At 32.1% G+C, this 57874-nt stretch overlaps 2 protein-coding genes and 1 long non-coding RNA gene across 8 annotated transcripts; 2 read left to right on the top strand and 1 right to left on the bottom strand.

The window, feature by feature from the left end:
• Positions 1-12137: 12137 nt before the first annotated feature.
• Positions 12138-21802, bottom strand: LOC134721671 (nuclear envelope phosphatase-regulatory subunit 1-like). The gene is made up of 6 exons (XM_063584824.1): positions 21736-21802; positions 19824-19895; positions 19103-19176; positions 16384-16493; positions 15258-15312; positions 12138-13460 (listed from the first exon to the last, which is right to left on the bottom strand). The coding sequence occupies exons 1-6, from the start codon at positions 21764-21766 to the stop codon at positions 13422-13424; spliced, it is 381 nt and encodes a 126-aa protein (XP_063440894.1). The 5' UTR covers positions 21767-21802; the 3' UTR covers positions 12138-13421.
• Positions 21803-21830: 28 nt separating this feature from the next.
• LOC134721670 (nuclear receptor coactivator 5-like) lies at positions 21831-49910 on the top strand. Of its 6 annotated transcripts, none has more exons than XM_063584819.1 (12): positions 21831-21909; positions 25963-26468; positions 32991-33101; positions 33504-33633; positions 34211-34279; positions 36188-36244; positions 36622-36723; positions 37212-37310; positions 37735-37884; positions 38458-38657; positions 42100-42408; positions 48170-49910. In XM_063584819.1, exons 2-12 carry the CDS (start codon positions 25982-25984, stop codon positions 48649-48651), a joined length of 2196 nt encoding a protein of 731 aa, XP_063440889.1. In that variant the 5' UTR covers positions 21831-21909; positions 25963-25981; the 3' UTR covers positions 48652-49910. The 6 variants fall into 6 exon arrangements, with proteins under 6 accessions (XP_063440889.1, XP_063440888.1, XP_063440890.1 ...); XM_063584818.1 differs by having other exon boundaries at positions 21848-21909; positions 25913-26468; XM_063584820.1 differs by having other exon boundaries at positions 21849-21909; positions 25913-26468; positions 37224-37310.
• A 2558-nt stretch (positions 49911-52468) lies between these two features.
• Positions 52469-57499, top strand: LOC134721672 (uncharacterized). The gene is made up of 5 exons (XR_010107904.1): positions 52469-52566; positions 54655-54749; positions 55213-55336; positions 56843-56912; positions 57236-57499. It is a non-coding gene; the product is annotated as an uncharacterized LOC134721672 (long non-coding RNA).
• The last annotated feature ends 375 nt before the right edge of the window (positions 57500-57874 follow it).

Genomic DNA, 57874 nt, shown 5'->3' with positions numbered 1-57874 from the left:
CTGCGTAGTGATACAGTACTTTGACCACTCAGCCACTAAGGCCCCCTCTAAGTTGGAAGAAGATTATATAACACTTTGGCTTCTAAATGCAAAACAGTCAACAAACTCTATGTAGAAAACTTAAAATTGAGCAAAATGAGTTCAAATAGTCTGAGATCTTGGACCTGTCTTTTCTGGTAGGTAACCTTTTAGTCCCAATAGTCAGGGACCTCCAATCTTGTATAATGATTTTGTTATCAGAACCTTTTAGAGACTTTATAAAGGAGGATATTTTTCATTTAAAAAATTACAGCAAGCAGCCCCAAAAGTAAAGCTTCAACAGCAAGATTCATCAAAAGAAAAAATTGTTATTTTATGCATATGCATACTCATATAAGATTCTGGATATAGTATTCAATCCAACCTCATTTCAATAAATGAACACGAAAAATAATTGTAACTTCCAAAATCAGCAATCTGCTTAGTGGTTGTCACTTTCGATAATTGTATTTTAACATATTGATATTGATATTTTAAAGTATTCAACTTATATTTAAATTTAAATTAAAATAATTAACAAGACTCTTACAGTTTATACAGTTTGAGTGCTTATGAATCCTGGATATTTTGAAAACATATTCTTTTGTTTGCCTTATTACTGAACTGTACAAAAGGAATATAAAGATGTATAATGTATATAGCCTAGAAGTCAGGCACTTTAAAATTTAAAAAAACTACAGCTAAATATGAAAAAAAACAGGTTCTCCGCAGGGTGCAGCTTTATACGACCCCAGTGGTCAAACCTTGAACAGTTGGGGCAAATTGACCCCAGTGGTCAAACCTTGAACAGTTGGGGCAAATTTGGTCACAATATTCAAGATTGAAACTCACAGGCAATTGTCTCAAAAAAATATTCCTATATTCCTTAATTAAGGTATATAGGATTTTTTTTTGAGACAAGTGCCTGTGTTGATACTGTCTGAATTTTCATTGTGATAAAATTTTTGACTTAATATAGGTTTTTGCCACAACATTAATGTGGTCAAAGATCTAACACATCTATTGCACAATACTGTGCAACTGAATATTTCTTCTTGAAACTTTTCAAAATTCGAAATTTGAAAATTAAAAAAAAAAAATCCTTAAAAAATTGGTAAACCCCCCCCCCCCCCCCAATTTATTGACCCCCCCTTGGAGCAATAACCCTTAATCTCAATCCCATGCTTTCCTTTGTAATATTGAAACTTGTAGTACGATTTCAGAGAGATCCATACACTTAAACACAAGTTATTGTCATGATTGTTTGGAAACTAGAAACATGCTTCTTTTTTGGCCCTTAATTCCTACATATTTAGGGCAATTAACCCAAAACTTAATCCCAACTTCCCCTTTCTTATATGTTACATATTGTGGTACAATTTCTGAGAAATCTATGCAATTACACACCATATATTGTCTGGAAACTAGAAAAATGCTTGTTTTGGCCCGTTTTTGGCCCTTAATTCCTAAATTTTGGCCCCATAACCCATTAAATGAATCCAAACCTTCTACTTGTGATTTTAAACACTGCGGTATAATTTCAGAGCAATTGAAATACTTGTAAATAAGTTATTATCCTGAAACTAGAAAAATGCTTGTTTTGGGCCCCTTTTGGGCCTTTAATTCCTAAACGGTTAGGACCATCATCCCCAAAATCAATCCCAAGCTTCCTTTTGTGGTATTGAACCTTCTGAAATAAATTTCATTAAGATCTATTCACTTTAACTAAAGTTATTATCCGGAAACCAAAGTGTCTTCGGACGACGATGCAGACGACGACATCATACCATTATACGATCCCAAAATTTTTTTTGGGGTCGTATAAAAATCTAAAAACATTGAATGTCAAAATTGACACAGTAATTAACAGCTATAGGTCACCGTACAGCCTTCAAAAATGTGTAAAACCCATACCGCACAGTCAGCTTTAAAAGGCCCTGAAATAAAACATGACCAAATAAGGAGTTAACAGAAATCTGTTTACAAATATAAGGTGTTAATTATGCAAATGTTTACTAAATAAAAGTTCTCTTTTATAAGAGTACTTTGCAATCACACCTAATAAGAAACTAGAGTACATCTTTTTTTCAAAAAAGGTCAAAGAAAATAACACTCATTCTGTGTGTCCAAAGAACATTTCTATATTTGTATGCATCAGGAATGGCTTAAAACTTTAAAGTTGGATTTGGAAAAAAGGTACAAATTATGTTATGAAGTTCCGTCTGTCATTAGTCCATCGTCCTTGACATGATTTCCATGGTTCAGTGACTACTTAAAAAAGTTGAGATTTTTAGTGTTCTTAATTTCTCTCTCATTTTGAGTAATAGGGTAACTATATTTGGTATGTGCATACCTTGCAAGGTCCTCATGTGTGCCAGAATGTCTTCACTTGACCTTGATCTCATTTTACGAATGAGTGAACAAGGTTAAGTTTTTCATGGTTAAGTCCATATCTCAGATACTATAAGCAATAGGGTTACTATAGTTGGTGTATAGAATGATTGTTAGGTGTACATGTCCAACTCACAGTTGTCATCTGACATTGACCTCATTTTTATGGTTCAGATGTTATCGTTATAAGTTTTTGTGTTTAATCTGTTTCTTTAATACTGTATGTAGTATGTCTACTTTTTTTTGTGTGTATGGAATGATTATAAGGTATAATATTTATTTAGCAGGTTTCATCTTACCTTGACCTCGTTTTTATGGTTCAGTAGTTCAAAGTTAATTTTTGTCCAGCCTGCGACTTTTGTCCAGTGGCTGCGGCAGTGCATTAACTCACTTCTTAAAAGCTTTATATTTTAGAAGGTGGAAGACCTGGATGCTTCAGACTTTGTATATAGATTCCTCATGTAACGTAGTTTCCAGTTATCACATTTCCATTGTCCTTGACCTCATTTTTATGGTTAAGTGACTACTTGAAAAAAAGTCATGATTTTTTGCAATGTTAATTTCTCTCTTATTAAGAGTAATAAATAACTGTCTTTGGTACGTGCATACCTTGCAAGGTCCTCATGCCCATCAGACAGTTTTCACTTTACCTCAAACTCATTTCATGGATCAGTGAACAATGTTAATGTTTGGTGGCCAAGTCCATATCTCAGATGCTATAAGCAATAGGTCTAGTATATTTGGTGTATGGAAGGACTGTAAGGTGTACATTTCCAACTGGCAGATGTCATCTGACCTTGACCTCATTTTCATGGTTCAGTGGTTATAGTTCAGTATTTGTTTTAGTCTGTTTTTTTTTTATACTGTATGCAATAGGTCTTCTATATTTGGTGTATAGAATGATTGTAAGGTGTTCATGTTTAGCTGGCAGATGTCTTCTGACCTTGATCTCATTTTCATGGTTCACTGGTCAAAGTTAAGTTTTTGAGTTTTGGTTGGGTTTTTTTTCTTTTACTATATGCAAAAGGTCAACTATGTATGCATTTATTTTATGATGTGCATGTCAGTCTCACAGGTTTCATTTGACCTTGACCTGATTTTCATGGTTCATTGCTCAGTGTTAAGTTTTTGTGTTTTGGTCCTTTTTCCTTAAACTATAGGCAAAATGTCAACTATAATTGTTGTATGGAAGAATTGTAAGCTGTACATGTCTGTTTGGCATGGTTCATCTTACCTTGACCTCATTTTCATGGTTCTTTAGTTTTCTTGGTTAAGTCAGTGACTTAAAAACTATAAGCAATATGTCAACAAACTAGTGTTGAAAAATTGTAAGGTGTACATGTATTTCTTGTTTAGATTATATGACCCTGAGTTCATTTTCTTGGATCATATTAATTTTATGTGATATTTGTAGTAATTAGCTTTATATTTATGACTATCAACATAATATCAATGATTAGTAAATAAGGCAAGACATTTCAGCATATGCACTCCTGTATGTGTTTTGGTCTGTTCTTATACTGTATGCAATATTTCAACTATGTTGTATCAAAATATTTTACAATGTATATGTCAGTGTGGCATGTTTTATTTGACATTGAACTCATTATTATGGTTCATTGCTCAATGTTAATTTTTGGTCAATAAGTCAATTATAATTGTTGTAAATAATTATTGTAAGGTGTATATATAAAATTGAGAACGGAAATGGGGAATGTGTCAAAGAGACAACAACCCAACCATAGAAAAAAACAACAGCAGAAGGTCACCAACAGGTCTTCAATGTAGCAAGAAATTTCGCACCCTGAGGTATATATGTCTATCTGACAATTATCATCTGACCATAACCTCATTTTCATGGTTCATTGGTCAGTCTTAAGTTTTCCTTGTTTAGTTAAGTTTCTTAGATATTATATTCCAAAGGTCAACTACATGTATAATTAAAGCATGTAATGATTATAAGGTGTACCGGGTACATTGTCTGTCTGGCAGGGTTCATCTGACATTGGTCTCATTTTCCTGGTGAAGTTTGTTTCTTCAATGTGCAAAAGGTCAACTATATTTAAAGCATATTTGGTGTATGGATTGATTGTAAGGTGTACATGTATTTCCAGGCTGGTTTATCTGACCTTGACCTCATTTTCTTGGATCATGTTAATTTGATGTTATAGTTGTAGTAAAGCTTTATTGTTAGGACTATCATCAAATACTAATGGTTAGTAAAAGATGAGACATTTCAGCATGTGTACTCTTGTTTAATTAGTTGTTTTTGACTATTAATTAGGTGTCAGTAACTATGAGTACTCTCAGATCTGAACCTTTTGGTTGTTGGGATGTACAAGTACCCAGCCAATTCCACTTTCTGTTTTAGTAAATTGTTTTTCTATTTGTATCCATCTAAATGAGTTAAACCTTTTTCAACTGATTTTTGTCGAGCCTTCGACTTTTGTCGAAAAAGCAAGACTAAGCGATCCTACATTCCGTTGGCGGCGGTGGCGGCCACAAATATTCACTCTGTGCTTAAAGTTTTTGAAATTTTAATAACTTTCTTAAACAATACTGGATTACTTCCAAACATGGACAGAAGCTTGTTTATGATCATAAGATAGTATCCAGAAGTAAATTTTGTAAAAATAAAATTCCATTTTTTTTCGTATTTTACTTAAAAATGGACTTAGTTTTTCTGCGGGGAAACATTACATTCACTCTGTGGTTCAAGTTTTTAAAATTTTAATAACTTTCTTAAACTAACCAGGGTTTGTACCAAACTTGGACAGAAGCTTGTTTATGATCAAAAGATAATTTTCAGAAGTAAATTTTGTGAAAAAATAAATCATTTTTTTCTGTATTTTACTTTTAAATGGACTTTCTGCCAGGAAACAACACATTCACTCTGTGGTTAAATTGAAAAAAAAAATTAATAACTTTCTTATGCTACTTTTAATTTGGACCAAATTTCGACAGAAGCTTGTTTATGATCAAAAGGTAGTATTTAGATGGAAATTTTGTTAATATTTTGTACCTGTGTATCTGTATTTTACTTATAAATGGACTTAGTTTTTCTTCCAGTTAACACTACATACAGTCTGCAGTTTTTAAACATTTATTAGATTCATAAACTATCCTGGATTTTTACTAAACTTTGGACAGAAGCTTCTTACAATCAAAGAATAGTACCAAGAGGAATATTTTTATTGATTTTTTTCCTCATTTTGTTGAGCCTGTGATTTTCAGCAAAAGTAGGCGAGACACTGGGTTCCGCGGAACCCTTACAAATTGTTATAGTTCTTTCTTATGTTGTACTGTTGCACATACCTTATTTTTATGTACCACATCCTTTGCCCCAAACATTGCTACTGGTCACATTATTTTAACTCTGGTGGATAGTTTTCTAATTGATAATATTATGAATCAATGATATCTTTTTCAACTCAGAATTCAGGACAGACATGATTTTATTGGTAGCCACTTCTTATATGGTATAGTCCCCAGGTATTTACTATTGATCCTAAATAAACTCATAGGAAGTTTAGATTTTAGAAACACAAGGAAGTATTATGTGGCCAGAAAAATTCTTGTCTTTTAAAACAGGGTGAGTTTTGAAAGACCTGGCTTGCCATGAATAACTCCCCAGGAAAACAATGAAGTCAAAACAAAAATAAGAAAATGTGGTCAAATTGCCAATGAAACAACTCTCCACCAGGTACCAAATGATGTAAAAGTCAACATCTATAGGTCACAGTAGTCTACATAATTAGCAAACCCATCTCGTTTAAAAAGCAATAAAAGGCCATGAATTTACAAAAATGAAAACCAATTTTAAACAAAAAAACTAACAACCTGATTTATGTACAAAACAAATCAATTATGAATGTGTCCATGGGACACAGATCATGCCCCAGCTTGCATATAATGTTATAAAGGGACATAACTCAAGAAATTTAACAAGAATGTGTCCAAAGTACATGGATGCCACACTCCAACTATCATTTTCCATGTACAGGGGACCGTGAAATTGGTAAAAAATCCAATTTGGCATTAAAATTAGAAAGAACATACCATAGGGAACATGTGTACTAATTTCAAGTTGATTGGACTTCAACTTCATTAAAAACTACCTTGACCAAAAACTTTAACCTGAAACTCAAACTTTTATTTTCTATGTTCAGTGGACTGTGAAATTGGGGTCAAAAGTCTCATTTGACTTTAAAATAAGAAAGATCATATCATAATGAACATGTGTACTAAGTTTGAAGTTGATTGGACTTCAGCTTAATTAAAAACTACCTTGACCAAAAACTTTAACCTGAAGCGGGACAGACGGACAGAACGAAAAAAACAGATGGACGAATGGACGTGCAGACCAGAAAACATAATGCCCCTCTACTATCGAAGGTAGGGCATAAAAATGACTATTTCTACATTCAAGTTTTGTGGTAATAAGCATTGTGTATACATTACAAAACATTTGGTTGAGGTGAATTTAATTAAGAGAACAGAAATCCCAAAACCAGATTTTTTTTACCCATTTGTAACAGTACCAAAATTCAAACTTGATCTATGTTTTGTGGTAATTGGAATTGTGTATAGGTTTTATATAATTTGTTCAAGTCAAAAACTTACTAAAGTAAGGGAAAAGAAACAAAACTAGAGGCTCTCAAGAGCCTGTATCGCTCACCTGATTCTACTTGGGTTTTTGAAATCATATAAAAAAATATAAAATTTGGCTAAAAGTGACAACACAACCTCATTTATAAGAAAAGGAACATGTTTAATTTCATTCAAAAGTCCCCCACTGGCGGCCATCTTGGATGACGGATCGGCTACAAAGTAACAACACTTGGTCAGCACCTCATAAGGAACATTCATGCCATGTTTGGTTTTATTCCATTCAGTGGTTCTCTAAAAGAAGTCATTTGTATGCATTTCCCATAGGGTCCTATGTTAAACTAAGTTCCCTGCTGGCGGCCATCTTGGATGATGGATCAGCTACAAAGTAACAACACTTGGTCAGCACCTCATAAGGAACATTCATGCAATGTTTGGTTTTATTCCATTCAGTGGTTCTCTAAAAGAAGTCATTTGTATGCATTTCCTTATAGGGTCCTATGTTAAACTAAGTCCCCCGCTGGCGGCAATCTTGGATAATGGATCGGCTACAAAGTAACAACACTTGGTCAGCACCACATTAGGAACATTCATGCCATGTTTGATTTCATTCCATTCAGTGGTTCTCTAAAAGAAGTCATTTGTATGCATTTCCCATAGGGTCCTATGTTAAACTAAGTCCCACGCTGGCGGCCATCTTGGATGATGGATCAGCTACAAAGTAACAACACTTGGTCAGCACCACATAAGGAACATTCATGCCATGTTTGGTTTCATTCCATTCAGTGGTTCACTAGAAGAAGTGATTTGTATGCATTTCCAATAGGGTCCTATGTTAAACTAAGTCCCCCGCTGGCTGCCTTCTTGGATAATGGATCAGCTACAAAGTAACAACACTTGGTCAGCACTCCATAAGGAACATTCATGCTATGTTTGGTTTCATTCCATTTAGTGGTTCTCTAGAAGAAGTCATTTGTATGCATTTCCCATAGGGTCCTATGTTAAACTAAGTCCCCCGCTGGCGGCCATCTTGGATGATGGATCGGCTAAAAAGTAACAACACTTGGTCAGCATCCCATAAGGAACATTCATGCTATGTTTGGTTTTATTCCATTCAGTGGTTCTCTAAAAGAAGTCATTTGTATGCATTTCCCATAGGGTCCTATGTTAAACTAAGTCCCCGGCTGGCGGCTATCTTGGATGATGGATCAGCAACAAAGTAACAACACTTGGTCAGCACCTCATAAGGAACATTCATGCCATGTTTGGTTTCATTCCATTCAGTGGTTCTCTAAAAGAAGTCATTTGTATGCATTTCCCATAGGGTCCTATGTTAAACTAAGTCCCCCGCTGGCGGCCATCTTGGATGATGGATCGGCTACAAAGTAACAACACTTGGTCAGCACCCCATAAGGAACATTCATGCTATGTTTGGTTTTATTCCATTCAGTGGTTCTCTAAAAGAAGTCATTTGTATGCATTTCCCATAGGGTCCTGTGTTAAACTAAGTCCCCTGCTGGCGGCCATCTTTGATGATGGATCGGCTACAAAGTAACAACACTTGGTCAGCACCACATAAGGAACATTCATGCCATGTTTGGTTTCATTCCATTCAGTGGTTCACTAAAAGAAGTCATTTGTATGCATTTCCAATAGGGTGCTATGTTAAACTAAGTCCCCGCTGGTGGCCATCTTGGATAATGGATCGGCTACAAAGTAACAACACTTGGTCAGCACTCCATAAGGAATGAATATTCATGCTATGTTTGGTTTCATTCCATTTAGTGGTTCTCTAGAAGAAGTCATTTGTATGCATTTCCCATAGGGTCCTATGTTAAACTAAGTCCCCCGCTGGCGGCCATCTTGGATGATGGATCGGCTACAAAGTAACAACACTTGGTCAGCACCCCATTAGGATAATTCATGCTATGTTTGGTTTTATTCCATTCAGTGGTTCTCTAAAAGAAGTCATTTGTATGCATTTCCCATAGGGTCCTATGTTAAACTAAGTCCCCGGCTGGCGGCCATCTTGGATGATGGATCGGCAACAAAGTAACAACACTTGGTCAGCACCTCATAAGGAACATTCATGCCATGTTTGGTTTCATTCCATTCAATGGTTCTCTAAAAGAAGTCATTTGTATGCATTTCCCATAGTGTCCTATGTTAAACTAAGTCCCCCGCTGGCGGCCATCTTGGATGATGGATCGGCTACAAAGTAACAACACTTGGTCAGCACCTCATAAGGAACATTCATGCCATGTTTGGTTCCATTCCATTCAGTGGTTCTCTAGAAGAAGTTCAAAATGTAAATTGTTAACGACGACGACGACGGACGACGACGACGACGGACGACGGACGCCAAGTGGTGAGAAAAGCTCACTTGGCCCTTCGGGCCAGGTGAGCTAAAAAAATGAAATTTTTCCATTTGTAAAGAAGCATATCTCTAGAATGATAAAAGTGACCAAGATTCAAACTTGATCTGTGTTTTGGGATAATAAGCATTGTGTATAAGTTTCACAACATTTGGTAGAGGCAAACTCAACTTAAATATCGGAAATCAATTTTGGGACAAACATACAGATGGAAGAGGGTAAAACTTAATGCCCCCTCTAATGGGTGTGCATAAAAAAGAAATATGATATACCAGGTGCAGCAACAAAAACCAACCACTTAACAGGCTTCTGATTTCAGACAGACACATACAGAATATGGTGGAAAGGTTAACTATGTATATTTCCAGTTAAGGGTCATCCATAATGTCAACCATTTTCCAAAGTGTACAAAACACACACTTTTTCAGACCCCCCAACCTCCCACAAAGAGTGTACATCAACCATTTTTAGATTTCAAGAGAAGAATCAATCATTCTTAATAAAAAGAAGATCCTGTCTATCATATTTCATATGTTCCTTATGTCGTAACTACAATCCCCTTCCCTTTCATGAATGTGACCTACCGAATTAGACTACCGGATTTATTATCACATAAGCAACACGACGGGTGCCACATGTGGAGCAGGATCTGCTTACCCTTCCAGAGCACCTGAGATCACCCCTAGTTTTTGGTGGGGTTCGTGTTGTTTATTTTTTAGTTTTCTATGTTGTGGATGACCCCTTAGCATGGGTTTGCTAGAACTAAAAGGTAATAATTTAATGACATAGGTTTGTCAATGTTCACCTATTCGATTTCAATTTAATTTTCTTGACAAATAAAGCAATAAACAAATTAAGTGTATTCTACATTTTATTAACAGAAGAAAATGATTGGTAAAATATACCCTTAAATGAAAGAATTCAACAAAAAATATGTTTTAACAAACAAGGATGTTTAAACAATCATGTAAAAATTGCTTTACAATATGAAAATAGCATATAACCGTGTATTACATTTTTTTCATAAACAGGCATTGTTTTTCTTTATTCTTCCTGTAGTTGATTCAGGGGAGGGGTAAAAAAAACTCATTAGAAAATTTGGTTAAAATACAGTTTTCCAGAATTACACTCCCCTTTAAAAAAAATGCTGGATCCTTCCATCATATGATCGAAAAAGTAATACTGGTATATTATTGTCAAAAGTCCGTTAATTCATGTAGAAAATCTGAATCCACAAATTTAGTAATATGAGATTAAACACAAGCTGATTTGTCAATGTGACATACCAATTCAAAATCTACCATTAGTTTAAACTTTAATTCAAATAAATGCCTTCAATGCTGTGACAAATAAAAACGTTGCATTGGAGATCATCGATGACACCTTTTTAGTACACCAGTCCTGATATAACAAGCTGTACTAATAACCTTTTGCTTATACCATAGACTGATATGGATTCTTGGGATGATATCAGGACTTATATGCAAAATGATATACAATAATTCATGCATGTTTTATAAAAATTTGTTCTTGTAAAATTACAGTAACAATACATCAAACATTAAATTGACATTAAAGAGTGTAAGCAAAGTTAACACTTCGAAAAAACATACTTACTAGGAGTTATTTCTTTTATATGCAGATAGAAAATAGAAAATTTGAAAACAGGTTTGTTATTTAAATCAAACAGTAAAAAACTCTCCTGCTATTCACTACCAACTGTCAAATAGTAAATCAATCAAAGGCATTCAGTAAAACTATCAACAAAAGAGTTTTTTCTTTGAATCAACTAATGTACACTGTACATAAAAAAACATATGTCAACTCCAGCACTTACTTATTTCCATCTTCACTAGCCAAGGGTTACAATCTGATCACCTACTCTTCATATAGAATATATGATTAATGAACAATTGCCACAAACAGATTGTGCAATGCTTTTTTACCTGTAATTGGTCAATTATGAAGTAGTAGTCTTGGGCTTGACTACTATCTGTCGCTAGATGGCATGATTCTATATGCAATAATGCTGAGTGAATCTGCCAAGGTGAAGATAAGGGTATCAGATTGTAACCCTTTGCTAGCCAAGATGACTTATTTACTGATGAAAAGAACTCTATTGGTTCAATCATTTTGATATACATTTTAAAAATCAAAATACACCATACATTTTATATTACATTAATAACAGAGCAGATAAAAAGGTGAAAGAACTTTCATATTGCACATCTTTTTTTTTATATTTTTCACTTAAAAGAATACAAATCTTCCTTCCTATATCAAAAGTTCAAAGCAAGAGGTATGATAAGAGCCATTTTGTTGGCCCTTAAATAATAAAAACATAGAAATATTCTTAAATTGGATTTTATTGACCAATACATTTAACCTAAAATGGCCACCTCCAATCTGATCAAAATCTGTTGTTGTGATACACTATGCTCCCTTTAACATGAAGAATAATTTTTAGTAATCTATACTTTCTGATTTTAAATATTCAGTGGGCGTAAAAGTTCAAGGCAGGAGGTATGATAAGAGCCATTTTGTTGGCCCTTAAATAATAAAACATAGTAATATACTTTTGATTATCATATTCTCATTTTCCATAGAAGGGAAATAACTCAATTCAAAACTTTCAACAAGTACTATTATAAACTACAGACAGCTTCAAAATAATAAAAGAGGCAACTGTACAAACAGCATGTTTTAAAGGTAATACTGCTACAATTTCAAACTCACTAAACTATAAAGGATTTATTATTTTTTTTGTTTGAAATTGAACTTGGTCATGAAAAGATTTTTTTTTTGCAACTTGTCAATAGGTGTTCATTTCGCGAAGATATTTCTTATCTGATTATTTTTTACTCTTGATAAAGAACTTTTACTTTGATGTATTTGGCTACAATTATGTCTTTTATAGCTTATTCTGTTTTAATAGTTTTATTTTCACCTTTTAATCTTGGTGGTTGAACTATTGACTTGTTCATTATTTTTCAATATTGTTACAATTACTTCAGAATCAATTTGACAACTGACACATTTACAACATCATACATACAACGGGGGTCTCATTTGGGGGTTCTGATCCCGGATCTCGCTTACTGTTTATCAGATTCCTGTATCCCGCTTACACTATGTAGGTAAGCAATTCTCATTTTTTAGTAACTTCCTGTGTCTTGCTGGACTTTATTTCCCGTTTTCTTTGCACAAAAATTTGATTTTCACGTGTCACGCTTACATTTATCAGCAATCCGGTGTCACGCTTAGACCCCAATGAGACCCACTACAACAAAAAGCATATACTACTACTATTATACATTACAATATAAGTTTGCTCTGAATATTATCCATAAAGATTCAGGAAAAATCATAAATATTTTATCCTTTTTTTCCCTATAAGTCTATTAAACTAGCATTAATGAATATTGTCCTTAGTAGAATAATATATTGTAATTCTAACATTATTTGCAAAACTATGAATCCTTTTCAGGGACTTGAACTTCTTATATTTGTGCTAGGTAAATTTTTATTGACTGATCATCAGAAAATGTTCCTATCCTATATATTAAAACACATTAAATCAAATAGATATTTAACAATTTCTTTTAAAAAGCTGTATCTCAAATGTAATGTATTTTTTAAGGGGTTAAAAGTTGTTAAAAGAGGCTTGAGAGCTAGAAAATGAAATTATTCTTTCAATCCTTTATTTATCCCCACATGACTGTAACCCTGTTTTTAAGATTATAGAAAAGTGATCCATACATTCAGTCTTTTCCAATCATTATTTATGATTTCACATACTGATTACAAACAGTAACTAGCGTAGATCATTCAAACAATCACAATTCATACATCTTTTGAAGATGCACAAAATCTGTTCATGTCTGCCATGGAGTTTGACTCTAAGTTTTCTTCCACCCTGAAACATGCCAAATATTCCAGTGAGAAAATTCTGACTTGTTTGTAAATAGCAGCTGTATCACAGATGGTTTACACTTCAGTATTAATTCTAAAATCTATGATCTGGTCACGTCATAAGGAGGGCCTAGGTTTTAGAATCAATTTACCAGTCTGAAATAAAAGAATAAATTAATACACATTGATACATAGGTTGATTGATCAAGCTTAGAATACCATTTGAAAAAATATTGTAAACAAAATTCATTTAAGTATATATACATGAATAATATGATGGGTGCCACTAGTATAGCAGAAACTGCTTATCCTGCTAGCAGTGTTTACACTCAGTTTTTGTTCTAGATATTTGTTGTTTTTTACTGATGTTGGTCTTCTCATCTTTTTTCTAATGGACATACACCATAAAGTTTTGTTACAAGTCGGTATAAGCAAAACTATTACAAACATAAGCTCTAAAGAGCTTTTAAATTAACTATTGGACAATGATTTTTATCTTCAGTTTTTTTTTATGTTATTAAGAAAATATAAGAATAATTTGAAGGACTCATAGGGAAACAAAACACCAATTTTAGAGAATGTCTAAACAAATGGAAATTCAAATTGCAAAGGTCCTAAATACCACAACTGGTATATCATAATGATGATGTATGTCATCAAATGGAAAATTAAAGCATTTTCAGGATAATAGCATGCATGTTTTATATGACATAAAAATATGGACCCTGCTTTATACTATACTGATACAATGAGCCTTCAAAGGTGCTAGTTAACAAGGTCTGCTGGAGGCATATCACCTAACTCTGGACACAATATTCTGGCTCAAGGCTGACCAGTCTTTGCTCTTACACCTAAATGCTGTGTGCATAGTTGAGCAGAAACAAATACCAATTTTCAAGTTTTTGGTGTGTGGGATTGAACCTAAGTTTTCCTTCACTCTAGGCAAGCATGCTACAATATGATAACTGAGGCAGTGTTGTCAGATGAAGATAAACTAGAGGCTCTAAAGAGCCTGTGTGTCTCACCTTGGTCTATGTGAATATTAAACAAAGAACGCAGATGGAATCATCACAAAATTGTGTTTTGATGATGGAGATGTGTTTGTTCATCTTACTTTACTGAACATTCTTGCTGCTTACAATTATCTCTATCTATAATGTACTTGGCCCAGTGGAACAGTGGAAAATTGTTTAAAAATGACTGTAAAGGTCAATAACTCCATAGGGGGTCAATTGACCATTATATGTTGACATATTTGTAAATCTTACTTTGCTGAACATTATTGCTGTTTACAGTTTATCTCTATCAAGATAATAACCAAAAACAGCAAAATTTCCTTAAAATTACCAATTCAGGTGCAGCAACCCAACATCAGGCTGTCCAATGTATCTGAAAATTTCAGGGCAGATAGATCTTGACCTGATAAACAATTTTACTTCATGTCAGATTTTCTCTAGATGCTTTGGTTTTTGAGTTATAAGCCAAAAACTGCATTTTACCCCCTATGTTCTATTTTTAGCCGTGGCAGCCATCTTGGGTGGATGGTCGGGTCACCGGACACATTTTTTAAACAAGATACCCCAATGATGATTGTGGCCAAGTTTGGTTTAATTTGGCCCAGTAGTTTCAGAGAAGAAGATTTGTGTAAAAGTTTACGACGACGGATGCAAAGTGATTGGAAAAGCTCACTTGGCCCTTGGGGCCAGGTGAGCTAAAAAAAGAGATGTCCCTCCAATACGTTACTGTTTCATTTTCAGGGATTTCTAATACAGACATGTGCCAAGGCTTCATGTTGAACTCCGTACTTTGACCTATAATGGTTTACTTTTACAAGATGTGACTTGGATGGAGTGTTGTTTAATTGGCACTCAAACCACATATTCTTATATTTTAATGAATGTATATCCTCTCTTTTCAAACCAACAACTAGGGTTTCTGTTATAAAATACTTACTTCATCACAAGACATATTATAATCTGCCAACACCTGTCTACATCTAGTGGCTATACTAGTAAGTGTTAAGGTTGACTTATATTTGTAAATACAACTGTTCATGGATTTTTATTCTTTTAAGTAATATATTAAGTCATATTCTTTGGCTTCATTATTTTTTAGAAATGATAGGAAGTTATGTGATCATATTGTGCTGCTAATCGTTCATTAGTATGTAATAAAAACCTTGGAAGATCCTAAATCTTAGTGTTTTCATTTCCTCCTGAAAATGTTTCATGTTTACAAGTTGCTGGTTGATTTATATTTCTAAATTGAAGCATGTTTATCAACTAATAATTTAGGGGTTAGGCTGAGCTGTTTATTTCCTTTTGCCATGTACTGTACAGCACATGGTTCTGTAATGATCCTGACTGTAAAAAATATTACTATAAATAATAGCATAGACCACTTTTTAGAAATTTCTGCAAAATCAACATTGGGATATATAGTTATTTCTCATAGTTTTGAACAATCTTGATAAAACTTTTAACCACAACCAAATTGAAGTTCAATTGAACATACAATAATATTAGACTATATGCTGGTACTCTAAAGCTCCATTAGAAGATTTTTAGAGTTAAGATCACTGCAAGTATAAAATACTATCCTGCAAGTATAAAACACGGGGGGGTCTCTTCCTATATAAAGGTATATACATATGTGCCGCTGGAATGGGTCCCTTTTTTGATCCGTCAAATATATCAATGGGGTGCAATTTTGATGTATAATAAGATTGTATATGCATGTAGGTACTATTTGAGCTGATAAATATATGAATGGGTTATGATTTCGCTGTGAAATATATGTATAGGTAGGGATTTCACAATTATTCAATATATGAATGGGGGGTGTTTTTAAAATCCCAGCTGCACACCTGTACCCAAAACCCATGTTGAGACCCCCCGTGTTATAAAATAACTGACAAGTGACAAAACCTTCTTTATGAAACAAATTATAAAATTAATTACTTTTAGTTTGAACAATAATCTTTGTCCCCTATTAAGGCTATTCAAATACTTTTAAAACACTTACTTTGACCACTTGACAACAAAGGTCAAAAGTTTGAAATTCATTATATAAAGGATACATTGATGGTGCGACAACTCTTTTATGAATTCCACACAAAAATAACATTAACAGCACTATACAACTAATGGTAAAGCAGGGGTGATTCCATAAAGATGTAGATAGATAAACCTGAAAGTAAACAATAATATATCATCAATTTGAATGGGAACTCTATTTAAGATTTGGGTTACAAACAATAAAAGTACACATAGTGGCCTAGAAAATGAAATATTTCTTAAAGAACTACATATTAATTCACTATTTGTCATCGTCTTTTGTTATGTTATATTTCTTTTCTCTTCACATGCTAAATATAAAGTTGAATAAAGGATTCCTGTGGAATTAATAATTTTCAGTCAGCATAAAAATTATGATAAAAAATTCATGTAGTTCATACTGCAAACTTAAGTACAGATTTTTGTATGAATTGAAATGTTTGAAAAAATAAGATGCAGAATTTTTTATTCCATTAACATGACTGAAATTGTGTGGAATAAAATCCAAAATTCATCATTCATCCATAATAAATTACCCTGTTCAAAACCTGCTGAATTCAGTGTTTAAATGTAAAATGTAGTTTGAACAATATTTTTTTTTAATTTACTATATCAGTCCTTATTTTGACAGTAACATTTGTGTTGCTATACATATGTTATTTTGTATCTTAATATGTATGCTCACACTTGTAATATACTTACTTTTGTTGTATAAGGATATGTTATTTTGTATTTTAATATTTATGCTCAAATTTGTTATATACTTACTTTTGTTGTATAAGGATATGTTATTTTGTATTTTAATATTTATGCTCAGACTTGTAATATACTTACCTTTGTTGTATAAGGATGGTTGTTATATACATATGTTATTTTGTATTTTAAAATGTATGCTCAAACTTGTTATATACTTACTTTTGTTGTATAAGGATGGTTGTTATATACATATGTTATTTTGTATTTTAAAATGTATGCTCAAACTTGTTATATACTTACTTTTGTTGTATAAGGATGGTTGGTATACATATGTTATTTTGTATTTTACTATTTATGCTCCAACTTGTAATATACTTACTTTTGTTGTATAAGGATGGTTGTTATATACATATGTTATTTTGTATTTTAAAATGTATGCTCAAACTTGTTATATACTTACTTTTGTTGTATAAGGATGGTTGATATACATATGTTATTTTGTATTTTACTATTTATGCTCCAACTTGTAATATACTTACTTTTGTTGTATAAGGATGGTTGTTATATACATATGTTATTTTGTATTTTAAAATGTATGCTCAAACTTGTTATATACTTACTTTTGTTGTATAAGGATGGTTGGTATACATATGTTATTTTGTATTTTACTATTTATGCTCCAACTTGTAATATACTTACTTTTGTTGTATAAGGATGGTTGTTATATACATATGTTATTTAAGAAATAATTCATGGAAGCCATAGATTATTGGAAATTTACACATGGCCTGGGCCGTGATATTCAAATTTTATCCTGAGTGTGTAAATTTCCAATAATCTATGGCTTCCATGAATTATTTCGATTCTAATAGGACAAATACGATCATTAAAAAACCGAAGCGAGGGTGGGTAAAGCTCTGTGTGTGGCTGTTCTTTTTTACTCCCTGTAAGATAAAGCTCAAACATTCTAGTAAATCCGTTGTTTGCATGGATTAATTCGTGAACAACCGCTGAAATAAAAATCTGTTTCATTCTCAAAACCAACAAATGTCGTTTTGATTTACATGTTTTTCTCGTAAGCTACTGTCAAATCCAAAGTTGACATTTCGTAACTAAGGATCCGCCATGTTGACTTGCTGAAATCAGTAAATATGCGAATAATGCGCAATAGAATAGAAAATCAAACAAAACCTACCTTGATACTCAATTTTAATACAATAGTAAACACCATTTCAATGGTTAACGTAACAGAAAACTTTCAACTCTAACGTTTTCATTTGTATGACGTCATGTTTTGAAATGACTTAAATGCGCCAAAAACATTTATAGACTTTCGCGGAATTTTATTTTATTCTAATTTTGATGACTTCTCCGAGATCTTGTGCATTACTTCTTTTTATTACGCATCCGAATAAGAATAAAAGTGATTTTGTCTTTTTTTACTTGCAATTTTTAAAACAATAAAATCGGCAAAGGGTTTGCAATTAGGTTTCAATACATGTGGAATTACGTAGGAAGTATATTGTAACAGCCATTATTATGTACACCACGGAGTCTGCGCTAAGTATAGATATATCGAGAATTTTATCACAGTGTTGTTTACAAAGCGAAAGAAGCACGTCATATTAGAATTTGTATTTTAAAATGTATGCTCACACTTGTAATATACTTACTTTTGTTGTATAAGGATATGTTATTTTGTATTTGAATACTTATGCTCAAATTTGTTATATACTTACTTTTGTTGTATAAGGATATGTTGTTTTGTATTTTAATATTTATGCTCAGACTTGTAATATACTTACCTTTGTTGTATAAGGATGGTTGTTATATACATATGTTATTTTGTATTTTAAAATGTATGCTCAAACTTGTTATATACTTACTTTTGTTGTATAAGGATGGTTGTTATATACATATGTTATTTTGTATTTTAAAATGTATGCTCAAACTTGTTATATACTTACTTTTGTTGTATAAGGATGGTTGGTATACATATGTTATTTTGTATTTTACTATTTATGCTCCAACTTGTAATATACTTACTTTTGTTGTATAAGGATCAAGTAACCAGGTGCCAGCACCAGCAGCTGTACAAACAGATATCACTATCAATACCACTGAAAGTAAAAAGGAGGAGATTTAAATCTATATATAATAATAGAATAATGATAAATTTCACCATCTTCATCAAGTTTGAAAAATACTTGAAAATTTCCAGACAGAAAATATACTGTAAACCAAATTATTTCATCAGATACTTTATTTTTCACATTTAGTCCTTTCTTGTCCTATTCCAAGTGATTTTATTTCCCCATATTCAAATTTACTTGATGTTATTTGACCATAAAAGATCCAATTTATGCGACAATTTATATTTGCATTATTTTTCTTCTTTTGAAAGTCGTAAATATAAATCACTGTTTCTTTTGAAAGTCGTGAATATAAATCACTTCTTCTTTTGAAAGTCGTGAATATAAATCGCTCTAAAAAATTAGTTGGTTTGGTTTATCCCACAAAGACATAGATTTTTTTCTAATCTCACATTTAATTCAGATATACAAAACTTTTGTTGTATAATTTGCAATAGAAAGTACTAGGAACAAATATGAAGTATGGAAAAATGTTAAATACTGCAACCATTTTAATGAAGAGCATACAGTATGCATCTTAACTAAAGCATCATAGTTTAAAATAATTATACAAATAATAAATTGGCAGATTTAATGATATTCAAGTTCAAAATCTACTAAAAATTACAACTCACTACGCCATAACCTAGCTGTTGGCTGAACCTTGTCGATTACTTCTGTTAATCTTCTTTCAAAGGCCTTCAAGTCTGCAATAACATAAAAAAGAATCATGTACAATAATAAATAAAGCATAATTAAATAGGGTGAAAAAATATAAGAGAGAATAGACAAAATAATCAAAGAAATGAGAAAATGTCTAAAAAAAAGAAAAAAATAGAGATGAAGATGCCTGACGCCACAAAGGAAAAGTGATTGTTGTATGCCTCAAAAGTTCAAGCAGCCATCAGTGCGTTGATGGTTTTTTGTAACAAAAGAAGAAGAAGACACCGGGATTAGTGATAAGGTGTATTGAAACATGAAAACAGATGTCGGTATCCGGTCGTTCCGGCCCCAAACCAATCCGGCCCCAAGTCAATCCACCCCCAAGTCGATCCGGCCCAAGTCGATCCGGCCCACGTTGATCCGGCCCCATAATAAAATATGAATAAACTATATTGATTTTGAAGGAATTTGTAACAAATTTTTACAGTTTAAATGGAAATTGCAAAAAGTGTCGGAATGACAACAGGTAAGTGAAGTTTTGGAATACCAGTTATAGAACAATTTTCAATTGATACGAACATGAGTGTTATTGTGTCTGTTTGTATAGCAGCTTCAACATATTTTAAAATATAAAGTGTTTTTTTCCATAAGTTGGAATGTCATGGAGATTTTTATTTTATTTAGTTCATTCACAGAATTATAGCTAAATAAATATTTACAGTCCAATGGAATCTATAAAATTCAACTCATCATAATGACTTGTTTAATCAAATCATTAGTCTATAATTGGTTTGTTTATTCAACAATTGTTTGATGATTGTGAACTAAGGTAATGCCACTTGTAATCACTTAATTCAATCAAATCCCGATTAATTAAAGTTAGTAAGTAATCAATTTCAATTCTTTATTGCTAGACTATATAATAATAATATACATTTTTATTTATAACACAATAATCAACAAGGTCTTTATAGATGTCGAGGTCTAACCTCTAATCAAACAAAACAGCCCATAGTTATGTAGCCGAAGCATTCTACTCTCCAGTAAATAGCTAAAAGATCACATTTTCACAATTTTGTAAAACTGCTATCTTTTAGGGCCAAAAAAAGGGTCTTACTGAACCTACTCCTTTTAAGAACTTAAAATAAAATAAAATGTGTATTTTATCAGCTTGGGGATCGGTTTGTACCATTGTGTATTTAACTATTTGTTTATTATATATTACACAAGATGAAAACTGTCAAATTGTCAATTGAAAGAAAATGCTAATTACTGCTGATTAATGTTCATGTCTGAATTCTTTTATATACGTTTTAATATAATTATACCCAATTATCTTGAAAACTTGTAATAAAAACATTATAAACCTAGTTGTTTTATACTCATCTATTTTTCAAAGGACCTTTTTTTTTTTTAACGTAAACCTTTTACATTATAATAAATATCATACCATTTATGAATTAGAATTAATATATATTTTTATTTTTGTTCCTTATAAAAAATATTTTTTGTTGGGCCGGATCGAATTGGGCCGGATAGACGTGGGGCCAAATCGACCCTGAAACCACAGATGTCCATTTCATCTTACTATCCGATACCTTGCTAACAGTATATATTGCAAGATTGTGCAAATGTAAATGTGTGCTTTAGACAATATTGATTGGCATAAGAATAATATACTCAAGCTCAGCAGCTGCCGGTGTCAAAACTGAAACTATATAAGTATCAACTGACAGACAGGATGTTTTGGCAAATACAACTGATCAATTCATGCGACACGGTATGTCTTAAATATTTTTTAAAAGGGTTATTGTTCTTTTAATATAAATGAGTTTTTGAATTGAAATTATTGGTTGTTTTCTTGAGATATATCTCTTTTAGTACCCTCTGTCTGCTCAGCTGACATTTTCGGCATCAAGAACTACCACCGGTCTATCTTGTAAAACCTGATTTGATTGGTTTAATTTTAAAGCTTAGCCAATAAAATAACCCAATGCTTAATGTATAACCGACAACGAGGCTGAAGCAGTGCGGGCGATTGTTAATTTTCTACATTTGGTATTATTTGTTAAATTACTGAAACATTTCCAATAAGATTGTGAAAGAAAGTGGTTGATAAGTGAAATTATTCACGTATTTTAAGGTTTGCAGATAAAAAATCCGTTGAAATTATCATATTTAGAACGTTTCTTGCTCATTTTCGTGTCTTGCACATGGCTAGGAAAAGCGAAATAATATATATCGATTTAATTATCATCAAAACAACACTTCCAATAACTAAGTAGTAGTAATATGCATATGGCTAAACTTTGAAACATTACATGTACAATAAACACTTGAACAAAAGTGCCTAAAATATCAATAACTTGCCAACTGACTTATAGCTTTAGCCTTTGCTCAATTAGCTACTTGCTTTACTGAGTCCTTGATAGACTCATGAATAAATGCTGTTTAAGTTTTTCTAATTTACAAAATGGCTGCAAAAGATCGCTGGCAAATCGTCCCACTTGTGAAAAGGGTTAAATTCCGTTAATTTTACACCTGCCAACTCGCCCCACTTCAAATCTTCAATATAGATGAATATAAAAAAAATATCTTTAATTCAGGTCTGCCAACTTGCCCACTAAAAATGAAAACTGATCAACACAGAATACGGAAAAAAATATGAAAACTGCATATCAGATTATTAATGAAAGTGTTTCGACGTTTCACTTGCTTAAAATACAATGGTAAATTCACTCACGCTGGAGTATGTACACTCAATTATGTCTCAAATCCTTGACAGGAAGATAGATAGATAGATAAATACATTATTTATTATCATGTAATTTTCGTATATTTGGAGGAATTACTTTATTCTTGTAAGCCTAAAACTAAAGAAAAGAAATCTGTTAACCACTTTCATGTTTCTCCATCACCTGGAAAAACTCTTCAATTATGCATGCCTTTATGAAGTCATTTACCAGATAGAGGGGATCACCTCTATCCCTCACTATGAATGTTCATTAAGCGTCTTTGTGATCGTCATTGTGCAGGATAAACAAGAAATAATATTTGTTCTGTAGGTACTTGATCACAATTCCCTAATGACAGCAGTGCTGAAAGACAATTATGAAAATTCAATTTGCTGAATAATTGGTGCAATATATAGCTTTATAGTTTTCCTACCACTTGGTGCACAACATTCGAACTGAAGAGACGATACCCCTAAACGCTCAAATGATGTTCACTAAAACCAAAGTTTTTGACTGAAATGCATCAAACTCGAAAGTTGTCTGTTGTTCCAAATGTATCATATCCTTACCTTAACCTTAATTCTCTCCGCGCCAGAAGTCGCATAAGGCCTCCACGCTGTTTTTTCACCCTTTTCTATCTTTTGCCGCTGTTCTGGCTACGTTCCAACTTGTCCATCCTTGTTGGTTCCTTTCTTTCTCTGTTGTTCTTCTCCATGTAGTTTTTGGCCTTCCTCTAATTCTTTTCCCTTCAGGTGCCCATTGTAGAGCTACATAGCTGTTGTTGTCTCTTTCACGTCTTAATGTATGTCCTATCCATGTCCACTGTCTCCTTCTGATTTCGCAACTGATGTTTCTGGTGTTAGCTATTTCATTTACTGTTTTGTTCGATGTTTTACTTTGCCATCTTATTTTTAGGATCTTTCTTAGGCATTGGTGCTCTACAGTATTTAGTTTCTTTTCTTCAATGTTTGTTAATTTCCATGTTTCGCATCCATACAATAATACAGGTCTTACTAATGATTTATATAGGTGTATTTTTGTTTTTCGGCCAATTCCTCTTGCATACCATATATTTCTTAGGCGATGGAATGTCCCTCTTGCTTTCTGTATTCTGTTTTTGACGTCACAACTGCCTCCTCCCTCTTTGTCCATGACTGCTCCCAGGTATGTGAATTTGTCTACATCTTCTATTTTCTGATCGTATAATGTTATCAACTCTTTATTCTTTGTTTGCTGGGATCTCAGAGTTTTACATTTTTTGGGGTTAAGTTTCATTCCAACTCTTTTAGCTTCAGTTGTTAATTTCTGTGTTTTTTCATCAAGGTCGCTAAATTTTGAGGAAAGAAGTGCGATGTCATCAGCAAAGTCAAGATCTTCTAGAACAGTATTAAAGTTCCATCGTATCCCTCTTGCTTTGTCTGCAGTTGTTTTCCGCATGATCCAGTCTATGACTAGAAGGAAAAGAAAACCTGACATTACGCATCCCTGTTTCACTCCTGATTTTATCTCAAACCATTCTGATGTTTCTCCCTGATCTATGACAGAACACTTAAATCCTTTATATATCTCCTTTATGGTTCTTATTATCTTGTCTGGTATTCCATAGCTCTTCATGATATACCATAGACTCTCTCGGTGGACAGAGTCAAATGCTTTTTCGAAGTCTATAAAAAGTATTATTAAAGCTGCCCTCCATTCATTTGTTTGCTCAAGTATGTTTCTAAGGATAAAAATCTGTTCAGTTGTTCCTCTTTTTGGTCTAAATCCTGCCTGCTCATTCCTCAATCTCTTGTCTATTCCTTCCTTTATTCTTTCTATTAACATTCTGCAGAAAAATGTATCATATACATCTGATATATTATACAAGAACATTGAAAGATTTCAATTAACAGCAATTTGTTTTATACCACAGGATTGGTTACTTTTGTCTTTGAATTAAGAAAGATTTAACACTATCGAGCAATCAGTGAAAGTCAGATTTCCAGCAATTTTAAAAAGGGGGGGTTCCTTACCCAGGACAAATGGGGGATTTCAACTACAATTCATGTCCCCATTCAAATGCATTGATCGCCCCCAAAAAAGGGGAGGTCCAACCCCCGGAAACCTTCTTCCAAATCTGCGCCTGAATGTTTCTTTTAAGTTAGTATCAAAAAGAATGTCCATTCATTTATTTAGGTATTCATTCTATTAATAAAGGGGACAGGAACATAGATATTCAACAGGATTGCATCTTTTTACATCAGTGGGGCTAGTTGGCATTATTAAATACATTGTGGTTTATCCATTTATCCTGACTGGGGAAAATAGTCAGACATTATTTATGTAGGGCCCCAGAAAAGTTATCAGTATCTTGACTTAAGGAGATCTCGGTTTATCATATGTCAAGCTATGAAATTTTAAATATTTCTACAAATCTTTCAATAAAAAAGGTCATCATTAGTTAAGTTTTGTGGTAATTTATAATCATACTTGTTAGTTGTAAAGTGTGAACTGATTTAAAAAATATAGTTTGGTGGTAAGACAAATTTTATGTTTGCATTGTTGTTGGGTTTTTTTTTAAGTTTGAAGTTCTTGCTAAAGATTTTAAAAAAAATGATCTGCTACTTTTCAGCATGGTAGGCACAAATAAGTAAGATTTTCGGTATTTTTTCATAACGGTTTTTTATTTTCGGAATTTTATGTTTTGCACTAAGAGACTTTCTGAAAGGTAAATACAAATATCAGGTTGTGTTTAAATCTGGAGTTGCATTGAGTTAGAATTTATTAAACATGTTAATTAAAGTAAATGAGTATGAGATTGATAAATTACCAGGATAGTCTTACAAAGTTCTTATGAAAATAAAATGGAGGTTTAATTTGAAGACAAAATATTATATTTATATTTTATTCCTGGTCTACACACTTACGTGCTTATGACAATATACTAAACGCATATAAATTGAATTAAGTAATTTCATGTACCATTTACATCTTGCAAAACTTTAGAAATGAATCATTCGGTTAAAGAAATGCCCCCCCCCCCCCCTTAAATAAAAAAAAACTTGCCCTTTTAATATCCTCCAGCTTGTCAAATGATTTTAATAATTACTTCATGTTTTCCAGTTTCTCAGGGGTGTGAGCCAATAGTTCGCCTTTATAATTTACTTTTCTGGGAGAAAGGTAATGATTTGAAAATTTTAGAATTTACTGGTAATTTTACTGTAACCATTTAATCAATGTGGTTGAAAACTAAGGCCAGCAAGAAAAGAACAATTTGAGGTGAAAAAGTGTTACTCTTTATTATTGTTATTTTATTGTACAATAATTGCTTTATATTTCCATTACAGGATTTTTTTCATCTTTGAATGTCATTCTTTACATTTTGAGAACATTACAGATATATTTATTGGTTAAAAATGCCAACCAGATCCCGTAGTAGATCACGCGAGCGTTTAGACCGATTTGGTAGAGTTATTGTACCGCCCAAAAGATCCAGGAGTCGTAGTCCAAGAATCAGAAGAAGTTGCAGCAGAAGTAGGAGTCGTAATAGTAGATCAAATCGTAGGTCATTGAGTCGTGACAGAAGGTCACCTAGGAGATCACCCAGAAGGTCACCAAGGAGATCTCCAAGAAGATCACCAAGAAGATCACCACGAAGATCTCCCAGAAGGTCACCAAGGAGATCGCCTAGAGTTCACAGAAGAAGTCGAAGTCGCAGTCGTACTTCATCAGTACGACGTAGATCTCCTAGACCAAGAAGTAAAACACCTCCTATTGGAAATCGTACAAACATAAATGATATTGACCTGATGAAGGCTAGAGTGTTTGTTGGCAATGTTCCAGTAGGGACTATTACAAAGAGAGAGCTTGAGGACATATTTGGAAAATATGGCAAAATAATAGGTAAGAATTGACAGTATTGTAGTAAATTTAAACAATCTGAAGATTCTGAGTCATGTTGATCCATTGGTAGAAGAATATTTGGTCCTCTATTTAGTCAGAACTTTTCTGAGGAATGAGAGAAAGAAAAAATATATTGAACATTTACTGAAAACATACCATATAGTTAAACATGTTGAAACAACTAGCAAAATGTTATCACTAAATAAATTCATTGACAGTTCATCAAAACATTGATCTTATTCATTGGCAACATTGTTGTGGGACACCAAATAATATATAAAACCAGGATTTATGAAGAAACAAGAACATATTCTAAATTCTGTTGTGTACAAAACATATTCAACTTATATTGCTGTCACTTTTTGAGATATTATTTCATAAATAACTGTTATCATACTGGCCTGTAGCCAGGAATTTCCATGGGCGGTTATTTGGACTAATGAACTCGACTTTAACAGTCACAATCCGAACAGAACATTGACTTTAAAGTGCTTTTTCAGTTTTCAAGGGGGTCGTCCGAACCCCCCTGGCTACGAGTATGTCATAAGAAGATAGTTATTTTACCAGCAGTCATCATTTTTGCTATTTACAAAACATACAAAAGCAATTTTCATAATAAAGAAAATATTTATTTGATCAGTGTCATTATTTGAGTCCTGTAAGTGTTTAAATTAAAATGGTCACAAAGATGACTTTTTTCAACCTCAAACTAATAAACAAATGCAATAAGTGAAATTAGTTGTTGTTTCAAGTATTAAAAAGTTATCATCGCCTTCAAAATCCTAGCTAAATGTAAAAAGAGGTTCAGAAAAACTGCACAATCACTACGTTGAACGTGGCAAGAAATGTTAAAAATGGTTAAACTGTTTTCAATCTGTTGATTTGTTGTTCTTACACAAGCAGTAATAAAAATTAAAAATGGTGGATTCTGACATGATTCATTGAATAAAAAATTTCACATACACAATTATGTTAATATTTGTCCAATAAGTTGTTGAAACGGTTTTTAAATGAAATTTGGAAGGATTTGAACGTGCGGAAGGCGTGAAATTAGCTCTTGCAAGATATTATTTGCACATAAATTCTTAAATTTTACTATTTTACTGAAGACATATATATTTTTCATCTTATATATATATATATATGTAGGTATAAACATTAAAAAAAATTACTTGTTAAAAGTTGAAATGATAATTTGGAAATTCATAAGAAAATAAAGTAACCGTATTAGACAGTTGATTGCTTAAAGCGGTAAGGTTATACAGAGAAAATCCTTGGAATCGTCTGAAAGAGACCGCTGAAAAGAAATAAACGGTAAAGCAAATTTGACAGTACTAGTCGTGTTTATTTGTGCAACTCACCAACTTATAAAATTTTAAAATGTTGTGATAAAATTACAAATATATTTTTTTTTGTCCTTTGGGTTTTCAGTTTATTATCAAAACATTAAAAAAACTGGTTCAATTTTAAAGATTTGAATAATGAGGAATGGCATTTGAAACAGATGAAAAAATCTATTTTGTCATTGACTTTTTCCTAGCTTATATATAGGAAATAAGGATACATGTACATTTGTATGTTAGTTTTCAATTGTTGCCAAATTAAAGGTATAAATTTGCAGTTGGTAACTATACATGTACTGTAAATTCAGAAATTATTGCGAATAATGCGACTGAGTTGTAAACGCAATAATTAAAACTCGCATTTTGTAATATTTGAACTGACTTAAGCATGACTTTTCTCAAAATCGTAAAAATTAAAATCGCATTCAAGTGTAAAATGACAAAATCACAATAATAAATGCACGCAATAATTTCTGAATTTACAGTAACTTTCTTTGTCTAAAAAAAAACACATTAGCTGCTGTCTCAGTTAAAAATAAATGCTCTGGTTATGGAAACAGATTTTGATAAAAGATCAGAATGGAACATTTTAAGTTCATCTTTCACTATGAAATTTATGTTGAAAAAGGATTCAGAAATTTTGTGTCCATAAACACATTGATAAAATTACTATGATTCTATGAGTCCAAAAAGAATATTTATGTGTCTATTTCTGTCTTTAGTCCTTAAACAAAAAGGTTAGTCTGTCAGGATTCTTTTTTACTTTTTATGTGTGTTCTCCTGATTTACATGAAATTTCTAGTGATTTGTGCATGGACAGTACATCTAAAATCGACTAAAAGAATTTCCATATGTTTTGACGATATTTTTTGGAAAATGACGCAGTCATTGTTCCATAACTGCCGACCTGAACTTCATTACATTGCTCTGCCTACCGCGCTTGGTTTCGTATTTCCTATTTTCCAAACAAACTGGAATCTGCTTGTGTTATCATTATGCATCATTGTGTAGTATTAAACCAGCCAGGACCCAGTTTACACTGGTTTTTTGCTTGTATTCCACTACACTCGAACAAAGTGTTGTAGTTTGACGGGAACCAGTTTTAGAATTTGTAAACTACAAAACGTAATAGGTTATTGTTCATTCCGTTTTGGTGTTTCATACCGACTTATATGGTTTGAATAAGCTTAAGACCATTCAAACATTAATGTGATAGGTATATTAAAGATTGTTTTACAAAAGAATTGAACTGTTTTACTTTCAAAGTCGTACTACATGTATAGGGATATCTGTCATATACGGATTTCCACTCTCACCGGTTAATTTCTTCTTTTACACGTGCTTTGGAAACTTCCTGTTTAATCGCAAGTTTTAAAATTGTTTTTGAGTGAATTAAACTTATTTTAACAATCATGAAGCGTTCCAGAATCATTTTAAAGCAGTTTCTTCTTCTCTTTGATGATGGAAAATAGGTTTTCTCAAGAAAATACCACAAACGATCGCAGAGGAATTGAAACGTACAAGTCAAGTCGGCACCTGGTTAAATTGGCATCTAGTCAAATCGGCACCTATTCGACGTCAATTCGGCATCCAATAATATTTGATATAATATTTTCTATTCAATTAATTAATTACTGTTACCAAGTACATAGTGAATATGTTGTTGTGTATTTTGGTAAACCACGAAACGAAAGTGAATATGTAGTGTATAAAGGTAAACAACGAAGCCCTTACCAAAGCTGTTGTTTTAACAATTAGACAATTTGTGTAATTGTAAAAACAAGTCAATTATTAAAATAAAATGGAAAACTATGAGTCCCTTTCAATAAATCAAACCTTCATGCCAAATAATTAGCAAATTTAAGGTGTTTGTTTTTCAGTAAAGTTTAAACAGCATTAAACCAACAATCCTGTAAAATGCTCAACTGGTTAAAATAATGCAGAAAAATACACAATATCTCATGTATTAGTCCAAATAATTATGACGTCTGGCAAGGCTATTTTAATATTTTTCTGGGACGCCTTCCTACGACGTTCAGGTGCCAATTTAACTAGGTGCCAGTTTGACTTGAATTCTTTGACAAATGTTTGAAACTATCTGAGTTTCATTAGACCTTTGATAGCAGTAACAAAAAGATTATTTACTTAATATTTTGTGGGAGAAGGGGGTTCAGACTGTGTGGCATCAGGTCTGTTTGTGCCCAATACATTTTCGCACCCTACACGTTCGCACATTCACACTCTACTCATTCACGCCCAATTTTAATTCAAATTCAAGTTGAATAATTGGAAAATTATGGTTGTTGTTTTAAATTGCTTTGGTGTAAATACTGAATGTATTTATAGCTTGGTATGAGTAAAACATTGAAGATTTTAAAGGAAAAAACACAAAAGATAATTGTTTTTAACAGCTTGGTCCCATTGATCTGAAACAACGAAACAATAAAACATAGAAACCAAAATATAGCAATCCACTAATATAACCAAAACATGATAAAATTTATTCAACACGCAGAAACAAACATAGTCAGAATCTCACTTCATTTTGAAACAAGTCAATGAAACAAGTTATAGCAATACACTAACCAAAACATGATTAAGAGTTATTCAACACAAAATAAAACGTTGACAAAATACCACTTTATTTAGAAAGGATTATTATTATTTTTAGCAATACCTTATCCAAAACATAATTAAGATTTATTCAACACAAAAAAAAAATTGCTGTCTCACTTTATTTTGAGACAATGACAACAATTATACTTATAAGAAAACACTTGCTTACATAGTTATTAAACACAAAACCAATTAAGATTGGGTGCGAACATGTAGGGTGTGAAAGTGAAAGGGGTGAAAATGAGTGGGCGCAAATGTGAATGGAAGCGAACGGACTCAGATTCAGACTATGTACCAGTGAGAAATATACAAGCATTTCTACGGTATTTATTTGTACAATTCAGCTAGTCTTGACCTATTCATTTGTCTTAAAAAACCAGCCAGTTGTCACCTTCACTTCACACACACACACATATACGAATATCAATTATATGCTTACGATACATGTTGCATTGTTAAACTAATTACGGTATGTGAAAATCAAGACTTGCATAAAAACTATCCCAATATTAGAGACAGTGGCGTCATTTTTCTTCAGAGCTTTCAGCTCTTTGATTTATTTTTTTTATGTAAATTTGAAATTTACTGTATTTCGAAGAAGAATAAATGAAATAAGAAAATTCAGTTTGTTGACTTCTGTTTGCCTTTTCAATGTTAGAAAGATCAAGTGTGTTTATGCTAAGTTATTTCAGCTTTGCAATTAATTAGTTTGGAAGATGATTTAGTGGTTGAATTTTGTAAGAAAGTTTAAATGTTGAAGGGTTTGGCGTTGATTATTCACCTTTTTTTTTTTTTTTAATTTAAAAATGAAAACATTTGTACATGTACAAAGATTGTCTGATTTAGAATAAGCACACTTCCTTTCCTTGTATTATTTTCCTTGCCCCTAAAAATAGTGTGTGTAATGTGAACTTTGCTTCTGTTGTGAGTGCAAGAAAACATTTACCTGATTTACCAGGTGAAATTTGTTTTTTTGAAGAATAAATAATAAGTTGTTTTAAGTTACCAGCCCAACCAATGTACATGCATAAACTAAATTCTATTTCTGGTAAAATTTATATATATATGTTAGGTATTTTAGACAACTTACTTCATTAAAAAGACATACATGTACATGTATAAATATGAGGGTTATAATTTAATTGGCCAGTAGGCAAGACAGATGTTTCCTCTTCATGAGCCCTTCTATTATCATATTCAGCCAATTTCTTTACATACATTTGTACATGCATGTACTGTAGGTTAGTGCTGCACATTATATCTTGCCTTAAAGCTTCATTAGAATCAAAGCAGAAAATTGTCTCTACAGAAGAAGAGTTCACAATAAATATGAAAAAAAAATGAGTACTCTTATCTTTGCGAAAAATGATCGTGATGTAATACTTTAAAACGCCGCATCAAAAGCAGCAGAGATAGAAATTATTTTGCGCGAAATTTCACGTGAGCGTTTTATCGTATTTAGAAATTTTTGCTGATCTTTTTTATTTGACTGTTGACTAAGACAATTAGAACAACCGTGGATTCGTACTGTATGGTAAAGTTATCAGTATACAAGTGTATTGTTATTGTACTCCTTCATGCTGAAAAGTACGCAGATCAGTTTGTCATTTAATAATTAGTTATTTCCTGGTGTCTATTACAATAAAAGCGTTTATACTAGTGTTAGTCTTGGTATCCAATTATGCTTTTGAATTAACCCTTAAAATGAAATATAAAAGAAAGAAATACAAATCTACCAAAAAGTTATGATATAAGGAAGGAATAAACATGAAACACTATTAAAAAAATTTAAGGTACCGGTATATATATGTATTATATTCAATTTATCAATAGAAATGTTTAAAAAGTCTAAAATAAATGTAAATTTATTTACATTCTCAAAGCATATAAGCATGTAACTTTTAAAAACCGCAGCTTGAAGTATCCAGTCCAGATATCAAATTTAACCAATTAAAGTGAAAGAAAAAAGATTGTATATTTTCAGATAAATCTAGTTGTGTTGAACTTTTTCTCTCTGAACAAATCAAAGTTAATAAATGTTTTACAGATTATATTTGAATTTCAATACTGAATTCATTTTCTTTTGTAAAATACTAAAAAATATGAAAGGGATATTTAGTCTACAGTAATACATAATTAAAGGGATGCAGTGGTTGGTGAATTAACTTGGAATAAGAAAAGAGGACTTCAAATTTAAAGAATGTTTGACACAACAGGGCTGTTTCTATACTCTCTTTTTATATTAAGGCTGTTGCGTTGAAAGTAATATATAATGAAGGGGTTTCTTATTTGATACCTCACTCAGAATTTAATATGTATGTAACAATAAAATGTAAAACATTGTATCAATGTTCATTCATTTAAAAGTAACTGAAATTTTATCACATGTATGTAGCTATAAAAGACCCAAATTGCCTTGAAAGAAGCATTAATCATTACCAAATTATCATTCATTTCTCAGCTTAACCTACACCCCATTAAAGATAGAACCCAAAGATAAAGGTACTTCATTATAAAAATCAGCAAGAATTTTTTTTTATTCTTTAATGTTCCTGTATTTTAGGTCTATCACTTCACGACAGAGGATTTGCATTTGTACAATACGAAAAAGAAGAAGACGCACTACAAGCAGTAGAGAACGAGAATGGAGGCCTTCTTAAAGGCAGCAAGCTAGGTATAACTGAAAATGATAGATTTTTCGTTATAGTAAATGAAGATTTTATTGTGAATTGGATGGATGGAACCATATACAAGAAATCTTGTAAATAGTGCTACAAACTTTTCTATATTTTAAGGGGGAGTGTTTCAAAAAACATACTTTGAGAGACATTAAAGATTGCTGTGTATTCTTTTGACACTTAAAACCAAAACATACACAGAACATCCATTATGACATTGTTATTATTGAGTCATCAGACATCTGACTCACAGTCTGGTCTTACTAGAAAAAGCTCTCATTTATACCTTAATAATTAAACTTTAAATATGTTAATTCACTTAAAATTAATGTTAAATAATGATTAATGACCAAATATTTTATTGTAATGATTCTTCAATTTTAAGTTATATTTTGTAGATGTTAAAATGGCATTAGATGGTAGAAAAGGAACACAAAATCCTTCTTCTACAAGACGACCAAGTCCTGCAACTAGACAGAGCCCAAGTTCAACAGCTAATAGCACATCCAGTGGACACGACAGAGATAGGTATATGTTTGAATTCACATGTGTTTTGGGGTTTTGACATTTATACTTTAGTATTTTTAAACTTTTAGTCTGTGAACTTGGAAAGGAAAGGTTTGTTATTTGTCTTCATGTTTAAATCACAATGCATGTGATCAGACTTTTGATCCCAATTATTTTCTGTCAACTTTTTATATAGAAAATAGTTTCTTGCATTGAAAAGTAGTAGATCAAGTGTAAATGTAACCTGTTGCGTTGAGGTAGCATATATAGCATAATCCAGTCAATCAATCTGTTTATGCAAGAAATTCTACTCTTCACAACATAATTCATTGAGTGCCATGGTAAAGATAGAATCTTTGGTAAGCTTGCTTGTTTGTTGAACCGTGAAGTCATAATTAGCTATAGGTTAGGTATACTACCTTTCTTTCGATGTAGTTGAGTCCTACAAACATACGGATTGGTTATCTGCCGAACAAGTCTGCTGTAAAAAAAATACCAGTTTGCATTCCTTTATTGTTATTAATTTCTTACCTTCCACAAAAACATAATCTTTTCTATTATTGGTACAGTTATAATACAAATAAAATTGTTTATTTAGATATCCAGCCCCTCCACAAAGCAGAGCAGCAATAGACGGTAGAGAAAGATCTACCATGTCAAGAGAAAGGTCAGTGTCAATGATATCGAAAACAACATTGTTAATTATTAGGGCCCCGAGTAAAAGTCGGGTCGCCCTATAGTGATCTGTCCGTCCGTAACACTTTAACTTTGTGTCCGCTCCATATCTAGAAAACCGTTATGATTTCATACTTTATACTTTACATGCTTATTAACCACCACCAGAGGGCGTGTCATGATGTATGTACAACTTTCTAGGTCAAAGGTCAAGGTAAAAAAAATTTGGTTTCAGTTGACAACCCTGTGTCCTGTGGTGATGATCGTGTCCGCTCCATATCTAGAAAACTGTTATGATTTCATACTTTATACTTTACATGTTTATTAACCACCACCAGAGGGCGTGTCATGATGTATGTACAACTTCCTAGGTCAAAGGTCAAGGTCAAAAACTTTGGTTTCAGTTGACAACCCTGTGTCCTGTGGTGATGATCGTGTCCGCTCTATATCTTGAGAACCCTTATGATTTCAAAGTTTATACTTTACATCCATTTTAACCAACACCAGAGGGTGTGTCATGATGTATGTACAACTTCCTAGGTCAAAGGTCAAGGTCAAAAACTTTGGTTTCAGTTGACAACCCCGTGTCCTGTGATGAAGATCATGTCCGCTACATATCTAGATTACCGTTCTGATTTTATACTTAATACTTAACATGTTTATTAACCAACACCAGAGGGTGTGTCATGATGTATGTACAACTGCCTAGGTCAAAGGTTAAGGTCAAATACTTTGGTTTCAGTTGACAACCCTGTGTCCTGTGATAAAGATCGTGTCCGCTCCATATCTGGATAACCTTTATGATTTCAAAGTTTATACTTGACATCCATTTTAACCACCATCAGATGGCGTGTCATGATGTATGTACAACTTCCTAGGTCAAAGGTCAAGGTAAAAAAAACTTTGGTTTTAGTTGACAACCCTGTGTCCTGAGTTGAAGATTGTGTCCGCTCTATATCTTGGGAACCGTTTTGATTTCAAATATTATACTTGACATCCATTTTAACCAACACCAGAGGGTGTGTCATGATGTATGTACAACTTCCTAGGTCAAAGGTCTGTCTATCTGTTGGTCTGTCCATCGCTTACAATTTTGATTCACACTATATTTATTTACCAAACGTTATTGACAGCGGGGCCCACAGAGATGGCTTCCATCTCAATGATATCTAGTTTTGTACAAGAATGATATTAGCAAACTTTTCTTGAAAGAAGAAAATTTCAGATTACAACTAAGGGCTAAAACTGTTTAAGAACTTTTTTTCGAGATAGGAAGTTGAAAAAAAAGAATGCAGAAAGGTTGTTTGGAATAAGATTATGAAACATTTAGCAGTCTTCATGGCGAACTTTTAAATCTATAGTTAGATTCTGTTGGCCTGAAGATATGATTTTTACAGGCCCGAGAGCATTTTTACTAGCCTCGGCTGCCACTCAGCGTGAAGACTGCATTTAGTGCTTTAAAGGTAAGAATCCTGTGTATACAACTTTAAGGAATTCAAAGTCCAGATCATTGTTAAAAAATATTGAATTATGGTGGTCTAACTTAGTTGTAATCTTGATTTCCTGTCTTCAAATGTTAAAATGAAATCCTTCAAATAGTATAATTTATTTTTCTTACCAAATCAGCAACCTTCTTTTTGCATCACATTAACATAACCCAATAATAAAAAAATTGCCAATTGGAGTTGTAAAATGATTCAATGTTCACTTATTATCTTTTTAGAAAAAAAATAGCCAAATGTATTTAAAGAACTGCTTGAAAAAACTGTTCTTGCTACATTTTTACTTCTCTTTAAATTTTCAAAGAAAATTTATCGTTGAGATTTTTATGATATTGCTCTGCATAAAATGAAAGCAAGGTAGATCTGGTGTTGTTATTGTGATAAAATTATCAATTCAGATTTCCACCTCCTCCAGGCAGGTCTGGCTCATCTGATAGAGGAGGAGATAGAGACAGGCAAGTGTTCAAATCAACTAATGTTCTACACCAAAGTTATATCCATCTTTAAAATGAGGGATGCAAAGAATTGATTTGTACATAGATTAAACTATTTGATCTTTTCATAAATAAGTCATTTTAATAATACATTTCTTGGAGATAACTGGTATATAAAGTCTAAAAATATTTGTGATTTAAATGAAATTCATGGCTCCGTTTTCTTTCTAAGAAAATCCAAAAAAATCTATGAATATTTTATGTTTGTGAAAGAAAATTACAATAAGAAAGTTTGAAAATTTAATAGTTATCCCTCATTTTGTTGGATATAAAAGTATTTTATACCATTGAGAAGGTGATATTATTCAACTCATAGTAATATTATTTTGTTTCAACAGATATCCTCCTCCACCCCCTGAAGGAAGAGAAAGATCCCCTCTGAGAGCAGATCCCTATGATGACAGATACAGAGATCCATACAGGGATGCACCACCTCCACGGTATGTTAAATAATAAGAAATGGATTTATTCTCATCTTTTTATATTAGAATTCATGTAAAGGAGATAGTTTTACTAGCTTGACAAATTGTGTTGTCTCCCTTATTATAGTGATGTTTTCATTGAGTAATGAAATACATTTTATTGCATTTAGTTCATTTAATATATGAGGATTATTTTCAAAAGCTATGATGTAAACATCATTTACTTGAAATGATAATGTCTACATTAAGGACATGCATAAAAGTTAAAGATCCGTGTTAGTATAAAGTGACATGCATGTTTTTGTAAGACAAACGTTATCAAAACTTTTGATTTGATCATCTGACTGATCCAACATGTTATGTTCTATTTTAGTTTTGTTTGAATGATACAACATCTAATGTTATATTTTAATTTTGGCCAAATGATCAGCTAAGCAATGGATTCAAAAGGAATAAGAATTTATTTTTTCTGTGTTGTAATGTGTTAGTTTTCTTGTTTTGATCAGTGATATTTACAGGAGAGATGACCCGTATGCTGACCCTTACAGGAGACCACCACTCCCAGATGATCCTTATTATGACAGATATAGAGAGGATCCATACAGGTACTTTAGAAATAATATGATAAACAGCAAAAAATGGTGCAGTAAGACCGATAATGATTAAAGAATTTCAATTTGTTTTAGTGATTAATATAAATATATGCAGAAAAGAATGACTGATAAAAAATATAAAATGTTGAGCACTAGAAATTACTTTAATTTCTGATGCAAAAGTTTCTTGGTTTATTGGAAAATCATTGATCCATTGTTATTAAAGCCATTGTTTTCACACTTGTTATGTACATTTCAAAGACAAATTTGCATACAGTATTTGAATTAAAAAAATTAACCACACAAAAAGCAACTTTCCTTTTTCAAGGGAGTTAACAATGTTTCCACAGAACAAAACTCTGGATTACTTTTCTACAGATTTTTTTTTTGGATTTTATTTACTCAATTTAATGTTACTTTGTTTATATATTTACAGCCGATACCCACCACCACCTCCAAGAAGGGACCCATATGCTGACCCCTACAGGGATCCATATTTCAGAGAACCAGCTTATGAAGCCCCTGTTGTCAGAAAGCCTCCACCACCACTGGACTGTTCAATCATTATACTTAATAGTTCACTTATGTATGTATTTATATTCACTTTTCTTAATTCCATTTTGTTGAAATTTTCATTGTCCCCCTAGAATACAGCACTCAATTATAGATAGGAAAAACCAGATCTTACATGTTTATTTATAGCAAAGATGTAATTGAAAATGTATAAAAGGACTTTCAGAATGAGCACACTTCCAATTCTGTTATAAGGATAGAACTAGTTAAAAAAAATCTATAGAAATAAAGAAAATCCGTTAAAGTCTGATAAATTCAGGTAATAAATAAATATTAACAATGTTTGTGATCAAGTAAGACAGTCCCATCTTTATTAGTTTTCAGACATAAAAATGTTTTGATATATTTTATGCATTCATATAAAGTTGATAAAATAAAGAAGCTAGCTAGAACCTGAGGCATTCACCCACAGCCAATCTTCAAGCTTTATACTTGAACATCCATTAACATTTGATGTCACTAGCCGTTAACCAAAGAGAGAAAATAGAAAGTTTTGATATTGACAGGATACTGTATCAAATGGTTATCAAGAACCTTTGGATATATGATTTATTTAATTCTTAAGAACTTTTACACCTAATTTCAGGAAATTTGCAGAATTTGTTGAAAGAAAATTGAAAGCTGTAAACGTACTTTGTTCAATCAGCTTGATAAATGAAGAGCGAACAATTCCTCAAGTTGTAGAAGATGCTGCCAAGAAACTGTGCCTGTTTGCTATAGTCGTAAATAGTCAAAATGAAGTTCATCAGTCATTAACAGTCAATATTTTACATGGAACTCCTCAAGGTAAGAACCAAATTTGCCTTTGTAAAAATGATTGATAATAATAAATTGATGAAGGCAGAATGCTCAATCCTTTTTAAGTGGTTAGGACTAAAAGTGTTATGTGGCATTAGATTCACAGTTGACTCTTTCATAACTGGCCACTGAAATTTAATGAATTACATTTTTGACATGAAGAGAGATTGCTATTACACCATGTACACAGGTTTAACCTACAAAACAGTTTTGAGGTGTAAAATTCTTTAATATGCCTATTTGAGGCTATATGCGTGTTTTATATACTGGTAAATGCAATTTGTGATAATGGTTAAAAAATAAGTGATTGCAGTTTTGCCAGATGAAATTGCTTGATTATACAAAATGCAAATGAATTTGAAAATGAACACTGTTGTCTCATTTGCAATCATACCACATCTTCTTTTTTTTTTACATTATCCGGTGTATAAAATGTCGGCTTTATGGAACAAATAAATAAGCAATAATGTATACCTGTAGGTAAGATCTAGACTTGAACAATTGCGTGAATATGGCAGAATATTGTGACTTCTTACAATTGGGTGTATACGATAGAATATCGGGACTTCTTCAATTGTGTGAATATGGTAAAATATTTGGACTTCTTAAAAATTGCGTGTATACGATAGAATATACCGGACTTCTTACAATTGCATTAATATGGCAGGATATTGAGACTTCTTACAATAACTTGCATATGATACAATATTGTAACCTCTAATTTCATAAATATGATAGAATATCGAGACTTTTTACAATTACGTCAATACGGCAGAATATCGTGACTGTTACAATAACTGTAATGTGATTCAATATCGTGACGTCTTAAAATTGCGTAAAATGATAGAAAATCTAGAGTTCTTACAACTGTGTATTTATCAGAGAAGATTATAAATCTTTAATGAATTCGAATATAAGAAGAGAATGAGGGACTGTGAAATATTACACGTAACACATATCTGATTAAATGATGTTTCCCTCAGCTTATGTTGAATAGAATTAATTCTGAATCATCATCAAATTAAACATTTTTTGTTGCCATAATTTGATGAAAATTAGTTTAAACATATTTATTTAGAGTGGATTGGGAAACAAGTTTTATATTAATCCCTTTCCACTTTGCGGGTGCGAGTGCTGCCTTGTAGGGGCATTAGCCTACTCTTTTAGTAGATATGAACTAATAAAAAAAAAAGTTTCATTTCAATATACCCTACTTTTAATGCATTATCTTAAATAACAGAAATCTTGCTTATAAAAAAAAGCTTCATTTATTTGTCATAAATGCAGGTTTAAAAGGCATGAAAGGTGGGTGTGTACAGAGTGACATAAATATAGACAAAAAATAGAAAAAGTACCTTGCTCTAAGATCATCAAATAAAAAGCTGCAAGCTTGACAACATATGAAATGATAAAAATTGCCAATACCTTTCACAAAGTTAATTTTTTATTAACATCAGTAAGACTTGAAATATTATACTGCAAGTTAACGAATTTGAGAAAAGTAGAACCGTGTTAAAAAAAACACATTACAATATAATAACATGTATATTTGGGATCTGTTTCATAAGAAATTAAAAAAAGCGGTGATGGGGGATAGCCTTCAAAGCTATAAATTCTCACATTACCTTTATTGTAATTGATAGCTTAAGGTGTTAATTAGTGTTATATTAAATAACACAGTTTTGTCGCTTTGGTCTTCCGCATGTGTATTACTCAAAGTGACTATTTATTGTATTATAATGCTGGAAACATTTTAAATAAAATCTGGATTTTGAAAACAAGGTCATGCATGAACTAAATATATGAAAAGATATTGTACTATGTATTATATATTGTCGAGAAATAGATAAAAATGTTATCCTGAAAAATGTGTTGATACCTAAAACAAAGTTTGAAATATATTATAATGTTAGCTATATGTATGTCATAATAATGATTTTAGATAAAACGGTTGCATCGACATATAAAATAATTTTATAAATATATTTGATGCTTTTTTAAAATAATCGTGTTGTGTTTTAAATGTACGCGCTTTTGTTTGTTGGATGTTAGTTGCTGTATAACAAGAAATTATTCAAATATATGATATATTGATTCTAAAATTGTATTTATAAGTATCAGGAACAAAGATTACTTTGATATTGCTTTCGTAACCATATGGCACGGTTCTGTGTAGGATAAAACACAAAAAGTTCAGAGAAAAATGTTAGATATATAAAAGCGAACATAGAGTGGTACTATAAAGCTAACTGTATATAAACTTAATAAATTGCATTAAAGAGTTTAATAGGTAATTTAAAATATCAAGAACTTCATTACAGATAGTATATATACGTAGTATTCAAGTATAATCTAACGGAATGGTATCGTGTCTAAAACCAAATAATTAAATAGAGAAAAAATCTGTAGAAAAATGCTTTAACATTAAAAAAAAATCCTAGTTTTCCTTAGAAATAAACTTAGGTATATTGGTGTTTGACAATTTGATTGTTTCTTGAGGTAAAAAATCTAACTGGCATGACTGGACATATACTAAGTTAATCAATTTTCAGTTGGCACTGCTAAAATATTTTCTGATGTTTTGAGCGCTTTAGGAAGATTGTAGCAGTAACTTTGATGAAAACATTAAAAACTTCTTTACATTACTGAAATTAAATTCAGAATTATCGGTTTATAGCTATAAATCTCTACAATACCTATTCACAACATAATCGATTACAGTCTACAGATGATAATCTGTTTTAAAATGTATATTTTAGAAAAGATGATTTGTGAAGTTATGTTACTTAAATAAGTAAATGAAGTTGAGTTTCTTTACGTTTTTGTAATAATATAAACTATTTTTTTTAATGTAAGATGATAATATGAGCTCCAAAGTTTAAATATTATTCTAAATAACTGAATTAAAAGATACAACTTATCTTCAAATACGTGTTAAATGAAAAAAATTCTTCTGTTAATTATTGTAATTACAAATACGGTTGCGTGTTATGTAAAATGAAAAATATGTCATCTGTTAGTTATTAAAATATACAAACATGACAAATACAGCTGCGTGTTATGGAAAATAAAAAAGTGCCGAACAGAATTTCTTGTTATACAGTCGACTCGTGTTTACATACAAAACAAACTTGGGAGTACAAGGTAATGAATTTGTTAATAACTTTTCTTCTATTTTACGATAAAGTTTTCTAGACCATCACTGACTAAAAGAAAATTGTTGTATTCAAAATTATTCAGAGTTATTTAAATTCAAAACAAATGTTCTGAACATATATAGAATTCAGATTGAAATAAATGAAAAAAATTCTGTTTAAATTTTTTTTTAAATTGCTTATTCAGCAATGGAGGCAGTCGGATAGAAATAAAATATTGTAATGTAGATTGTTCATCTTTTACTGACCTGCCTTTTGTACCATTTCATCCACAGAACATAGGAATATGCCAGTAGATGATGCTATTACTCTTATCGGTAGAAGCTTTGATGCATATCAGCTCGCTAAACGTGAAAAAGAGACAGCAGCTGCCAGACCTGCCGCTGTTACACCTGCGCCAGCAAGAGCTCCGCCTCCGTTTGTACCACCTTCACAGGACATTCTCTACCTATTGAATCTATTGGCTGACAAGAGACAACTAACTGTTGAGGAGTTGGACAAAGTTATCACTTATTTGACCGAAAGAAGAAATGTACTTCTAGAGGCTGACGGTCGTATCCCTCCTAAATCGTCTTATCCTGATGGTAAGTATTTAGTTTATTAGTATTTTGCTGGGATACAGAAGTCTAAGGGAACAGGAAAACAAGGAATTTAAACCCATTTTAGGCTCATGTAAAATTCATACAGCTTCCAATTTTGAAGGAACTTTATATCTGTATAAGGAGGAGGGATTTTTATCGGTTCTTATTAGAATTGGACATGGTCTCTATTGCTACTACTTATAGAAAACTTGATTAAAATTCCCCATAATTCTGAAACCCATTTCCCCAAAATTAGAGTAAATGAAATACTTTTTTTTATTAACACTGGAACACTAACCAAACTTGCTTCAAACACACATAACACCTGTACTGAGAAAAGACAATTTTGAAAAAGGAAATTGAAAAGTTTTGTCAAAAAGTCTTGATTCATGTGTTACATGCTAAAATAATAAATATTTCTGTGTTACATGTGTAAGGATGATTAATTTTACAAAGAAATACAATTGAAGTTTTTCACAACTATTTAGCCTTTATAGATCAGAACATTTTTACAGTTAGGTATTTCATCAAAAAAAATGTATATTCTTTTCCAAGTACTTTAGTATCCATTAGATACAATTCTGTAATTTTTATGCGAAAAATATTGATTGTGGATTATTAATTTTATACGGTAGGTATATTATTTTGTATTTGTTACTTTCATTTCTAGTTTTTTTTTTTTTTATTTCTTTCATATTTCATCATGTTCTTTCTTTTTTTTTTCCATATTCCCATTCATCAATATGCCAAATGTATAAAATACTTGTAATTCTTCTAAGGTCACCTTGAGTGTGTGTGATCATAGGTTGGAACCCCAGCCATATCAAACCAGAGATGATAAAAATACACCGAACAATATGCATTGATATTTTGTGCCCAACTAAGAACCCTTATGATTTCCAGTCTGTCCGTCGTCCGTTGTCTGTCTGTCCAAAAAAAAAAATTAAAATATGTAAGAAAATCATTATTCTCCATACATAGCCTTTAAAATTTGAAGAAAAAAATATAACCTGATATCACAATAGGTTATTTAAAGACTTAATTTGATTTTCTGCCAAAATACATACAACACTCGCTAAATCAGTTGGAAAAACAGTTGAAAAAGCAATGAAAACTTTCAAAATACATTATAATGTAGTCGTCTATTTCTATGTACTGGGCCTACTGTATCACTATCTTGTCAACACTGAGGTTGTGAGTTTTAAGACCACACATGACAAGTGTGCTGAATTCCAATCTTAATTGACTAGGATTGTTAGTGGCTCTCTGAGGACTCCGGCTTCCTCAACCAATATAAACTTACCGCCACGAAATAGCACAGTAATGCTGAACACCAATCATTTGTCGACCTAAGCTCCACCACAGTTTAAAAAAAACTTGAAAAAAACAAGATAATTGTAAAAAAAAAAATCAGTCCTTACATGAGACTTTGCAAATCGATTTCAGTACCCTAATTCCTAATTGGAGGGTTTTACCTTCAACTGTAGCAAAAAAATTCTTTTTACAACAAATTGAATTACATAAATCCTTTGAACTATTGAGGTCCAGATAACTCTATTAGAGCTGTTCCATAAAAACATCATGGGACCCAGGGAATGTAATTTCAAATCTCTGCTATGGGTGGGTGTCATCCATGTTTTTTTGAATATTTGAAATGTAAGTGAAATTTGAATTGCCTCTGTTGGTGGTTAACCTATTTTTAATGTGCCTTCCCTAGGTACCATACTTGTTTTAAAGGAACAGCCGTAAAATAATTTTCAACTTCACAGTTGTTATAGAACAATAATGTTCCCTTGAAAATTGTTGAAATTAGTTAATTTTTAAAGAAATCAGCTTAAACAAGGAATACCAAGAAAACGATTCTTCTGGAGCTTCATGACAATTGAAGTTTCAGATTAATAAATTGCTTGTCTGTTGGGCAAGTTTTAACCTATTTCAAAGGCATGCCTTTGGCGCATTGTTTCTGGCCTCAAATCGTCACTAAAAAAACATTTGAATTATAACTGTACGTAGACTATAAACTGTTTTAACATTCTTACCCCTCCCACTCCCTAACCCCTCCCAAACTCCAACCACAAAACATGCTAAAAAAATATTAAAAAGTAGTAAACTTTAGACATTTACATTGCATTACATTTCTAAAAATAAATGCAAAATAAGAAAGAAAACACAGCGCAGTGAAATATTATATAAGGGAAATAGGACTTTTATGCTATGAGGGTTGTTTGTTTTGATTGTAGGAGAGCCTGATCTGATGTCTTCAAGGCATCTGAAAAGACCATTAGATAGTGCTGATATGTATTCTGATTCTTCTGAAGCATTGAGAACATCTCAATATATAGATCGTCTAATGTCCATTGGAAAATCAGAAGAGATTCCAATGGATGCTCAAGACATATATCAGAAACAAATACAAGCTGCTTTATTAAAGATAAAGGCAGAAAATGCTATATTAGCCAAAGTGAAAGTGGAACCCTTTTCCGCTCCTCAAAAGCCTGCACTTCTATCTGTTCCTGAGCCTGTCCAACAACCTCATTTACTGGAAACTCCAGTTGCTAGTTCACATGGTCAGCTATTAAGCTTGTTTGATGTAAAAACTCAAATACCAAGCTTGTTTGATATTCCAGCTCAACCAAAGAGCTTGCTGGGAACTCCAAATCTTGAAATGAACCCATCTGACTTGTTTGAAACAGCACTAGGGATTACAAAGGTTCAAAGTTTAATGAGCATGGATGTTGGTCCAAACAAGAAAGCACGGTTGTCTGGACCCCAACCATTGATGTTACAGGATGTACAACCAACGAGATCATTAGAAATAATGAGTCAGCATGGTAACCAGAGAATAGAGAGAGAACGCAGTGATGTACAAAGATCAAGAGACGAACGTAGGATGAACAAAGTTGATGGACCACCAGTCATGCCTGCCATTGCCGATGTCCTCAAGACTGTATGTACAACAACTGCAAATATGTATCAGCTTGTAGAACGCTACAATATTCCTCAGAATTGCCTATATCTGAAGCCACCTATTGTTCATCAGGATTTGTTTTCCCAAATCGATGCGCGACAGAGAAGTTACGATAATTTTCTCCAGAGCATGCAGATGCAGCTAGCTGTCGCTGTAGTACCACTTATTCAGACTTGCGCATTCTTCGAGAACAGCATCACAATCGACAATGAGGTGGTGTACCAGCTCCTCAAAGACAGCATGCTTCTCTTGTGTAACTTTATCCTGGAGATGACCGTCAAACGCAGACATCTATTGAGAAATCATCTTCCAAAAGAGGTCAGGTGGCTGTGTGTACGCAAGATGGTAATCGGTGCGCATTTCTTTCCTGAAGAGTTTCTGGGTAACTCTGAAGACGCCAAAGCTTTGAGACAAGCATTTGACAAGTCACACAAGACCGGCGAAGAGGAAAAGCATATATTTGCACAGCAGTTGCTGAACAAAAAGCGTGTGGATGATACCTTGTCAGATATACCAACATGGTCAAAGATTGCTGAGCTAGTTAATATAAGCTCTACACTTCCTGTCAATCAACAATTGGTGAAGAAACTGAAGGAAAAGTATTTGATTCCTGAGAATTGTCAGTGTTTAAGGCCACCAACGGGTAATCCGAGTATCTGGAATAAAATGAGCCGCGAGGCAATACATGATGATCGTGATTTACAGAACCCTCAGAGGTTGATAGGTCATGCTATTGTACCAATAATTAGAATGCTGGAGAGCATTAAGTTTGTTAATGTCCAACCTCTGAAGATGTTCTCAATGCTTAAGGAGACATTGTACATTTTAAGCACTACTCAGAGGGAAATATCTGTCATGCGAAGGCGTTACTTGAAGAATGCTCTTCCTGAGCCATTAAAAGTCAAGTGTGATAGCAGTATCCCAATTACCCGCTATTTGTGTGGTGACGGTACAGAAAGTAAGATTAAAGTTAACCAGACACGTGTTTTGCTATTTTTTTAGGAGAGAAAGAATACATGCTTGATTTTGTAAATGTAACCTGTACATTAACAGACATTCTTAAGGGGCCTCAATTAAAGTGTTCAGCAGATATTGTGTTAAAAATTTATCCAATGGAAAAGGGGCCGTATTTGATATTTTTGGGAAAAAATCACTCATTTTGTATCCATACAAAAAATTGTCCATACAATGATAAAGAACAGGATTGTGATCAGTTCTCAATCAGTGACAATCAATCAGTCAACATTTCTTTATTCAGTAATACATGTACCTATACACTCACAGTGACACAATTAAGTTTCTCCTTCCCATTAAATGAAGGTCTATCAACTCAGCATTTAATTTTGCAATACAACATTTGGTCTGGATTGAACCTGTTGAAGGTTGTACCTTACATGTGTTGCTATCACTTATATGTTATATGCTTATATCAAGTGATGGCCTCCCTTCCATAAAGTAGCATATCTTTTAGCTGAAATGGTTGCCTTTAAGTAGAGGCACGATTTTTACCTTTGCAGGAAATGAAACATGATATCAGAAATCAAACAATTTTTTTTAACAATATAGGTTCTCATAGAGGCCATTTCGTACAAAAATCAAAATTACAAACATGTAAAGATAAGTTCTTAACATTAAAAGAAGAGAGAAAATTATTTTTGAAAAAAGTGCAAAGCAATCCTGTGCAAGCAATGATCACTGAGGCCCCTTAATAATTACAAAACATGAACCACAAACATAATGGTCTTGAATCTTATATAGATTCACAGGTCACGAAAACGTCAACTTCAATCAGTTACTGATTGAAATAAAAATAAAAACACTTATTGTAACTTGTGCTAATGATTTCAGCATACAAGGTCTGACAAAGTTACATGGTATTCTTTGTACAATCTTTGGTGGTGCTACCATCAGCTTAATTTACCATTGCGAGCAAAAAGCAAGTTTAAAGCTGCTTTGTAGACTTTTAGATGGCAAGCTTATTAAATTACCCTGGTAAGCAGCTGCTACACAACTATTTGGGTTAACAGATACTTTAACCAAAATCTATGGCCATTTCAAGGCCTTAAACATGGAGCTTCAAAGGTGCATTCATATGATTATATTGCCTTCCATCAGGCATTGTCTGTTTCCTTTTATTCATCATAAATAATTTCCATTTTTGCACAATCCCTTCGATATATATTTATTGATAAAAAAAAATCCTTTTAAATGATTATAACATGTAATAATGGCTTCCGAGTTTCTCTTGACATTTGGTTCAGTACAGAATAGCCAAATACCACATTAAGGGTCCAAAACCTTTTAAATTTGACATAACTCAGAAACTCTGTTACCACTGTAGTGATGTACAAGTAAAATCTAGTTCATGTCACAGTAAATCTGTTAAATTTTCACTACGAACCTCCATATAAGCATGTAGGAATATGAGCAAAGATAAGCTAGTTCTAAGGCAGTATAATATACTTTAAGGGACTAATGACTTCAATCTTTCTGCAAAATATACAGCTTATCATATTGGTGTATGTTTGCTACCTCAATTATGTCCGACAATTAACAAACTTAAGAACATCTAACTTACTTCCTTAATTGGAGCCTTAATATTGACTTGCCTTTCCAGCCTCAAAGAAATATGACTTGTATATATATATTCCAACTTTGAATTTATTTATCTTTTGGCCAGAAAATATAATGGATATAGTTTTGTGGTATTTTTATAAAGACAAATGACTTCTCATCTTTTAAAGTCTGTGTAAACATTGATGAGCATAAATCAAGATGTATGTTTTCTACTTTTAGGTTATGGTGCAGGAGAGCCAAAACCTGATACACAGAAAGATCTACAGGCTAAAATACTGAGTATCTTAAATGGGCCAGGAGAAGGAGCAGGACTAGGGAGCATGGTAGGATTATCACAACAACCCCAGGGCAATGGATCTATGGATGGAAGACAAGCACCAGGAGGAATGTCCTCTCTCATCAATCTGGATAACCCCAATGTTCAGAAAGCTTTAGATAATCTCATTCAAAGTGGTCCTAACTTGTTAAAGACATTGTCACATGCTCCAGGGAACCCAATGCAACCAGGAGCAGCTATAACCAGTCGTGAGAGTCAACATACTCAGCCTCAGCCATCAATGGGTCAAGGCTATCCTCCCAGAGGACAGCCAATGGGAATGCAGCAAGGAGTCCGACCTCCCTTTGGTGGTCCTGGTGGACAACCAATGAGAATGTCAAATCCAGGGGGAATACCACCCAGACGGCCACCCCCACAATACTGATGAGACACGTTATTGTATCATGACATTTTAGTTACATTTATGTAGTACACAGTTTACATTTATGTAGTAACAGTGCTTTAATTTGTCTAACATGGATAAAGTGTAAGGACTCTAAGTATTTTCAACATATCGAGGAATTGTCAAGATAGCAAGAAAAAAGGCATTGTTTACTTGAAAGATTTAACAATTTTTAATGCAAGATTTTCATTGAAGGTTTCTTTTACTCATAATATATAAGTTGTAAGAGTAAATGAAAGAAAAATGCATACAGCTGTAAATGAAGCTATCCTACATTTTCGTCCAAGTCCACCCTGATTTTAATTTTTAACCATGAAAAGAAAAAGATAAATTTTCATATTAAATTTGAAAATAGTAATTATGAATGTTTTTAAAAAAATGTCTGTTTCAATAATCATTAAGAAAATTGGATGAGAATTTAGGAAATTTCTTTGTGTCTTCTTGATCATGGTTGTATCACATTTCTAGTCTATATCAAATAATAGCTTATTTCATTGACTGCTCACTATTTCAAAGTTACCAGAACAATTAACATTTATTATAGGAAGAAGAAATGTCTCTGTATTATATTCTTTGTTTGTTTGTTGTCACTTTTTTGTTAACAAACATTTTTCACCTGTCATTAAACAAGTTGTCAAAACATTAGAGCATTATTGATTGTGTACAAAATCATGTTTATCACAAACTGTCATGTTATTGTAGATTGAGAAAGGATTTTACTTTTTCATCCATCTTGTTGATCTTCCAATAAAACATTTGAAAATCATTATATAGGTCCGTTGTATGAAGATGAAAAAGTCAATATTTCTCAGTCAAATTTTTTTTTAATTTTTGCCTCAAATTTTGTACATAAAAACATTTTGGAAAATGTTCAGTTAAGAACATTACACAATAAATCTATTTTTAGAAGTCATAATTTGAAAATTTTGCTACTTGTTTTTTTTTTATTTTATTGTGTGAAAGCTATCCATAATGCTGTTGGATCTGTGAAGAAATACATAAGTTCTAGAGTTATTGACAACCTTGAAACATCATTGTATTTTTGATGATTTGTTATAACATACATTGTTTTTAAATTGAAACGTAAGAACATTAGTATCCTTTTTGTCATACATAATTTTGTAGGAATCATCATTTTAACATAACATGTTTGAATCATTTAGAAGTCTCAAAAATCAAGTTCCACATTTTAACATCATTGTAAAAGGCCATTGTATGAAAAATAAAGAAATTGATATCAATGACTGGTGTAAATCTATTGCCTATAACTGCATTTAAAGGAATAACAATTGGTACATACATTATAAAGTTTGCCTGTGTTTAAAATGTATGGTGTTCGTGATATCAGGGGTTACCTCTCCTGTTCTGTGGTTATTGATGGAATGAAGACACAGCCAAATGGCAGTTTAAAGGAGTCTTTATCAATGTCTATTGATCAATGCACAAAATCCTTGAATATACATTGAAAGTGGCATAAATATGAGACAGAATGCTAATCTTGGGGCAGTGTAAACTATCTTGTTAAGATGTACACTTATATTTCAAAAGGAAGAAGACCTAGATCCTTTACGTCTTGCACATGTTGTATACAGATGTCTTATGATACAAAGTTTCAATCAGTCATATGCACACTGTTTTTACCTCATTTATGCAGCACAGAGATACTGTAACAAAAGGCCAGCTATATTAAGTGTATTGCAGGGTTTATCTGACCTTGACCTCATTTACATTGTTCATTAGTAAAAGTTAAGTTTTTGTGGATCAGTTTGTTTTTCTCATCCTGTTGCAAAAAAGTTAACTGTTTTGGTGTATGGAATGATTGTATGGTGTACATGTCCGACTGGCAAGACTCGTTGGGCCAAGACTTGATTTTATTGTTATATTGATCCTCATTAGGTTTTCATTTATTAGTTTGTTTCTCTGATAAAAGCAGTAGGTTATCTAATGTGGTATGAAATGATTATAAGGTGTTGGTTGTCTGGCATATCTCATCTGACCTCATTTACATTGATCATTGATGTATAAAGTTTATGTTAATTATACTTTTATTTAAACCCTTTCAAAATTTACAAAAGACTATCAAGTTTGTGAAAACAACTCTTCCCACAATCCAGATCTTTTAAACATTACAGAAAGAAAGAATATAACAACATTAAAGTTGCAACCAGCCATGATATAAAAGCTTGTAATAATTTTTCTTAACCTGTATCTTTTGAATTTCAGAGAGTTCGTATAAAACCTATTGTCCATCGTAGTTCTTTAAAGATATATCCCACTTCAATGTTCAGTTAAGACCTTTCTACATTGTTAAAGAAACGTTATGTATGCAACTCAGTCATCTGAGTCTGTCATATATATTTTTTCAAAAATATCATACTTTAATATAAATATAAAAGTAAGAAGATGCGGTATGGTTGCCAATGAATCAACTCTCTACCAGAGCCTAAATGAAATAGAAGTTAGCTATTTAGTATAGACTATAGGTCACTGCAGGGCCTCAATTATAGACAAAATTTATGCTACATATCAAGCTTGTAAGAGCCCTGAAATGACAATGAAAAAAAACCTACCCAGAAAACTAACAGCCTGATTATGTTGAAAACAAAAACCCCAGAAAAACAGATATGTTATACAGCAAACAACCAACTAATTACAGGCTCCTATCTTGACACATATAGAATTTAGTGTAGATGAACATGTTTGCAGAAACCCAACCCTCTCTAACCTTAGACCCAGGTGTTACAGCACAACATATTGAAGAACAGACATACAAAATAGTTGAAAATGGATTAACTTGTCAGATCCATACAGCATAAAGCAAATCAATCAAAGAAGAAATAAATCACTAAATATAATTGTAGGGAATGGTATGTTTATTGGCAATAGCATATTTTTATAGGAAAAAAATGTCATAAAACATAAAAAAGACTAGGTTGATTATATAAAAAAAAAACCATGATATGCATTATGGTATTGTAAAGCCCCTTTAATATTGGCTGAATATGCGAGAGATGTGTTGGTTTTATTCTATATGACAGCAACCTAATGATTCAAATATTCTAAAGACATTTATACCATGTAAAATTATTTAAAGTTTGGGAAACTGCACAAGAAGTTTTTTCTTTTCTCTTGATAATAGCAACAAAGACGTGGGGGAGGGGGTCTGGTGGTTGGGCCCCCCTTTTAAAATTGTCTGGATCTGCCCCTGAAAGATGAATTGATAATTTCCTTTATTAAACTCTTCAAAAATAAGAAGAACTTTCTACCAGCAACTAAATAAGTTTAAAGTAATCAACTAAGCAATCTTTATTGACCCTTCAAATTATAGAATACCATATTGTATTGCACTGGGCCTCTGTGTTGGTATTATCAAGAGAAAGACTACACTTTCCATCTAGGTGTTCAAACTGACCCAACAAATATTATTTACATGAGCATTACTGACGTGTTTAGTTAAATTAAGAGGCCCAACACAAAATTTATTAGCCTGGGCTACTGTTTTTTCCCTGTAGCAAGAAAACCTGTCAAACAGCAAACACATTCTTAATTCTGTTTGTAAATCAAAGATTATCTCCCTTTCGTGAATCTGAATTTTTAACCGACATTCTAAAACTTAATTTTATCTCTGAAGAGTTAAGTTTAATTTTAAGATCAACAAGCAGCGTACCTTGATTTCTTTTTCTAATACTCTTGGGTCACATATTTTGCATGAATGAAAAAGGTTAATCATTGCTACCTGCATATAGGTAGAAAACTACCTTGCACAACAATGTTCTAATTGTTCCTTAAATGTTTGCTGATTTCTTTGTATCCGAAACAAGTATCCTGATTCACCAATGCTGGAATTTGCTGGAAGATCAAGACTAGATGTCGAGAAAGACAGAAGATCATCAAACGGTACTCCTTTCTGTGTACTAAATGAAATAAATAAATAAATGAAAAAAAAAGTTACATATAAAATTAATAAATTTGAAATACGTGTTTTGATAATAATATAAACTAATGCTTTAGTTTAAGATTCCGATATTGTCTTCAATTTATTGATAATATGTCGATATTTATAAAATATTTAAGTTATAGAGCATACATGACAGTGTTGAAAAATAAAAGCAATGCGTGGGAAAAAAATCTGTCTTCTGTTTACCTGGCAGGATTTTCTTTAATAATAATATGCAAATGTAGCTTCATATGCAATTATGCTGCTATAAAAATGCGTACAAAACAACTTTTGTTACTATTCTATATAAAGATGAAACCGTAAATCTTGTAATTCTGTGACACACAGTTCATGTATAACGTACATACATATTTTAAATTAACAAATGCTGCGGTAGCACTGAGTGTTAAGTTATCTAATGGTCATCGTGCATCAAGGACCATTGGTCAATATAAGAACTATAAAAAACATTGTGTCACAGCATTGAGTCATAAATATTAAGTATAAAATCGGATTTGTTCGCTGACTGCAGTACAATGATCAATGAAATATTGCAAAATGAACAATTAAATGAATAGAGCATTCGACTGTCATATAAGTGAGAGGTTTAGCTAGCTATAAAACCAGGTTCAATCCACCATTTTCTACATTAGAAAATGCCTGTACCAAGTCAGGAATATGACAGTTGTTACCCATTCGTTTGATGTGTTTGGACTTTTGATTTTGCCTTTTGATTTTTGATTTTCCTTTTTGAATTTTCCTCGGAGTTCGGTATTTTTGTGTTTTTACTTTTTTTGTTAAAGATACAATGTAATAAAATTAAAAATAGAAATCATGATCTTGTCTTAATGCAGTATATTTTCTTCTTTCTTATATATAGACTAAGGAACAACATCAAAAGTTCAATGTAGGATAAAAAACTTAATTCACATGGTTTTTTCACTGACCCCCCCCCCCCCCCCCCCCCCCCTCCCTCTTAAATTAATTTGGGAAAAATTGATTTACCAATAGGGATATATGTAAAAATCGATTTTAGATATACAAAACTTGCAAAATTTTAACCACCCCCCTCCCACCACCCCCAAACTATTTGATTTAAGTTTTTTATCCTACATCGATCATTTGATGTCGTCCACAAGAGTATGAAATAAAAGAATATTAACAGTTTGAATATTTGTAATAATTAGAAATAAAATATAAAAATCTGTTAGATAGGTTTTATTTATATGTTTAAATGTTGCGATATTATTGTCATTTAGTAGCCATAATAATGCTTTTCAGAGCACAGCATTGGAATCACATATTATGTGTTTCCTATGCCTCGTTCACACGTACCTTTAATTCGAATTGAATGAATTCGAATCGAATTCGCTAAATGCGTTCACACACTCTTCTTTTTTAATTCGAATTTCGCTAATTCAAATTAACTAATTTGTGTTAGAAATACGTTTTTGTTTATCCGAATTAAAAGTTAACGTCGTTAGGACAGTAAAGCAAATTTGACGCGCATTCCAATTCGATTATAATTGACGTTAGGATGTTAAACGTTTCAAATGCGAATTAAACTAATTCAAATTAGTTAATGCGAATCGAATTACAACTACGTGTAAACTCAGCACCACTTTCATAATTCTGTGTGAGCTTATGCCAATGATTTGGTTCTGTTGCATTAGGCATAACATCAGATAAATGAACAATTTCTTGCATGCCTAATAATGACAATGACATAATTGATGTATTTAAAAGTCATTTTATGTTTCTTTGTTGCATACTTTAATGTCGAAAGGAATCTCATTTTCTTTGTTTTGAAAATTTCAATAGGGAACACACTTTACATTATTGTAGTATTAAACCAATTTTCCAAGTATCAACCATTGTTGTTTTGTCAAAAATTCTCAAAATAGAAAAATAAGAATGCAACCTTGATAAGTTTTGATTATGATATTGACAAAAAGACAATTTTATTAGAAAAACAAATAATAAGTAAATTGCCAGTTACGATTCATAATTTTGTAATAAGTTTAAAGCTCATATAATTATATTTTCAGAAGTGAAAATCGGTTGATGTTTCCTTCCAAGGTTGTTGATGACTGCCATTTCCATGACACTTTTAATCAAAGAGACTGTCCTGACTCAAGTTAAGGTAAGTTTAATGTAGATCAGTTGTCTTTTTCTGAGCATGTTCCAAAATTTCTTATTTTTTTGACAAAATATTTTCCCAACTAATTATCATTCAACAGTGGCAGATCCAGAAATTTTCATAAGTGGGTGACCACTGACTTCCTAAGAGGGGGCACGCTCCGGTCATGCTTCAGTAATTCCCTATATTATCAACCATTTTTTTCATAGAAAGGGGGGTAGGGCCCCCTGAAAAACCCTCTAAATCCGCCTCTGTTCAGTATACAACTAAAAAGCTAAAAAGATTGTATTGAATTTTATTGGACAATTTGTGCTTTTTTTGAAAATTATAGGTTCATTGACTCAGAAATCCATCTTTTACAGAAGTTTACGAAAAAACGTTGAACATTTAGATACCCCAGCTACCTTTAAATAACAGAATTATCCTCAAGAATATGAAACAGTTTAAATTATTTTGTATTTGTCAGATTTGTGATCCATCATGAAGACCATTTTTTCTGAGATGAACACAGACTGCAGTTATGTCACTTGCTTCAAAAACAGACTTTTGACCTAGTGTGATGGTTTACAATTACATGAAATGTTTCCCAGGTTAGTTTTATAGCATTACGGGGGACAAGATACTTACTGTAAACCAACTTATTTTCGCTGATACTTTATTTCGTGTTTAGCCTTTTCTAGTCCATTTCGTGGCAATTTAATTTTGAGATTTTCTAATTAACTTGATATTGTTAAATAATGAAAGATCAAAGTTTTACATATTTGCGACGATTTAACTTCGCAATAGTTTTCTACTCGTGAAAGCCGTGAAAATAAATCGCTCGCAAAAATTAGTTGGTTTACAGTATATGACTTAATGTCTCATTTGAAACAACCTACTGTGGATTCATTATTATTCGTTGGATACCAATTTTCGTGGATTTCGTGGGCACAGTAAATCCACGAAATTAAATATTCAACGAATGATAATTTTTCTATAGGTTTGTATGTTAACGTTTTTTATGTATTTCAATGTAGATCAATATGTGACACTTTAATAAACTATTATTTATCTTATCTATGCAGACTTCAGCAAAACCACAAAATTAAATATCCACAAATATGCAAGTTTTTCTTAATCCACAAAAATTGGTACCCACGAAAATAAATGAATCCACAGTATTACCTTTAAAATTGTTAAAAAAAAATACTTACAAAAATGTATTCAAAAGTGACCTAGTGACCTGAGGCAATTTTAAAATCAACCTTAGGACTAAGTATCAGTGCACTGAACCAATACTGGAATGCAGGTAGAAGTGTATTATCTGTCTTTGATATTTTCTGTTTAATTTATTCACAACTTAAATAGACTCAGTTAATATAAATCTTGACATAATGAATATACACCTACTGTAAATTCAGAAATTATTGCATGCATTTATTATTGCGATTTTGTCAGTTTAGACTTAAATGCGATTTTAATTTTTACGATTTTGAGAAAAATCCTGTTTAATTCATATAAAATATTTCAAAATGCGAGTTTCAATTATTGCGTTAACAACTCTGTCGCATTTTTCGCAATAATAAAAACCTCACAATAATTTCTGAATTTACAGTATCTATTGATTCTATCTTGACCTCTAGATGTCATCTGACTGCCGTTTCAATTATATATTCAGAGAATCTTTTTTTATTTCATAATTGCATAAGTGCAGATGTTTTCATTACGACAGTGTTAATAGAAGACTGGCACATTGTAATAAGAGTTAATTTCAATCAGATGTATAGTTCAGGTAAATGATAAATATTATACTGAATAAATATCAAATTGATGGTTATAACTGAATTACATTCTTATGGGGTTATAACTGAATTACATTCTTTTGGGTTTTGTTTTCAAAATGAAAAGAAAGAATTTATATATATATCAAAATGGCATATTTTAATTACCAGGTAAATGCCATATTTATCCAACCAGTTGTTTTTATTTCAATACACATTTTTTTAACTTTCATAATACATATGAATTTAGAACAAAATTGTTTAGTGTTCTAATAAATTGATTTATATTATGGGATGAGATTTATATTTTCACCTTGATCTTTAATCTTTTCCTAGACGTCAGGAGATGTTAATAGACCAGAGGAACTCCTTTGTCCATAATCTATAACTCAGCGGTTGAAAACCAGTAGGTATTGTACTTATTGAACTGAATCTACAGCAATTCTTTAACGTTGTTCTGTACTTATAATCTACATCGAAATATTAATATTGTCAACTTTAAAAAATTAAAAAATTGTATTTCCAATATTTTATCATTGTTGCATCCTGCATTTTCTATTTTAAAATAAACAAATATTTCAGAGCAAGACAAAACAAAAACCCTTAAAATTTGAATTTTAGTATTAAAAAGTTTTATATCAACATGTTAGAAAACACAAGACTTTTGTATATTCATGGTTTTATTTTGTTTCCATTCATTATCTTATCTTTACATTTATTATTTTTCAGACAACATTTTGGATTGACCTGGAAGTATAACAACTCTGTAGCCCATGATAAACCTCTAGAAGGAAATGGAAAAGTTAAAAAATAAAAGTGGATAGTTTCTATGCTAATCAAGAGTGTGTGGCTGTCTTCCTCAGGCCAAATAAAATGATTAAAATATATGGATATCTTTGTATTATTGTATTATTGATTTGATGAGTTATTTACTGGTTAAAAGAAGAACATATATTCTCTGAACAAACTTTATTAAAATAGAATTGTACAGAATGAAGTTTCTTACATGTATTTTATGTATGTATACTGGAATATATCATGATTATTTTTTAAAAAAGAATTTCAACAGAAAGAAACAAGATATAGGGATTACATATCAATTGACATATTTTCACCCAAATAATTATTTGTAAAGATTGAATACATTCCAGTATTCTCAGTAAAAATTATACTATGAATTTTACCTTCTTTTTGGATTCTATAGGGCCAAACATTTTTAAATGCTGACTGCTGAAGTACACTTTGATTGGGTTTTTATACGACCGCAAATTTTGAAAAAATTTTCGTCGTATATTGCTATCACGTTGGCGTCGTCGTCGTCCGAATACTTTTAGTTTTCGCACTCTAACTTTAGTAAAAGTGAATAGA

The sequence above is a fragment of the Mytilus trossulus genome, chromosome 6, assembly GCF_036588685.1.
Source record: "Mytilus trossulus isolate FHL-02 chromosome 6, PNRI_Mtr1.1.1.hap1, whole genome shotgun sequence".
NCBI classification, from domain to species: domain Eukaryota; kingdom Metazoa; phylum Mollusca; class Bivalvia; order Mytilida; family Mytilidae; genus Mytilus; species Mytilus trossulus.
The sequence above is the reverse complement of the archived record's forward strand: the minus strand, read 5'-3'. Positions and strand labels throughout refer to the sequence as shown.

What these genes read in the sequence shown, in the direction of transcription:
- LOC134721671 (XM_063584824.1), bottom strand. Translation starts at nt 21,766, where the DNA reads ATGCCGAAAATGTCAGCTGAGCAGACAGAGG. An exon ending in GTCAGCTGAGCAGACAGAGG is followed by an intron (nt 19,896 to 21,735) that starts GTACTAAAAGAG and finishes ATGTTATTGCAG; the next exon opens with ACTTGAAGGCCTTTGAAAGA. An exon ending in AGAGTTGTCGCACCATCAAT is followed by an intron (nt 15,313 to 16,383) that starts GTATCCTTTATA and finishes AACACTTACTAG; the next exon opens with TATAGCCACTAGATGTAGAC.
- LOC134721670 (XM_063584819.1), top strand. Translation starts at nt 25,982, where the DNA reads ATGCCAACCAGATCCCGTAGTAGATCACGCGAGCGTTTAGACCGATTT. An exon ending in TCTACCATGTCAAGAGAAAG is followed by an intron (nt 34,280 to 36,187) that starts GTCAGTGTCAAT and finishes TTATCAATTCAG; the next exon opens with ATTTCCACCTCCTCCAGGCA. An exon ending in TATAGAGAGGATCCATACAG is followed by an intron (nt 37,311 to 37,734) that starts GTACTTTAGAAA and finishes ATATATTTACAG; the next exon opens with CCGATACCCACCACCACCTC.